Source organism: Silene latifolia, unplaced genomic scaffold (genome assembly GCF_048544455.1).
Source record: "Silene latifolia isolate original U9 population unplaced genomic scaffold, ASM4854445v1 scaffold_273, whole genome shotgun sequence".
NCBI lineage: Eukaryota > Viridiplantae > Streptophyta > Magnoliopsida > Caryophyllales > Caryophyllaceae > Silene > Silene latifolia.
In genome coordinates, this window is record NW_027413215.1 from 1 (window position 1) to 72,089 (window position 72,089).

At 38.4% G+C, this 72,089-nt stretch overlaps 3 protein-coding genes across 3 annotated transcripts in view; 2 read left to right on the forward strand and 1 right to left on the reverse strand.

Moving 5' to 3' along the window:
• Positions 1-5,385: 5,385 nt before the first annotated feature.
• LOC141639079 (protein NRT1/ PTR FAMILY 4.4-like) lies at positions 5,386-46,701 on the forward strand. The gene is made up of 5 exons (XM_074448269.1): positions 5,386-5,686; positions 6,118-6,335; positions 43,980-44,426; positions 44,544-44,665; positions 45,646-46,701. Exons 1-5 carry the CDS (start codon positions 5,632-5,634, stop codon positions 46,478-46,480), a joined length of 1,677 nt encoding a protein of 558 aa, XP_074304370.1. The 5' UTR covers positions 5,386-5,631; the 3' UTR covers positions 46,481-46,701.
• Positions 46,702-46,882: 181 nt separating this feature from the next.
• LOC141639080 (putative thylakoidal processing peptidase 2, chloroplastic) lies at positions 46,883-51,715 on the reverse strand. Its single transcript, XM_074448270.1, has 6 exons — positions 50,722-51,715; positions 48,445-48,513; positions 48,135-48,203; positions 47,966-48,052; positions 47,781-47,848; positions 46,883-47,319 (listed from the first exon to the last, which is right to left on the reverse strand). Exons 1-6 carry the CDS (start codon positions 51,382-51,384, stop codon positions 47,199-47,201), a joined length of 1,077 nt encoding a protein of 358 aa, XP_074304371.1. The 5' UTR covers positions 51,385-51,715; the 3' UTR covers positions 46,883-47,198.
• Positions 51,716-65,700: 13,985 nt separating this feature from the next.
• LOC141639082 (uncharacterized) overlaps positions 65,701-72,089 on the forward strand; it is a 34,503-nt gene continuing 28,114 nt past the window's right edge. The window contains exons 1-2 of the mRNA XM_074448271.1: positions 65,701-66,010; positions 66,967-70,262. Coding sequence (XP_074304372.1) covers positions 65,701-66,010; positions 66,967-70,262 — 3,606 coding nt within the window. The remainder of the gene's footprint in view (positions 66,011-66,966; positions 70,263-72,089) is intronic.

Here is a 72,089-nt window from a genome sequence, read left to right on the forward strand (position 1 = left end):
AACTTTTTCTAAAAGTTCTTATTTACAAACTCAAGGCAAAAAACTTCCCATTGCAATTGCTCTTATAAATGAGTTTAAAAAATGGAAAGAATATAGAAACTACGGCATACTATTGCTTAGCCTCCATTCCATTGAACTAGTTTTAAGACCCGTGAAATTCACGGGTTTGTTATAAAACTCGACATTAGAATATTTGAATCATAATCCCCTATTTACTAAATGAATAGGTAATCTCACCATTTTTCCCTCCAAAAAGCATCTTCATAAATAAGGAAGCTAATAACAGTTAATTGCATTTGCTAAATAAGGAACTAATAATTATATTTTATTCCATTAACTTACTATCTTTTCATTAAAATTAATCTTTTCATCAAATTATATTATTTTCACTAAATCTAAACTATAATATCTTAATTAAAATAAATTAAATTTTATATAAAACTATAAATTGTTGAATATATTTATACTATTATACTATTATTTGAGAATAACTTAATCCATATTATAAAACAAAACTGTAAATCGCTTTTATTACTTTCATGACAAAAAAAAATTAAGAGAATTTAAAAATATAAATCCTTAGCTTTGTGGTATAGAAAAATATTTTGTTTAAAATACATTTCAGTACATAACTCAATTCTCTTGATTAATTATCAGTTACAACTATTTTTTTTTTCGAGTAAAATACAATGACAAGAAATATATGAACAGTTAATAAGATACCAATAATATAAGTAATTTATTAAAAATAAAAAATACTCTATATACCGTGCATTTACTGCACGGGGTCTAAACTAGTTAAAGAATAATGGTTTAATTAATTTTTTATTTAGTTAATTAATAACAATAATTGACTATCATATATTGTACCTCTCTCTTATACATAAGATTCATATTCATATTTAAAAAATATATTGTGTGTATTAAAGTACGTAATACTATTGCCATGTTTAAATACTTGATCAAATAAGAAATAAATGTTCAATTTTAAAAGCAATAAATACGACCTTATAATTCCATTAGCATGAATCGGACTTCATCTATAAATAATAAATCCACTTTTAACCATCCAGAGGGAAAAAATTCAACTCATATCATGACTCAAGAGCGTAGTTTGAAATCTGATCGATGTCGAGGCTATACTATAGATGCAGCTCTCTTATACTTATGTGTACTAAAATTTTAGCTTCAATTTTTGATTTTAACTTAAAAGCTCAATAGTATAATACAAAAAGTCCGAAAGTTCTCCTAAAAAAAGTCCGGATGTTGATTTAACAAATTAAAATTGGTTTGCTTTGCTATAAGATGTACATACTCCATGAAAATATATGAGGGAAAACAAAAAATTTACGGGATTACCTAATGTTAACAATAAAAAATAACAAAAATATCACTAACTGAAAGTCTGAAATATGTAGACAAACAAACATTAAAGAAAGATTAAAATAAATAACACATTCTTCTATTATCTTACTTTTTTCATCGATGGCGAGTATTAAAAAAAGCAAGTCCAGTGTTGCACGATTGATTGATCATAGTAAGCAATAATACATTGATTTTCAACTTGTTCTTGGACGCAATTTGGTGATATACGATATAATGACTATGGCGGCGATCATATTAGTTATTAATTTGGTTTAGGCAATGCGTACACCGATCTTAGCAGTGAGCATATCCGCTTTCAAGTGACGTATAATAACGACAAAGCAACTGAAAGACACAACGAAATTGTAAAATTTGTGTTACAGTTTTGTGAATTGTGAACGACTGAGGGTCATTAGAGTTGGTTTTAGCATAGTCACGTCGGTAATTTATACTCCGTATGGATTTGTGTAGGGTTTTATTTGAAAACAAATTGGGCGTTATTTTGTGGTCGAAATCTCTATCTCTATTATGGAGTATATGAAAACGATAATTATATCGCTTTCGTTGATAAATTTTAGAAAATTTTGAGTTAGACTTGTAGCTACTGCTGAAAACAATAGATATATGGAAAAACTAATTCAAAAATATCTTATAATTTCCTAAATTAAGGTAATAAATTATGTTGTTAGTTAAAGATTGGGAAATCTCCATGATTCCGGGATCATCAAATCCCAAAATCATAAATTTCCTAACCAATATGGAATAAAATATTTCTAATACTATATTGTATGCAGCCGATTTTTTTTTCGTTTTTTTTAATTATTATTTTAATATTTTGTCATGTTTCCAATGCCTCTAATTTACTGCCACGTCACATTGTGAAGAAATATTATGATGCCAAGTCAGCACTTTGGCTATTGCATTAAAGAAATACTCCCTCCTATTCTATATTTTCTTCCCTATTTCCTTATTCGGTTATTCGGGTTTTCTTCCCTATTTCCTTTTTTTGGATGATTTGTGTGGTCCAAATTCAATGACATGTGGGGTAATGTGTTTTGTGTGGTCCAAATTCACTTTGTTATTTCCTGTGTAAAAATGAAAGGGGAAGAAAATATAGAATAGGAGGAAGTATAATTTATGATTGTTTTGTTCTACTAGCACATCTCGGTGTTTTATCGCATGTTTCAGTCATTTGCTCTTAGGACACACTAGTTTTAACCCGTGCAAAATTGCACGGATTTGCTATTTAATATTGTTATAAACTATTTTCAACTAAATACATGTGTTATTTATATGAAAATTAAACAATTATTTAAATTTAAAATGCTAAACAATAACTACGGAGTACCATTCAACAACTTGAATTTACAAAATAGTAAGAAAAATGTAATAAAATAGAAATATCCGAAAGTTTGTTTGTAAACTAATTGATCGATGAATAAGCTCTTTCCATGTCTTAGTCCATACAAATTGAGCGTCCAAATAATAAATTCATGTATTAATGACGATAATTCAAATAATTACTATAACATATACTTTTACAAAACTCTCACATGTTAACTTAGGTTCGGACATGGGAGATTTGTGTCCAACTCTAGTATTAGACGTGGATCTCCCACACTCGGTCCGAATTGTAATATTTTTATAGTAAAATATTTTATTATAAATGTTCGTATTATTGTTGTAGTGTGTTAATTTGTTGAATGTTCATCATCATTGTCTGGTATAGTTTATATTTGTCAAATTTATTTATTTTGTTAATAATTTGTAATCTCTTTAATTGATTTTTGGTTAAATTTGTTGTTTATTTTTTTATATTAAAAATATTATATAGAAAAATGAAATAGAGTATACACCCTCTGTCTCAATTATTATTTGTTTGTCTTTTATTAAAATATCTCTTACAAAGATAAAAGTTTAAAAATTGAGTAAGACGGAGGGAAAAGATTTTAAAGTCAAGAGTAAAGTTAGGAAAATGGTAAAAAAAAATTGACGACGCATAGTTTTTAGTTGACCTTTTATAACAACTCACCTAATAAACCATCACAAAAACTTTAGAGAGACGGTCTCTCAATAGCGTTATTGAGAGACCTCTCACATGATAGGGAGAGGAGTTATTTTTTTTTCCATGTTATGTCTCCCACTAATTTAGTGGGAGACGGTCTCTCAGGAGACCTACTGATAAACCATTTATATAACATTTTGTTAGGGTCTACTGAATGACATGTTAAGTTTTTAATTGACATTTTATAACAATTTCGCTACTAAACAACACAAATTTTCATTTAAGACAACATTATCCATATCAAGTTTAAGACGGATCAAGTATCATACCACTTGTATATATAAGACAAAATATATTATTTTCCCCTATGCATTCTTATATACATAAATGATATGTACTTGACACGTCTTAAAATTAAGACGGATTGTTTTGTGTTTAGGAGACTTACTAACTAAACAATCTATAATGTTATGTTAATTTGTGAGTTACTATGCATTCATTAAGTAAAATTGGGCCGAGACAACACTACAACTTCAACTATTATGCCATTATATTACCCAAAACAATGTCAGTATAAATACCCAAAAACCAAAATTACAAAACCCTAAACGCCTCCTGGTGAACTCACCTCACCCGATCCCTCCCTAACTCACTAAGCCTTCTCTCATTAACACAACTTCACTCCATTATTTTACCATGCTTCTCATATATGATATACCATACATCTCTCCACATACCCATTATTTCATCAAAAACTATCTTTTACTAAAATTCTAAACAAATATGCTTAATTTGCCATATTTGTATCATTAAGTAATGAGTAATCCTCTACTTTTTTAATTTTAAATTGGCAAATCGAATAATCTGATATAAAAAGATGAAGATCTAAGTTTGCATGTTTTCAAGGCAAAATTTTTTTGGCCAGTTTGATTATTTTATATTTTTTTTTTAATTTTAATTGGTCAAGTTGGGGTTAGATGATCTAACATAAATTTATTTAACTTTATTGACTTTGCCTTTATAAATCAAAATTTATATAAAGGCTCATCTTTTATTTTTAATTTTTTTTTGTAAGTTTAAAAACCTGTTTTCATATATGTGAAATTTTAATATTTTAATTTTTTAATGTTTAGAAACTCTATTTGTGGTTTACAAACCTGTTTTCATATATGTGAAAATTTAGTATTTTAATTTTTGTAAATTTGTTGATAAATTTTAGTCATTTGATAAAAAAAAATGACCATTGTAGCTTTAAAATCAGAAAGAAAAGATTTATAATTGTAGGTATTTTTTTTAATACAACTAAGACGTTTGTTTACTTCATTATTATAAAATGTTAAAGGTTTTCTAAAATATATTTCTTGGAATTATAATATTTTGTTTTTAAATTTCTTGGTTCATTTACAGTTAATTTATAGTTGCATTTAGTATTTAAATTTCTTATTTAATAATTTTACCAAGATAACTGCGATTTTTGTAACAACATTGATTTTTATCAATTTGGGTAATTTATTGTATTTTATTATTAGTTATTTTTATCTAGATACTGCGATTTATTGTAACAAAATTTTATTACGTCCGTACAAAACATAAACATAAACATTTATGTACACAACATAAACATAGCGGTTTTTCAGAATTTAAATCCATTTTTTTTTGCTGCGGGTCCCACCACTATTTTAGGGAAAAAAAAGTTGAATGTGATGATGTGGCTTCATGAGGATGGGTTAAATGTTCTTGTATTTATATAGATAAGATTTACCTATTTTACCTGAGATAATGTAGGAGTAAATTGTACAAATCGCTTACTATTATGTTGATGTGACAAAAAAAGGGAAGGCATAATGCCACTCTAAAATTACTAATGCCACTCGTTTTTGTGAGACGGTGAATAGTAACATGCCCTTAAACTTACCTTGTAATGTTGTGGCATTAACAAAAAAAATAGTGGCATTATCATTCCCCCAAAAAAACTGAAAGAAGTTATATATAGACAAGGATGTAATATAACATTCATAAATATATATATGAGAAGATCATGTGATTCATGTCATTAAATAAATTTACAAATCAAATAATAATTTTTGCCTGTCGTTTCTGCTAGTTGTTCCGATTTCTTTTTTTACCAACTCCATTAAAAATTCAACCTTTTGATATTTAATATATAAGGACAAAACAAAATATAATCATATCAGACTAAGTAATCTTTTCCTTTCGAACTATACTACCATAGCTATTGTGGCTTGTAGCTTGAAGTTAACATGGAGCCCAAGGAACACAAGAACGGAGGAACAAAAGCTGCGCTCTTTGTCTATGGTAATAACTACGTTCGTCTAGATATTTATTTCATGACTGTCTTATCATGATTTTGTTCAATTAATCAGGGTTTGAGTAACATATTCTTGCCGTTTAGTTGCTAATTATCGTTTAGGAAATTCGTATCTTGTATTATCTTGTTAAGATTTCCTTATTTTGTGGTTACGGAAACCTAGGTAACATCGTACCCCTATATCTACTGATTGAGTTTATGAAATAAAGCAAGATGATACAAGATACGAATTTGCTAAACGAAATTTCCCATATTTCCTACTACTAAATTTGCTTACAATACTTCATCAATATATTATCCAAATGTTTGAAATTAGAGTACACGGACTGTTATATACGGTGTATTAGTTAATTTGATTACGGTGTATTAGTTAATTTGATTCGTTTTTTTTCCGGTGGTCGATTATTGTTTGCTGCAGGTGTGACTTTACTGGAGAACATGGCATACCTATCAAATATATTCAGCATGATAACATACTTTAACGGGTACATGAACTTTGGGTTAGTGAAGTCTGCCACAACACTTACAAACTTCGTGGGTGCAGTCAATTTACTCTCTCTTGTTGGTGGATTTGTTTGCGACACTTACTTGTCAAGATACAAAGCAACCTTCTTGTTTGGCGTCATCGAAATCTTGGTACGGACTTTAATATCTTTGCCTTCACTTCCCTTTTACGCTTCTGCTCCAACTACGTATAGTCCTAGGCCTACTAGCTATTTGCCGTGAGTGACGACAATTGATATTTGGTATGGCGACCCCTTAATGAATTTGATTCTTGAAAACTGAAAAGTTGGTTTGAAACCCGAAATAAAAATTAGAAGAAACTTAATATGATCCCTTTAGTTATATAAACCGCACCCATATGAAGGAGAAAGAGTCTAGTCTATAAGTTTAAGGGGTTTTATCCAAAAACAAATTGATAATGCGTGGTATAGCTCATTGATGGGCTCATTGATGGTTTATAAACCAGGAGTACTAAACTTTCTTCTTCGTTCTTTAATATGAAACATTCACATGTACCTTTATCATACTTTATCATATGTGAGGTGTTTCTTCACTTAATACATGAGCAAATTTTTGAAACACATACGGAATTCAAATGAATGAAAGAAGTACGAGTAACAAAGTTATACCATACTCAAACAAAAGTTAGTGAAAATTAGACTTATAAGTTGTATTGATGATTTAAGTGTAATTACCGGTTTATTTGACATAATTAAGGTTGGTTCATAAATGGGTAATTTTTAAATAATATAATGCGAGTTTGGGAAGCACGAAGTTTACACCTGCATAATTATTTACGAGATTACAGTATAATTTTCGTTCGAATAACTATGACGGAGGTCTCGCCGTTTTCCAGTTTTCCCAATTCTTTGTCCCAATAAATAGACAAAGGAAGAAAAATAAGTTGCAGAAAAACAAAATTTTCTTCTACATCAAAAATTGTAATAACAATCTACACAATATACTGCCAAAAATCAGAGGGCACCGTCTTATCTTAATGGGAAATTCGGATTAACCAAGGCACTAATAAAAGTTGAATTATTATATTAGGAAAGCCGAGTCGATTCGGTGTGGTTATGTATTGTCAATTCTATTCGTGTGATCAATTTCTAACATAAGTATAACCCACAATATATCCAATTTAGTAATTTAAGGGCCTTTTTCGTAATTTCAATTTTAATTCAACACCAATAAGATTTGGGTAAATTATATCCTACTCCCAGGAATAGGGAGTAGGATACTCTCAGGAAAATATCCACAAATAATGGAAACAACTACCCACTAAGTACAATTCAGTTACAATTCTTCTTCTATCACTAATCTACTGCTACTCAATTCCGTAATTTATATTTTTTGGCAAAATTATTTTGTTGTGGTCTATAGAGCAAAACATCCATGATCATTATTTAATTGATTCTAGCGAATCCACAAATGAAAAAATCGACATTCACAAAATATAAAATCGACATTCACAAAATATAAGCGTATATTCACATAATCACATGTTTTATATTGTGAATACGAGGTTTATGTTTTGCGTATATGTAATATACCTGTAGTGAATGTGTAATTATATTTTAATATATATAATTTACATGGTTTGAATAACTGAATATGTGGTTATACTTTGTGAATACATATTATCTTATGTTAGATTAATGTTTATGATAACCCTTAAGAATATATTCCCTCCGTTCGAGTGAGATGTTTACACTTCCTTTATTTTGTGAGGGAAAAATAAAGGAAGTGTAAACATATCACTGGAACGGAGGGAGTATTTGTTATTGTTATGAATATGTATTTGTGAGTATGTTTATTATATTGCGATAATATCTTTATTATTGGGGTAAATACGTGAATTTTGATTGGAGAATATGATGTTTAATATACGTGAATATGCCAGTTAGGTAATGTGAATATCTCATTCTTATGAATATTTCAATTATATGACGTGAATATGCGAGTAAAGTTAAAATAAACAATAAAATATATCAAATATGATCTCTCTTTATAGAGAAATAAAAATTATGAATAATGATACAATTTTTATATTTTTCTAATTTATAAAATTCAAGTTTTAAGGATTTTAAAAAACTAAATTAAAGTGGGAGTACGGTGTACCATACACCTGAGTGTATGGTATAAGAACTGTAATATTTGTGGCAATATATAATTCGCTTAATTGAAATAATAATGTGTGGCATAATCTGTAATAAAGGATGTACAAATTAAAGGTCATAATAGTCGATTATTTTCAACTGATGGACATCACATTGAAAATGTAGCATAATCTGCAATAAATTAAAGGATGTACAATCTCACTTCCCCTCTTACAATTTGGTATCCATTATCAACTCTCAATCTAAACTCCTCTAATAACGGTGATAGGAAAAGACCGGTTGTCGTTAATATTAGAATTAACTAACAAATTAACAATTTATAGACCTAACTAGACTCTACTAACTTCTAACAATAAGGTAGTAAAATGGCAAGCTAGGGTCGAACCCAAGGGAATGATCACCTTTAAGTAAAGACTCGAATTGTAAACTATTGACCAACAATCACTAACTAAGACTCCTCTAACTAATTAAGACACTAGTGACAATTTAGACTCAACAATTTAAACTAATCACAAACAATGGGTATTAACAATGTTCAACTTGTAGGAAACATATAAGGAGAAAGCATTGGTTTGGAAACAACATGAAAAAGAGTAAAAATGGAGACTTTCCTATTGAGACAATTCAACAAATAAGTAGTATGCAAGAATTCAATAAAGATAAAGAATTGATGTAACTTGGTGCAACAACTACTTCCTAAGCATAAAGATCCTCTCTTTTCTACCTTCAACAATTACCCAACAACTTTCATAAGATGGTGATTACTTGCTCCTAAGCTAGAGTAGTTAATCCTACCTATATGGTCACCCAATTGAAAAACCACAAGAGGGTTTGCACACAAGAGCATTAAGATCAGTTCCAAACAAAAGAAGTCAATATTAATCATTTACGAGGCTTAATCCAACTAACCAAGAACTAACTTGCAAATTCCACTCACAAAGATACAAACTTTAAGCCAAATTTATAAAGATGCAAGCTTGCTACAATTATTTCAATAATAGGGTGAATAACATGCAAGGTTGATCATTCCTAACACATTAACATCCAACATGAACATGAAAATCAAGGAATATGCAATAATTATTGAAGAATGATTAAGAGGTTCTTACAAGCTTAAGGAAAGTAGTGTCTTACCAAATTACACCAAGAAAAAGGTCTAGCCTTCTATAACCATAGATGAATCTAAGATTGATGGAAAGATTGACATAAACCCAAGCAAAAGATTACAACTTTGTCTTCCTAATACCAAGTTCTTACTCAACATACAAGTTTTGATTCTTCAATAATGGATCATAAACTAGGTCTTCAAACATTGAGCTATATATATGGCTGCACTCCCTTCTAGGTTAAACCACCTTTGGGTTTCAACGAGATGGCTTAAGACGGATGATTAACCTTCGAAAGCTGAGAAGGATGCATGCTGCGTCAAACACCGCAGGCCTGGGTGTAAGGCGCGGGCTGCTTTTCCAGACGCGGGCTGCGTCTTAGGCTGATCTCCGATTTCTATTCTTCTTCTCATTTAGCTCCCATCACCAATTTTCCTTCTTACTTGTTCGTCAAGGAGTGAGAACTTCTATGTTAGCTCGTTTGGAGTCCGTCTTCATTGATTGCTTGATCCGGGTTGCGGTTAGAGGTACTTGTTGGGGACTCTGAATTCTCTTCTCAAAACCATGCTCCATATAGGCATTAAAACATGTTAAACACAACAACCAATGGGACGGGGAGACTTGTTCATTATACCGACAAAAGGCCCTTAAACAAAACCAAATTAGGCCTAAGAAGGCCTTATTAACTCGACAAGTTTGACTCTATCAAACGGGATGCACACAAATCCTCCTAAAATCCGAAAAATAGTCCAACTCTATCATCTACCTCCCTTTTCATTTATGTTTAACTATCCTGGCTCATACCTTACAATCCTACATAATTCATCAATCTCTCCTTCAAACCTTCACCTTGACATCTTGGCTATTATCATCCTCATATTCATCTCCAACTATTCAATATCGGACTTTTCTCACGATCGTCCGTATTAGTCATATTTCCATATTATTAGATTGTGCATATGTATATATATTTTTTTATATTCATACAAGATTGTATAATCTTAGCTTAGGAATATTGTATCTTCTAATTAGTTATTGCTCAAGGCCTTTATACGGCTATTAGCTTAGGGTTAGCTAGATGTGTGCCTTCCTCTAGTTTGTATTTATACTCATGTTCGTCATTGTATTCATTTGTGCAATTCTTAATATAATTCAATCTTTCCCATAATTCTCTCTATTCTATCAATACCACCTCTACAAATTCTCAAATGAGAAGTATCGTAAATTAGTTCTACAACCATGATAAAATCGTAAGATCCAAGATTGGTCAAGTGTTTTTAAATCGTAAAATTGCAGAATTGAATCGATATTCTGCTAACAATGACTAGATGGAGGGAGTGCACATTAAGGATGGTGGTGGTCAATGACAAAAATTAAAGTGGTTGTCAATGGTGTTGTAGGATAGCAGTGGTGGTGACTGTTGGTGGGGCGAGGTAAAAAGTTAACAGAGAAGTAAAAATGACATCTGAGGGGGTAAGGATGAAGACACAAAAAGTCAACGGAAAATTCAACGGAGATGTGTTAAATACAAAATTAAATTGGCCATTAGATGATCAGATGGTAGCAAAAGTGAGAGTGTGAGACCAGTGATTTCATTACCCTACCACAGTACCACAGTACCACAGTAGTAATACAAGCCTGCATGTTTGTTTGTGTGAGGTACACTTTGTTAGTTGAATAGTACTTGTACGTGATTTCCACTTGATCACCCTCTTATTATCATCAGCTAGTGAACCAGTAAAAATGGAAAGATAGCATTATGACGTTACCCAGTGATACCGATTTGAGTATCACGTTAATTAAACTAAGGATTTTAATATATACTCTACAAACCTAGTGGATTATTTTTAAGCATTAATGACGTCCAACATTTCTTTTATTTTCAATAAAAAAAGAATTCTCAATAATTACCAACAATTATTTACATTCTTTGCAATTACTCCTCTAAAACACATTAAACTATCCCACGTATAGAATTCATTAGAATAGAGTAAGTATAAAATTATAATGAAAAATTTCAATCTTTAGTTTTTGCACAAAAATTACAACGGTTAAAACCATCCATAATGAAAAGAAAGTGCATTCCTCTTAGGCTCTTAGTATTCTTTATCCTTTTAGAGTATATCCTCTTTATTGTAGGTACATTTTCTTTGAAGAGGAAAAGATAGACATCCTTAATTTATATAGGATGTCGTTGTCTTGGTTCAAGTGCTAAATAAGAGAGGAAAAGATGAGTAGTGAAGTATACTTAAGAGTATGGATCCTCTTCATTTTCTATTCTCTCGATTTCCTTTTATTTTCTATAATAGAACATGTTAGGGTGCAAACTCATGTCCCACATCGGTAGAATAAAGATGCAGATCATCTTTATAAGTATCTATAAAATATAATAGTGCGAGACATTTTGGGAATGAGCCCAAGAGTAAATCTGTGAGGGCTTGGCCCAAAGCGGACAACAACATACTATTATGGGTTGTGGACACAGATGCAGCACATGCCCAACACGGGATATTCACGCTTACGCACAACAAGTGGTATCAGAGCCCAAGGTTCGACTTGCGCTAGACACGAGGATGCATCAACAGGCCCAAGACTTGAAGGTGTACACTCTAAGGCATAGAACTCCTATCTCGAGGTGAGTCCTTGAGCAAGCCCGGTCCAGGGTTAAATGGATGAAAGGCGTCATCGGTCTTGTGGGGACAAAGACCATTTGTGTACTGGAACTGGTGATCAGGTTGACCCTTATCAGGTTGGGTACCACAGGTCTGGTGGGTCCTTTCCAGGTTGGATGTCAGAGACCGTTTGTGTTATAGGACTTCTGACGTGGTGGACCCGGTTTAGGGTATATTGGATGCAGAGGATGTTCAATATGCATGTGTATCAACTTCCCAAGAAGGGGACATGGACATGTAGGCTCAGGAGCGCATGTGGGGGCACTCACTTGACCAGGCGGTGACATGTGGTGCAAGACATGGCTCGTGCATGGTAGCATGGTGTGTCGACTAAGGGGAGGTTATCAAGACTAGTGATGTTTCGGGTGTCTAGAAATTGGGTCTGTAATTGCGGAAAATTCTCCGTAGAGGATAAGGCTCGAGTCAAAGATGATGGTCCTTGGTTTAAGGGAAGGATTGTTAAGGTGCAAACCCATGTCACATCGGTAGAATAAAGATGGAGATCATCTTTATAAGTGTCTACAAAATATAATAGTACGAGGCCTTTTGGGAATGAGCCCAAGAGTAAATCCGTGAGGGCTTGGTCCAAAGCGGACAATATCGTACTATTATGGGTAGTGGACACCGACGCAACAGAGGCCCAACACGGGATATTCACGCTTCAGCACAACAGAACCATATTTTAATCATTATCCACTCTCAGCCTCTTCATTTAAGTGGTTGTTAGATCGTTTTGAGACGTAATCTAGACCATAGTTAGAAAATGAAAGAAAATGTAGAGAGGAATAAATGGAGATGATCCAATTTTTATATTTAAACGCTAATAAAAAAAGTGGAAGAGAATGTCCTTTTTTTTGGTAACAGTACAGAATGTTTCCTTACAGAGTGCCTATCCGATTCTCCGAATCGGACTTTATTCTTACATTATCTGCAAAGGAAAACAAACTAAGGATGGGGTTAGCAAAAGGAAAAGACTTCTTGAGAGGACGATCAGAACTTGGCAATTGAGCAGAAACTTCTTTTCTCTTTTTTTTGTCAATTGAGCTTCAGTGGTACCTACAACAAGACACACTTACGCCGCGAGGACGTAGACATTTACCGGAGAAAGACCTACTTACACAGGAAGTAGATACATTGTGTCTCGGAGATTCATTCCCTTGGCTATGCTTCTTCTTGGAGTTATTAATTCTTCTTTTCTCACTCACTTGCCGATTTGAAGGGTACCTGTAGAGTCTACGTGTAGTCGAGGCACGTGACAATTTACCAACCGAAGAACTCTTACACTCTTTAGGGCGAGCTGAAAAAAGAAACAGCTCATGTTCATTTGAATCCGTATGAGCTTGAGGGCAATTAGAGATGTTGTCCGTGTCATTCATCAAAGAGAGAGGTAAGATGGTATTAGAAGCAACAACTGCAGGGTCTCCTTGGGAGATGTGAATACCAGAAGAAGATAAGTTATCACTAAAGGAGGACAACCTCGAGCTTACGCCACCTAGAGAGGACTCCCTGGAATTAATTCCATGACTTTTGATACCGCCCGAAGTAGAAGACCTGTCTTCATCCACCACCCTCGTCTTAGGTTTCCGCTTTTTAGAACGTCTCCTCCTCTTCTTTCTCTTATAATGACCTCTTGTAATTGCTCCCTCCTTGGTGACCTCAGTATTAAGGATCCGAACCATCATCATGGACAAGTCTCTTTTATGGTAATAGCTCACCTTACTACCTTGAAGAAATTTTTGATAATCTTGTCCGGAGATCCTTAGTCGTGATTTTCCTCCACCTTTTCTTGAGAACTCAAGAACCCGATTGTTTAGAAAATGCTCATTATCACCCATTTGAGAGTCTTTGTAGTTCTGTTCCAAATCAATAGTAGGAGAATAAATTTCTTTGGAATTTATAAGTAGGTCATCAACAGAAATGCTGGTATCCTTGAGAACAGAGTCGGAAAAAGGAGTAACACAAGAGCCACATGAAGACTCATCAGGGATATCCCCAAAATTAGCAAATTCCGGGATAACCCTTTTACATTCTCTAGCCATCTCACATGGCAACGGGTCATCATTACTTCTTTTACCGTTATGATTAATAGCCCGTAGATTCTTGACCACATTTAGTTCTCTTAGGATATCTTTATTCTTAGGTTCAAGCATTTGGGCAGTTTCTAGATCTGTTTGCGCTTCCAGGAGCATATTACTCTTCATACAAGCTATAGCTCTACGAAAAAGAGCTTTAGCGTTCTTAGGGAAGGACGACAAAACCAAAGAGCTGAAGTTTATGGCTGCCTCATACTCATGGAGCTTTTTAGCGCAAGCCGCTAGATTCAAATTTAAAGATATTGCTAATTGCAAGACAGATTCAGCGTCATAGTCCTCCACTGATTCCAAAACCAAACATAAAAAACGACATGCCATTTCATAGCAGCCGCCGGCAGAGTCAAACAAATTTTGCTTAAAGAAGTCATTACCCCTCTCCTTAAGAAAACTAGCCTTAATCAAATGGGTTTCTTCCATCGGTAAGAAAGAACTAAAAGGTAACCAGTCATCCTCCTTGAACCCACCATTTCCATGTGCAATAACAAAGTGTTTTAGGAAAATTGCATTAATAGAAATGGCAGCCATAGCTTTTCACAAGACAACCCCAATTCGGAAAGCTGAGATAGAACACCTTTAAGAGGTGATTAAAAAAAAACAAATACTCTTATAAGAGTAGATTATTTGAAACTAGAAAACCAGAAAAAGCTTAAAACAAAAACCAGACAAGAAAACAAATCGGACAAGTGTTTTCGGAAAACCACCGCACCTGACCCGAACCATCACCACCGTTAAACCCACCCCAAACCCACCCAACTCCCACTCCTCTAATAAAAACCAAACTACCAAAAACCGAAACCCACACCCAAACAATCCAAAAAGCCGCCCAAAGAAACCTTCGACACCAACTACGGACAAGAACCCGTCGAGACCAGACAAATTCCACCATCGAAAACCAAACAGCCACTTCCGACTACGAAAACGAAATCTGGCAAAACAAAGTCACAGACAAAGCAACACAACAAAAGGAGTAAAGAAGAAACACAAATCCCAGTAATAGGAAGAACAAACTCGTGGAAAAGCACCTGTGAAAGGAAGGTAACAAACATAGCTAAGCTTCAATTTGAGAACAACAAACATAGCGTCTTCGACTAGACCGAGATAACCATGACAACTTCTTTACAAAAAAAAATCAGCCCATGCCATTAATGCTTCATCCCGCGAAAACAGCGACCACAGTCAATGTCGAAAAACGATCGAACCACGAAGAGGACAATGGAGAGCAGCGAAATGGAATTGGGTGTAAGAAAACGGGTAGCCGAGTTTAATTAGAGGAGGATGAGAGATCGCCGGAGATAGAGCATTGAAAACGGCCCCATCTCCGGCGATAGGTTGAGGCTCAAGAGGGACGGTGAGCGGAGGGGAGTTGCGGCAGTTTCAGAGTCGGGGTTTTAGGGTTTTAATTTGGGGATTTTTTTGCTTTCTCTCTCTACGTTTTTTTTAAGATTGTTTTTTCAAAACTCTGTATTGCTTTGTAGGGAAAAAGGGTAAAAATAGTGAGAAAGGAGTAGATGAGGATGGCGTTCAATGGGAACTCTCTAAATTCCCTCATTCAAATCACCTACGTTTTCTTAATGGTGCCCTCACCTCTAACCTTAATCTTGTGCTCGATCAAGAGCAGCACCTTTGGGAGTAAAGTCGGATTTCAACGGATGAGGAGTGTTGCACAATAATGCCCAATAACCAAGTGGAGCTTTTTGTAGTTGAGTTTGTATTAGGAATAGTTGGAGCAATTCGCAGCGGCAAAGTCAGAATAAAACTAAGTAAAAGATTAGATTTCATTGATTGTTAGATTATAAACTAATTATTAGCGTATTACTGATTTTCTTAATTGATAGAGAAGTCTCGTTAGTTTAGGTCACAATAGCTATTTAAAGGGACATTTATATGTTATTTTGAGAGATTGAGCATTGATAAAAATTTAATAATAAGCAAGATTTAATCAAAATTGCAGATTTGAGACTCTACTTCAAATCTACCTCCAACGGTTTAGCAAGGCAGACATTTCGCTAGAGTTCATTAGTTCGTTTTCAAGGTAGAAAATTGAGCTAAATATCAATATTTGCTTTTGTTCTTTCTCATTCGACATCAAAGACAGTAAAAATAATTCTTTAAGATTGTTGGATAAGAAAGGTAAATACAAAAATGTTGAATGATACAAATAACAAACAACAAAAGAATAATATAAGAGAAATCTGAAATACAAATTCTCCTGGATATATTGTAGATGCATGTACAAAACACTTTACTTAAGAATTATTCAACCCAATTACATGTCACGGGTTTCACGAATACTCTTGTGAGGTAAGATTACAATTGTCATCTCTTTTTGGCACCAAAGATTGAGACTACTAAGGGAGTATTAATGTAAAATGACACTCAAAGATGGTGAAATCTATTGATAGAGTTACAATGAAATTGTATTATCAAATACCTTTTTTCCTTTTCTTTCCTTTTTTTATTTTTTTATTAACGATCCACTATAAGTCTATAATATTATATAGCAGTTAGATAGGATAATTTCAAACAAAAAGGCAAGAGGAACAAAGTCAAGAGAAACGAAGCCAAGAGGAATGAAATAACTACCAAAATGGGAGACTTAAGCATTTTATTAAACCGCAAATTGTAAATTAAATTACCTACGAGAATGTGCACTTTGCACCCCCAAACCCACGATATAGTATTTTCGAGTTCACCCATTTTCGAACCAAACTCCGACTAAATGATAGCTGATTTCACTTCTTAACTCACCAACAAGTATCTCACATTCTCACAATAATTATTTTTATGTTTTTCCTATATGTATTGGATTAAAATTTCATTATTTTTTAACTCAGAAATAGCTTTGTTGTAAGCACAATCAGAAAAGAGATGCATATGAGTCTCAGGTGTATTCTCACAAATACAGTACAACAATTATTAGAAGGGCAGCATTCCAATCTGTAGAGTTTCTCTCTTGTATTCATTCCATTATCCATTATAATCCAAGTAATAATTAAATGTTTAGGTACATTCCAGTTGTTCCATATTAAGTTATTGTAGGAAATATCGGTATACTTCCTTTAAGAAATTACGGATTATAACGAAATTATAATTATGAATACGAGTCATAAAAGAAATAGCATAAACAAAATAGAGAGATTATGAAATCAACCTTCGGTCCTAGCAAAATCGGCCTAAGAACAATATCGCAATGATATTCGCCTATTAGTTGCACCCAAGATGATATGAGATATGCCTTTGTTCTTGCTAGAATAGATCCCCAAAATTCACTAGTTAATTTAGGGTTTTTGTGATTTTGTTTGATGATAGAATGCTAGGTTAAAATTAGGTTAAGAAAATGATCTCCTACTCTCTTATTATAACCAAAATAAGAGAAGTCAAGGGGAGATATTTTCTCTCCTAAATTTCGGCCAAACCAACCGAAAATAAGAGGTATATTCTTCTTATTTTCAGTTTTATCCACCTACCAAAATGATGAGATTAAATCTTCTTATTTTGGTAGTTTACAAAATGTATATAAAGTGTATAATTAAATTGTCATTTATTTTATTCCGTATTAATAAGTCTACACACAACAGCTTGCAGTTGATTTATTAATACGGGTCAGTAATAATTTATTATGACAATATCGTATAATATAGCGGAGATTATTAAAAGGAGATGAGAGAGAAAGGTAGAGCGAGAAAGGCGATTTCCTCTATTCTTTTCTAGGGTTCTGAATCTTCACGCAATGGCTGAACATTCTTCCCCTATTCAATCTCCTGATACTCAAACTACTAATAATCAAAATAATAATACTAATTCCCCAATTAATAATCCACAAACAACTAATAATACTATTAATATGACTTCAAATAGTAATAATTCTACTGTCACTCCGTATAATTATGTGCCGAATCGAGATGCTGAAATTGCAAGTGTTCAACAAGCGGTTGCTGCGATGCTTCATGGTCAGAATATAGTAATTCCAAAACCTGTCATTGTTGAAGATGTTGATGAGGAGGAGAATGATTGGCAGGAGGTCTCACCAAAGCGTACGGAAAAACAACTAGCACCAACCGCGGAGGGGTTTCCTGCACCAAAAGGTACATCTTTAAAACTTACTCTTGAGGATGTCAAAGAGGAAATTGACTATTGGTCTCTAGTTTGTTTATGGGTATGTTATGGGGCACATCCACCATGGGAAGTTACGGAGGGCTATCTTAGGCGTATCTCGGCGAGAATTATGAAATATCTAAGATATCTTTCTTGCCTAATGGATTATTTGTTGTGAGGTTTGCTAAGCTAGAACACCTGAAGTTAGTCTTAGCCCAAGGCATGTTTCTCTTTGATGGGAAACCTATTATTCTTCGTCAATGGGAACCTAATGTTAAGATTACTAAGGTGTCAGTGAAAACTGTTCCAATTTGGGTTAAGCTTGCTGGTTTGGACTTGAAATTCTGGGGTAAGAAGTGTCTGGAGAAACTTGCTTCTCTAATTGGGAAGTTTGTCAGGATTAATGACGTTACCTTGGATAAAACTCTTCTGGGTTATGCAAAGATTATGGTTGAAGTGGATATTGACCAGCATTTTCCTGATAAGATCATGTTTGAAGATGAAACTGGGCAGCCTATCACTGTACTTGTTGAATATGACTGGTTTCCAATCACCGCCAAAAATGCAAGGGATTGGTCATCAAACTGTCAAATGCGGGGGTAGGAGTACGTTTGTTAAGAGGCTGCAGTGGCACAAAAGGCACCAGTTCCGCCCAAGTTTGGAGGAAAAAAGAGAATCCAGTGATCTGACTTGATCCTAAAGAATACCCAGTCGCCTAATCCTGCCTGGTGTTATTGGGGATAAAAGGACAAAGGGTGTTGATTAGAAGAAAGAATTAATAACATCTCGGGCTTGTTTACTCCGCCTAATACTCCTATGCCTCTTCCGTCTAGTTATACTCCAGCAAAGGATTATTAATAGGGTGACTAGGCATGAGTCTAGGTTGCCTGGGGTTAAGGAAGGTGAGATGACCTTGGATTTCACTTCTATAATTGTTCCTGAATCTGAATTGGTTGATAAAGGGGGGAGGGATGGCCTCTTCATCCCATGACTAAATTAGGAGTGTGGAATGTGAGGGGCCTCAATAGTGACACCAAGCAAAGAGACATCAAATGGTTTTTGTATCAGTCTGAGGTTGTCTTATTTGGGCTCCTTGAGACCAGGGTCAAACCTGGCTCTCTAAATAAAGTAGCTGCAAATGTTTGTAATGGGTGGTCTTTTCTTACTAATCATAGTTGTCACTCTGGGGGCAGAATTTGGGTCCTCTGGCAGAGTCAAATAATTAGTGTAGATGTAGTTGATATTGGTGCTCGGTTTATTCATCTGAAGGTAAAAGATCTTAGAGATGGTAAAACCTTCTATACTACTTATGTTTATGGTTTTAATAAAATTGAGGAGATGGTTCCTTTATGTGATGCTTTTCTTAGTTGGAATATTAGGGAACCTTGGATAGTTTTGGGGGACTTTAACAATGTTATGTTTGCTAATGAGAGACTTGGTCTTGCTGTTAAGGATAGTGAAATGATTCCTTTTCGAATACTATGGCGACTTGTGATTTACGAGGATATTAAAACCACTGGAGCTTTCTTCACTTGGACTAACAAACAACCTAGTGCCACTAGAGTGTTTAGTAGAATTGACAGGGTTCTAGTGAATGATAGCTGGTTACATGTTTGGCCTGATTATTATGCCCATTTTGCTCTTGAGGGAAGCTTTGACCACTGCTCTTGTATTGTTGAGGGGTCTACTCAGTCCTTGGTTAGGAGGAAACCTTTTAAATTCTTCAATATGTGGTGTAAAGTTGATGATTTCCAATCTCTGGTTGCTCAAGGTTGGCATGCTTATTATGCTGGTTCACCTATGTTTAGACTGGTCCAGAAGCTTAAGTCTATGAAACCTTTGCTTAAAGAGTTGAATAGAAGTCATTCTCACGATATTGAGAGGAATCTTTGAGATTGCCTATAAATTTTTGTTGGAATGTCAACAAAAGTTACATTTAGATCCTGGGAACACAAATTTAATGGATATGGAGTACCAAGCTAGAGAGAGCTATCTTATGATGTCCATTGCTAAAGAAGATTTTTTAAGGCAAAAAGCAAAAGTGAATTTGGCTAAGGATGGAGATGTCAATTCTGCCATGTTTCATAAAGCCATTAAGCATAGGCAAATCCAAAATAAGGTTCTTCTCATTGAGGATACTGAGGGCAATTCCTGTAAGACTCCCAATGATATCTTACAGGCTTTTGTGAAGTACTATGAGCAGCTCCTTGGGTCTAGTTCTCCTACCTCTCAATTTTATCCACATGTTGTTGAACAAGGGGTGAGGGTTCTGAGACGATTGAGAGGTTTTATGTCGGGCCCTTGATGAGGAAATCAAAACCTTGATTTTTTCTATACCGATGATAAGAGCCCTGGTCCAGATGGCTATTCTATTCTTTGTTTTTTAAGAAAAGTTGGGGTATTGTTGAAATTTGATGTGTGCAAGGCGGTCAAAGATTTCTTCAATTCTGGACGAGTTGCTTAAAAACGGCTAAATTGTACTAATTTGGTTCTTATACCAAAAGTTGATAATCTGTGATGATTAAGGACTTCAGGCCTATTCACTGTTGTAATATCATCTACAAGATTATCTCAAAGATCCTCTGTGCAAGGATGGCTAAGGTTCTCCCTTATCTGGTTAACCCTTGTCAATCTGCTTTTATTAAGGACAGGAGTATTATGGGGAATATTTTAATTAGCCAAGACCTTGTTCGTATGTATACCAGGAAGCATGCCTCTCCCAGGTGTTTGATGAAAATTGACCTGAGAAAGGCCTATGATTCTATTGAATGGCACTTTTTCAGGCAGATGCTCACTAGTCTTCATTTCCCTCCTAAATTTGTTGCTTGGATAATGGTTTGCATCACTTCTACCTCTTACTCCATTGTCCTTAATGGTCAAACTCATGGCTTTTTTAAGGGTAAAAGAGGACTTAGACAAGGTGATCCCCTCTCACCCCTCCTTTTTACACTTTGTATGGAATATTTAAGCAGGCTTATTCATGTGATTAGTGCTCTTCCTGGTTTCAAATTTCACCCTCTTTGCAAAGGTCTACAGTTGACCAACCTTATGTTTGCTGACGATCTCCTCCTCTTCTGTAGAGGAGATATACCTTCTGTGGTTGCTATTACTGAGGTATTTAAGTGCTTTTTTGATGCCTCTGGTTTGCACATTAATACTGACAAGACTGATATTATTATGAATGGGATTCCTCCTGATGTTGAAGAGGCTATCATGAGGCACACTGGTTTTAAAAAAGGGTCCTTGCCTTTCAAGTATTTGGGGGTCCAAATTTCTCATAAAAGGTTATCTAAGATTGATTGTAATGTTCTTGTAGACAAGATGTTGACTAGAATTAGAGGCTGGAACAAAAAGAAAATCTCCTACTCTGGGAGATTAATTTTAGTTAAATCTGTTTTGGAAACTATTCACAACTATTGGTCCCAGATTTTTGTCTTGCCTTCTGGGGTTATGGACAGAATCAAAGCTCTCTGTCGAAATTTTTTATGGGAAGGCAATGAAAGTTATACAAAGGCTCCTCTTGTTGCTTGGTCTGTCCTATGTCAAAAAAAGGAGTATGGGGGTTTAGGCTTAGTTGACACTCACCCGGAACCTAGTGCTTGTTGGTAAATTGGTTTGGTGGATAGCTGTCAAGAAGGATCACCTATGGATTAAGTGGGTTGATAAGATTTATATTAAGGATACTCCCTGGTTTGACTACCAACCTTCTCAATCTAGTTCATGGGCTTGGAGGAAGATTTGTGAGATTAAAGATAGATTTAGAGATGCTTATCTGCAAGGAAAGTGGATGGCAGCTGATGATATGTATACAATCTCTAAAGGTTATGAATGGCTAACTTTTCAATCTCAACAAAAAGTGATATGGGCAAAGGCTGTTTGGAATAGGTTTAATACTCCAAGGCACTCTTTCATCTTGTGGCTCTTGCAGAGGCAAAGACTTCTAACCTTGGATAGATTGCAGAAAATGGGGGTGGTTACTTCTGGAGTGTGCTTTGTGTGCAGCAGGGGGCTTGAGAGTCATCAACATCTCTTCCAAGAATGTGAGTATGCAAAAAATGCTACCAGACTTCTTTTTCTGGTTGAAGATTACAATGACGGTGATGTTTCTCTTTGGGAAGGTGCTAATGCAGAGGAAACTCTCTGGTTTTCAGCGACTTGTGATTAGTTCTTTGATTGTAGCTGTTCAGTATGGGATATGGCATGTGAGGAATGTATATAGAGTGGACAAATATTTGATGCATCCAGAAACTCTCTTACAGCAGGTCAGGAAAGAGTCCAAGCTGCGTATAATGGCAGTAGCTTTGGGGCAAGTCCGTTTAGCTGATAGTAACTGGTGTAAAAGTCTGGGTCTGATGTAAGGGTTATTTCTTTTGTTTTTCTCTGTGTCAAATAGGCTGTTAGTGTTTGTTTTGCTAGATAGTGGTCTGGTTGGCATAGTCCTTTCGCCAAAGGATTATATGCAAAAATGGTTGTAATGGTGACTTTGAGATCCCTTTTGGGACGATTATAATACTACTTACATTTCCACCAAAAAAAAAAATATCGTATAATATATACTTTAACTATAAATATCGCATATTTATAATTTGCTAATTAAATATAACCGATTACATTTAACTATGAATTAACATCTTAATTCGTTCAAGCTAACATTATATACATTAATTAAATATAACTTATTATATTCAATTTACGAATTGTGATTAATTGTCTCAGCTAATATTATTTAATCGGCATTAAATAATCGTCTCATCATCACATTGACTAACTGTTTAGTCAAATACATGAACTAACCTTTTAGTCATATAAGGCATCAATGTGATTACATTTCCATAACCACATCTCTCAAACACATCCTTTAGGTGTGACTTTTAGGGACCAGTTGATCACCGCCATCAGTATGATAATAACGTCAAACTTTTTAGCAAGCCAACCGTTATTAGGTAATCGTTAATCAACTGATAAAATACTAAGTATACCCTTGTGAACCTGTAAGAGATTTGCAAATGTTATCACACTAATTGTGGAGGACACAAGCTCCAACAAACTCCCACTTGTCCTCACAAGTGTATGTACGATAACCGATTCTCATATTCTAAAATTTCTCCCACTCAATGTAAAACAATTTGCAAAATCCGTATTCACAAAGGTCGTATTTTACAAGTGATCAATATCAAGAGTGGTTTCCCGACTAGAGAGTAACTTAAGCGATAAATGAATCATCATTCGAGCATGGCCATGCATTTTGATTTACAACTACTCGAGTGGCCCCGAGAAATAACTAAACCTGATAAAGGTTGGATATTTTCTTCAACTCGAATCCTGCAGATATAAGCACAGTATGAAATGACCCGTAAAACAATGCTTAGCCTCCTGTTACGGCAGACCATGAGAAAGAAACCAAAGTCACCCAAAAGCTGCCTTAATCTCAAGAGACAATCGATAGTCAAAAGAATCGACTCTAGAGACACAATGGACGTCCAATCCATGACCCGGCACCGAATGTTTTTAAACATTTAGGACTCCATTACGTTGTCACAATTTATTGTCCTACGAGGTATCGTTATAATCTCGCATCTGGTGATCGATCGTCAACCGTTTGACTTATGGCTCGTTGAACCCACCATCAATCGACTGCACAATATAATAGCCAGAGTTATCAGCTCATGTAGACGATTACGGACCAGAACAAATATAATGTAATTCAGTTCACTTTGTGGCGTTCAATGTTGTCAGTACAATCCACATGAAAAACAAAATATGAAATAAAACGATGAAGTTATAAATAGCATATGAAATAGATAATGTATCGAATTCATAATCAACTACTACAACTCAGGAACACGTTTAATTCCCATGGAAATAACGTGCCCTACATGCTTATCATAATTCAACGGTTTAGTGAGAGGGTCCGCGATGTTGTCATCCGAAGCTATCTTGTCAATCACTATCTCCTCTTGCTCCACGTAATCACAAATTAGGTGAACCTTCCGATGTACATGTCTAGACTTGTTACTAGATTTAGGCTCCTTAGCCTGGAAGATGGCACCTCTATTGTCACAATAGATGGTGATCGGGTCATTCGAACTAGGAACTATGGATAGTCCTTGTAAGAATTGACGCATCCATATAGCTTCCTTTCTTTGCTTCGAAGCGGCATAGTACTCGGATTGATAGTAGAATCTGCTACAACATCCTGTTTGGAACTCTTCCGGTGACCGCAATGACACCATTAAGAGTAAAGACGAATCCAGATCGAGATTTTGAATCATCGCGATCCGTTTGGAAGCTAGCATCTCACAGAATCGATTGCGCATAGCTTAGTATCTCCTCCATAAGTCAATACCCAATCCTTAGTCCTCCGTCGGTACTTGAGGATGTTTTTAACAGCCATCCAGTGTGTTTCACCTGGATTGCGTTGGTACCGACTCGTCATACTCAATGCATATGCGACGTCTGGACGTGTGCATATCATGGCATACATGATCGATCCTATGGCTGATGCATAAGGAACAGGACTCATGCGTTCAACCCCTTCAGGCGTCGTGGGTGACTGAGACTTGCTCAACTGCATCCCAGACGTCATTGGAAGGTTCCCCTTCTTGGAGTTGGTCATGCTGAACCTATCAAGAATCTTATCCAAATAAGACTCCTGACTCAGTGATAACGTCCGTCGTGATCTATCTCGATAGATACGGATTCCCAATATGCGTTGTGCCTCACCCAGATCTTTCATCCGGAAATGGTTCTTTAACCATCCTTTAACCGAAGATAAGAGAGGAATGTCATTCCCAATCAAGAGTATGTCATCGACATACAATATCAAGAAAACAATCTTGCTCCCACTCGACTTGATATATAAGCATGGTTCCTCGACCGATCGAGTGAAACCATACTCTTTTATCACCTGGTCGAAACGATGATTCCAACTCCGAGAAGCTTGCTTAAGTCCATAAATGGAACGCTTAAGCTTGCACACTTTCTTAGGATTTTCAGGATCTATGAAACCTTCGGGTTGCACCATGTACAACTCTTCCTCCAAATAACCGTTTAAGAAGGCGGTTTTCACATCCATTTGCCAAATTTCATAATCATGAAAAGCGGCAATCGCTAAGATTATCCGAATGGAACGTAGCATGACTACGGGTGCAAAAATTTCATCATAATGCAATCCGGGCACTTGAGTGAAACCTTTTGCCACTAATCGTGCCTTATAGGTATTATCCTTTATTGAAAATGAAAAACCATCTTTATCAAGTACGGAAACAGAAATAATGTTCTTAGATAAACTGGGTACATAGTAACAGTTATATAAATATAACTCAAAACCATTCGGGAGTTGGATTACATATGTTCCCTTCGAGACTGCAGCAACTCGTGCTCCATTCCCGACTCGCGGGTCCACATCACCTTTTTCGAGAGGTATGATGTTCTTTAGGCCCTGCAAATGATTACACAGATGAGAACCACAACCAGTATCAAGTACCCAAGTTCCGAAACTTGCATGGTTAATCTCAATCATATGAATATAAGATAACATACCAACAGGAGTAACACGGCCTGCTTTTATGTCCTCACGGTACACGGGACAGTTCCTCCTGCAATGCCCTGTCTTGTGGCAATGGTGGCACTCAATGTCACTGCCCTTGCTCTTTGCCTTGCTTTGTGAGCCACTAGTCTCACCAGGCCCACTCTTACCGTTTCCTGGCTTTTTAAACTTTGGCTTTCCTACAGTTAGGTCGCCATGAGCCTTGTCCTTACCTTTATTCTTGTTAGAAATCATGAGAACATCTTGCTTCATGCTCCCACTCAATTTCATATCCTTCTCGGTCTGTACGAGAAGTGAGTGTAGCTCATGAGGACTTTTCTTCATGTCATTCATGTAGTAATTTGCCCTGAAAAGGGCAAAACCATCATGAAGTGAATGAAGCATACGGTCAATGACTATGCTCTCACTGATTTTGCAATCAAGTGCCTCCAATTTCTCGACATTCTCAATCATGTTGAGAATGTGTGGGCTAACCGGTTGGCCCTTCTGGAGTTTCGCATCAAAGAAGCGACAGGTATGCTCATAAGTAACGATTCTCGGTGCTTTTGAGAATTCGTTAGTGAGCGTGGTGAAAATCTTGTTTGCACCTTGGGCAATGAAGCGTCTTTGCAAATTGGTTTCCATTGCAAAGATAAGTACGTTCTTTATCGCACCCGCTTCCATAACGAAGTCACTATAAGCAACTGTCTCGTTAGCTCTTGCATTTGGGCCTGGGTTTGGCGGTATTGGCTCTGTTAAATACTTGAGCTTACCGTCAGCAATGGCAGCATTCCGCAATGATGCCTCCCAGTCCGCAAAATTGGACCCATCATTTTTCAGACGTGTGAACTGATTCATGTGGTCCATGAAAGCTTTCAGCCAGGACTCGCGTCCAAGTGTGGCACTAGGCATAGGAATTTTGTTATTTCCAGCCATTTGTTGTAACAGTATTATCGAAATAAAACGTATTTTACACTCCGAAAGAAGAAAAATTTAATAAGCATACTCATCGTTTTAAGAATTAAGTCTAATGAAATACTGTTATAATGTGAAGACTCAAGCATTTATACAATTGACCTCCCTCAAGAATTATATAAATGAACCCAAGACTCAATTATCTGTAAATTGATAAGCCAACCTCTTGGCTAATTCTACTTTTAGAATTCTTGGTCGATAAATTTCTGTAAATTCTATCTTTAGTCCATCATAATCACGAGAAACTCTTCGGACTATAATGTTGAGATAAACTAAGTCAACACAAACTACTTACCCAACGTAGAAGGGGTCATATGAAGAGTAAGGTCCTATATGCCTACCGACGAAGAAGGGATTCATAGATGTTTGACCTATTAAGACTAATCTCAATTTCAGTTTTAGAGGAAGATCCCATCGACTTTATTTAATTCATTTTAAGTGAACTAATATCTAGCATGCGAGAATGAATAAACTAAGGTGATGGCTTAAATGAGTGTGACATCTGTATGTCTATGAAAACTAACATACAATCTATATGAGTCAATTTTCATGCATTTTAGTAGGTGGTTTGGTTTAGGCGGAAAATGATGCAATAATTATCATGCGAATGAAAAGCAATAAGAATGGAAAAACGTAAAACAAAATAAAGTCCTAGTGTGGCCTATCTACCAAAATGAACATTAAATACAATTTTGGAATCCATCTTTGGACCCGAGAAGCTTGTCTTGATGTTCCATCTTGGTCCATGTAGCGGGAGTGAGCTCCAATCTCCATCTTTAGTCTTCTTTAAAATTACAATTAAAATTACAAAATAAACCTATTTACATTCTAATTTCAAAACATAATACTTAAAGAAAATAAAAGGAGATTCGAGATCTCAAATTACATTAAAATTATGTTTCCTTCATTACGAAAATATAATTAACTAAGGCCACACTAGGTATTACAAATTACAACCGATTGCAAAAATACGTAAATAAAACCATTCAATGATTCATTAAACTAAAAAAATGCATCAACTAATAAATTAAACATGCAAGACATAATTCCTTAATTATGTAGATTAATTTACCCAAACCACCTATTTAAATGATCAAATTAAGTGACAATTCCTCAATTACTCACATTAATTTCAATCTTAATTCACATTGACCTATAATATGAATTAATCTCACATTATTTTAAACTTCTTTAAAATAATTAGGTATCTATAATTGTGAACTTCTTCACAACAATTAATCATACATTATTAATTTAATGTATAATCAATATTGGCCAAAACAAAACAAAAAAAAATCCTTTTTTTTTTCTTTTTGGTCTCGGCAACAGAAAAAAAAAACGAAAACAACCAACCCATTTTTTTCTCAGCTCACGGCATATTTAAAAACAGCCTTTTTTTTCTTGCTATCTCTCGGCATATCAGCAAAAACACCCAAAATTTTTTTTTCTTTGAATTAAAACGAAAACAGCCCAAATTTTTATTTTATCAAAACAAAAAAAACATAAAGATGAACAATTTGTTTATAGTTGCTATTAGAACAAGATTGGCTTACACATCTTTTTAATTTAAACATATATTCAAACTTGATGATCCAATTTAACCTATTAAAAGGAACATCTAAATCATGATAAAACCGATCATCACAATTGATTTGAATGTTAAATTAACTTGTTTGCCAAAAACCATATAGCAAAAAACAATTGAACAACCAATAACTAATTCCCATTTACATTTTAATTTAATCCTCATTAAATCAAACATCTACAAATTCATCATATAATCATTTTAACTTATTAAAACAACAAAATGAATGAATCAAAATGGAAATATAGACAAAAAAAAAAAAACAATCGGCAAAAAAAAAAAAATTTACACGGCAAAATTTTTTTTTTTTTACACGGCCGTTTTTTTTCTTTTCTCGAAATTTTGTTTAATTCAATTATGAAAATCATCAAAAATAATTTCGTGGCCTTGGCTCTGATACCACTTGTAGGAAATATCGGTATACTTCCTTTAAGAAATTACGGATTATAATTATGAATACGAATCATAAAAGAAATAGCATAAACAAAATAGAGAGATTATGAAATCAACCTTCGGTCCTAGCAAAATCGGCCTAAGAACAATATCGCAATGATATTCGCCTATCAGTTGCAGCCAAGATGATATGAGATATGCCTTTTTTCTTGCTACAATAGATCCCCAAAATTCACTAGTTAATTTAGGGTTTTTGTGATTTTGTTTGAAGATAGAATGCTAGGTTAAAATTAGGTTAAGAAAATGATCTCCTACCCTCTTATTATAACCGAAATAAGAGAAGTCAAGGGGAGATATTTTCTCTCCTAAATTTCGGCCAAACCAACCGAAAATAAGAGGTATATTCTTCTTATTTTCGGTTTTATCCACCTACCAAAATGATGAGATTAAATCTTCTTATTTTGGTAGTTTACAAAATGTATATAAAGTGTATAATTAAATTGTCATTTATTTTATTCCGTATTAATAAGTCTACACACAACAGCTTGCAATTGATTTATTAATACGGGTCAGTAATAATTTATTATGACAATATCGTATAATATATACTTTAACTATAAATATCGCATATTTAGAATTTGCTAATTAAATATAACCGATTACATTTAACTATGAATTAACATCTTAATTCATTCAAGCTAACATTATATACATTAATTAAATATAACTTATTATATTCAATTTACGAATTGACAGTTAATTGGTCTCAGCTAATATTATTTAATCGGCATTAAATAATCGTCTCATCATCACATTGACTAACTGTTTAGTCAAATACATGAACTAACCTTTTAGTCATATAAGGCATCAATGTGATTACATTTCCATAACCACATCTCTCAAACACATCCTTTAGGTGTGACTTTTAGGGACCAGTTGATCACCGCCATCAGTATGATAATAACGTCAAACTTTCTAACAAGCCAACCGTTATTAGGTAATCGTTAATCAACTGATAAAATACTAAGTATACCCTTGTGAACCTGTAAGAGATTTGCAAATGTTATCACACTAATTGTGGAGGACACAAGCTCCAACAGTTATACCACCAATGTTTGGCCTGATGTGGCCTCAACCAATCATACCCACCTCTGACAGTATAACCCTTGACATAAGGTGTCCAGGTTCCATCTGTTTAGCCAGCTTTCATCAGCTCATTTACTTTGCAAATACTCTTCCACGTTCAAGCAACATCTGCGGGAGGGCTATATGAATGTCAGTCCTGGTGCTTAGTATATACTTTATTAATTCATTTAATCCACAACCTGTCACCTTTATAATAAATCCAATTAACCAATTTAGCAACAACAGCCACATTCCAAGTTTCCGCTTTTATTATGCCAAGACCTCCTTCTTTTTTTGGCAAGGTGACTGTATCCCAGCATACTAGAGGCACTCTATGGTGCTCAGCACATCCATCCCACAAATAATTCTTGCAAATGGCCTATATTCTTTTTATGACACTTTTTGGGAGAATGAAAATGTTAGCCCAATAAGAGTATAGAGTGTTCAGGACATAAGTGATTAAAGTGAGTCTACCAGCATATGAGAGTTTCCTTGCACCAAGACTCCTAATTCTATAAACCATCTTCTCTGACAAGACATCACATTCATTTTTACTGAGCCTAATAGGTTGGATAGGCACTCCCAGATACCTGAATGGCATCTGTCCCTCAACAAAACCAGTCACCTGATTGATATCTTCCTTCAGAGTTTTAGCCATGCCATTGAAATACACCTTAGACTTAGTATTATTGATAGTTAATCCTGATGCCTTGGAGAAGGTAGAAAAAGCTCTAATAAACAGCATCACATACTGAGCATTCCCTTTACAGGACAAGAGCAACATCTGCAAACATTAAGTGATCGAGTAAGTTTGAGTTCCTTACATAAAGGGTGATAATGGAATGGCCATTTATTAGTAGCATATTTGATGGTCCTGGTGAGATAGTCCATACAAAGAGTGAAAATCATGGGGGATAGGGTCTCCCTGCCTCAGACCTCTTTGCCTTTTGAAGTATCCAAAACTGCTACCATTTAAGGAAAGAGTGAAAGAAGTTGTTCTGATACAAGTTATAACCTTTTGACAGAAAAATTCAGGGAATTTCAATCCCAACATAAGGCTTTCCACAAAGTCCCACTCAACAGTGTCATAAGCTTTCTAGAAATAAATTTTGAATAAGCATCTAGGGGAGGCAGAAGCTGTATTGTACATCTTTACAATGTCTTGACAAATTAAGATGTTCTCTAGAGTAGATCTCCGTTAATGAATGCACCTTGATTCTCATGAACAATACTAGGTAACACTAGAGCTAGTCTGTTGCATAACAATTTTGATATCACTTTATAAATCATGTTGCAGCAGGCAATGGGCCTAAAATGCTTGATAGAGGTAGGCCTCTCACATTTGGTAATGAGAGTAATATTTGTTGCATTAATTTGACTCAGAAACTTGCCAGTTCTAAAGAAGTCCTTGATTGCTCCATAAATATCATGGCCAACTACTTCCCCATGAAAATCAAATAAAACCACTTGTATACCCATCTGGTCCTGTTGACTTGTCAATAGGAGTAGCGAAGAAAATACCCTTAATTTCCTCTTTGGTTTCTGGTAACATCAGGGAATGTATTTGCTTATGTGTACAGCAGGGTCCTTGATTCAGAATAGCAGCTCTGACAAACTCAGTAGTATTCGTGCTGCCTAGTAAGCCCTTATAATATTCAAGGAAGGCCCCTTGAATGCTCTCACTATCAATGCATAAATTCCCATGTTGATCTTCAATTTGGATAACTTTATTGATTATGTGTCTTTTTTTAATAGCACCATGGAAGTACACAGTATTTTGATCCCCAACCTCCAACCAATTGATCATAGCCTTCTGCTGGAGAAAGTTATCACTAGCCTTGGTTAGCTCCTTCAATACATTAAGAGCTTCCAATTCCTGGTCTAGGAGGTCAGAGTTTGCAATATCCAAAACAATATATTGTTGAATTTGAGCCAGTTCCTTTTCCGCCTTAACTGTCTTGTTTTAAATATTAGATTAGCATTCTGAATTTAATTGCTTGAGCACTGGCTTCAGGGCTTTCAACCTCTTCACAACACTGAACATCGTATACCCATCATATTGCTAAGTCCATTCACCCTTCACCCTATCAATAAAAATAGGTGCTTGCCCCCACATGTTAAAATACTTAAAAACTATCATTTTTGACATTACCAATCTTAGTATTACTAACATTGCGGAGACAACGGTAAAAACGTTTTTCAGGATAGAAATGAGCCACCATATCAGGATAAGCATCCGGCTATGCTTGATTAACTAGGAATCTAACATTCTTCGTGGACCTCCCTTCTTTCATAAGTTTTAAAAAGGCTCTCCCTTCTCTCTACCCTCTCTCTACCTTGTCCTCCCCCCTTAAGTAATCATATATCTACTACCACCGCCGCCTTCACTGACCTTCCCTTCTCCCCTCTAGCGCCGCCGGAGATGTGGCTGTCTTAAGGCTGCTCTCCGACGGTTTCTCCAAACACTCGACCATGTATTTTTGCATCTTTGCTCTGATTTGACCCACCGGTTTTCAACCCCTATTTTATCCTTGTGCCCCAAGGCAATCCTTTTTGGTTATGGCTTGTCTTTCAACCGGGAGCAATTGGAACCGGGAGCAATTGGCTCTTCCTCCATTTTCTTTAACCGCCTCTTTCGTGAGTATGTCGGTTGTCCTCTACGCTTCCTTTTATGTTGGTCTTCTGAGTTTCTGATTTTTTGAGGTAAAGTCGTTTATCGGTTCCTTTCTTTGTTAAAGCTCATCTTCATCTTTTCAAAGCTCCAATGTTTATGTTTGTACCTTTGGTTTCCATCGGTCCAATCCTTTTCAAATTAAGTCTGTTTTCCATCTGCTCCAGCGCTCCAATGTTTATTTTTCTTTCGTCTGGTTTGATACATCTTTAATTACGTGTGTTAGTTCGGTTGTTTTTTGGCGTTTTGGACCTTCTTCTTTGGTTTGTTGTGCACTGTTGTTATTTAATTGGTGGGTTGTAGCATGTTTTTAAGTTGGATTGTCTGTAACACATGGTTTTTAAGCCCTTTCAACTGTTTATTTTTGGGCCACGGTCTGTGGTGGTGTCTTTTTCATAGCTTTTCTCCATGGTCGGGTGTTTGGTGGAGCTGGTTTGTTTAGGTAGGTTCAGTGTCGGTTGGTTGTAGTAGATTACCACTTCCTAATGGATTACCCCTCTTTCTTTCACAGTCTTTGTGAGTTGTTCATTTTAGATGGTGACGTTGTGAACAATGAGGATTTACTTATCTGGATTATGAGCTTAGGAGAGCCATCCTTTTCATCCATTCTCTTGATGAAGGATAAGGGCAACATCATCTTCAGGCAAGGGAACTTTTCCCTCGCTAGTAGTCTTTACAAACAAGCCCTAAATTTCCTATGCTGTGTTGGTCTTCTTCCCTCCTATGGTCATGACGCTTTTTGTTCCTTAGTCCTATCCCTTGTCCTTAATTTGGCGGCTTTGGGGACATGGGCCACCCGCGCCGCGCGCACACGCGCGTTGATTTCGAGGCGGCGGCACTTCTCCCACGAAACCTTGGTTTGCCAAAGCACGTCATGGGCCGTTACCGATTTGTGAGTCATTGAAACCGGTGAAAAGTTGAATAAACCTGCATTTGTGGAGTCGCCACAAATTTATTGTGGAAAAATTGGAAACCGTTCGAATACCTTGTGCCATGTCAAGACACAAAGTAATGACATGAACACTAAGAACTTGTTATCCTTAGCATTCTATGTCAAAGACTCTTGAGATGCCAATGGACACGGATGTCCAGAGATAGCTGGAGTAAGGGGTGAGGGTATGTATTAGGAAGCTCTTTAATTCGAACACCTAATCCCGCCCGCCTCGATAGCGGCCTCTACTAATGATTATGGAAATTATTCATATTTGATATGTCGTCGATGTAATGCATGCGAAGCAACAAACATAGATTAATCCTAGCATGTGAAATTAGACTATGTCGGTTATAAAATACGGGGTGTTACAAGGTGTCGGAAATATTTAGATCCTAACTGAATTGGGGTAGGGGTCCAAAATGACGGCGTGACGCCTTAGGACTTGACTTGAATTTGAAAAGACACAAAATGTAAAGGAAGATGGGTTTATGACTCAACAGAGTTCCGACTAGGATATAGTCGGTTTGAATTTTGACTCTAACTTAGCCCAATTGAATCTACATATTTACATTTACATGGTTTGAAAATATTTTGGTTTAAAACATTTTTATTTTTATTTTTTGGATTCTTTTTTTACATTTTTTTTTTTGATTTTTTGAATTTGTTTTGGAAAATTAAAAAGGATTTTATTTATGGAAAATTTAATAATTGACTTGAACTTTGAAAATGGAATTTATAGAAAGTGATTTTTGAAAGGAAAAGGATTTTACATTTACAGAAAATTGGGCATTATTTGATTTACAAAATGGATTTTTGAAAAGGTTTTTTTTTCTTTGTTGGAAAATTGAAATTTGAAAATCGGAAAATTCGGCATTATTTGGTTTATTAATGGGACATTTGAAAGGTTTGAAAATGAATCTTATTTACACAATAATTTTGATATTATTTTGTTTATAAATGAGGAATTTAGACACATACAATGTATATATACAAACAGGCATTATAACAGTATGCTGAGTGCATTTAAAGGGTTTTGGCTTAAAAAGGTGGGTTGTCATGCTAAGCAATCAAACCTTGGTCTGTGGAGAGGTTCGTGCCAAACATGAGTAAGGTCGGTTCCTAGTCCAATTCCTCGAGTAGTGAAAGCTCTTGATACAAACATGAGTAAGCATCGTGATATGGTTGACGTCAATCGATATCCATCTTTAGGCCCAGATAGGAATTTGAACCATCCGGACGGGATGATTGGTCGAATGGGTTGGTTTAGGGCCTAAGACGACCAAATAAAACGACCTAAGAATGTCGAGTAATGAGAATCGACAACTGTCTCGTATAAACTATTCCCTAACCTTGTTCAAGTTTCACCCTGGGTAACACGTAACTGTATCATCCTCAGCGGAGTCGTCAAACTGTGGACATGGGCCACCCGCGCGCGCGTGCACCCGCACGTTGGTTTCGAGGCGGCGACACTTCTCCCACGGAACCTTGGTTTGCCAAAGTACGTCATGGGCCGTTACCGATTTGTGAGTCATTGAAACCGGTGAAAGGTTGAATAAGCCTGCATTTGTGGAGTCGCCACCAATTTATTGTGGAAAAAATGGAAACCATTCGAATACCTCGTGCCATGTCAAGACACAAAGTAATGACATGAACACTAAGATCTCGTTACCCTTAGCATTCTATGTCTAGAATGACTCTCGAGATGCCAATGGACACGGATTTGCAGAGATAGCTGGAGTAAGGGGTGAGGGTACGTATTAGGAAGCTCTTTAATTCGAACACCTAATCCCGCCCGCCTCGATAGCGGCCACTACTAATGATTAGGGAAATTATTCATATTTGATATGTCGTCGATGTAATGCGTGCGATGCAACAAACATAGATTAATCCTAGCATGTGAAATTAGACTATGTCGGTTAAACGTAATTTAGCAATTAATTTGGTCGAATTAAATGTTAGATTAATTACATGTGAATGCCATACAACTAAATCATGCATAATAATAACTACGATAAATGAATTAAAATAATAAAAATTGCAAGAATTACAAAGTTTATTTGATCTACGTCAAAAGCACGCTCAAAGACAGAATTTCAAAGAAGAAAATAAAAATATAAAATAAAATTAGAAACTAGAATATGAAAATACGTCAGATTAGAGGTGATAATACGGTTAATAGTTGATTTAAACTGTAATTAAAAGTTACGTCAAAGCGAGAAATAGTTCAGGGACAGACGCCAACCCAGAACAGGCGCAGCATCTGCTGCGTCATCTGGAAGAGGCGCGGCACTTCCTGCGTCTGTTCTTGAGTTGAGTTATGGCTGTGAAGTCAGAACCGCGACATCGTTATCGTTCATTGGTAAATTTAGGATGGATTATCAATATTAGACTCGAATTGAAGTGCTTTAATTGATTATATGCATCTGGACAAGTCATAAAGCGAATAAAAAAACGAAAATTTACAAAGGTTTACATAATTACGACGAATTCGTGTCGGAAAAACAAAAGAAACAAAACTTGAGATCAACGGAACTGGACAAATAAGAAAACCTATTTATCAAACTAGGACCTTCAGAACCTCGACATGAACAAGTCGAAACCCCAAAGAAACAATTTGAATTAAAACGGCGAAAACCCGCAAGTATTGAATTACTAGAGATTTAGGACGATTAAGCATTGTAATTTAAAAGGATTAGTTAAAATACAAATTATATACTGAAAATCGCGAAAGGAGCGAAAGAAAACGAAAGCATAAGAAAATTGCAGGAAGTCGAGGAAGAAGACGAAGAGCAGGAGCAGTGGCAGCCTCAGGAGAGGCGCAGCAGATTGCTGCGACCCTTCAAAGAGGCGCAGCTGCTGCTGCGTTTCTTCTCGACATCTGACCTCCGCTGTTTTATAAATACGGTTTTAAAAGATGGATTTTAAGTCGGTTTTTAACGTGCTTCTGATATAAAGCTACATTATTTGATACAAAATAAAAGTATAATAAAAAAAATAGGATTTACACCCTCAGACTTACATGTTTGACGACACGAGATTTACTAAAGTTAACGTTTAGTGATTGCTCGACTCGAATATGCGTGGAAAGTGCCCTCGTTGGAGGATTTAAAAGATTGATCAAGTTGATTAAAAGTGGAGTTGGTCAAATTGGTCGGTCTATGCAACATGACTGGGACTCAGAATTATCTGAGCTTACGTGGTCGATTGATCAAGCACGTAGGCGTCGAAAGCAATAGCGTAGTCTAGAATGCAAAGAGAGAGAAAGAAGGGGCGGAACACTCGCGTGCAAAATATGGAGGCCGAAGGTCTTTATTTATACTAAACACATGAAGGAGTTTAGGAATGACACGGATACGGAAACAAATCACGGAAATATTATGAAAAGCCTAAAAAGAGGGCTAGAGAAGAGGCGCAGCAGCTACTGCGATCCTTGAAGAGGCGCACCACCTGATGCGTCCTTTCCCTAGAGGTTTCCTCCTCAGCAAGAAAGATTTCCGTGTTTTATTATGGAATTTCGGTAGATCTATACTTCGTTATTCCATAAACACACAAAATACGGAATATATTTACTTAAAAAATATTAATTTGAATTTAGGAATAAATATCCAGAGAATTCTAGAATATTCCGGAATATTCCGACTCAGCATTTAAACGGTTTTTTTAGAAAATGAAGCGGTTTTTTACCCATACTCCAAATGAACTCTAATTACTGTCAAAACGACCGTATCGGCGCATAGATGACGACCAAGGGGTTGACTCGAGTGTTTGAGCTATCACTTGTCGATGAACTTATGGACTGCCATAAAATCATTCCGCGTATCAAACATGCCGCCCAATCATCACTGGGTGGTTGGCGGGAGGTGTAGAAACGAGGTATCTACAGGCTTGCGAATTGAAAATCTCTCATTTTGATCTTGCTAGTCGTTACTGTAAATTTGTCTTACATTTTGACCCTTCCAACGTCAAAGCTCTTTATCGTAGAGGCTTAGCTTATAAGCAGTTGAACCTTCTTAAAGATGCTCAGGATGATTTTGAGCATGTTCTGAAACTTGATTTGAATAATTCAGAAGCTAAACGTGAGCTCCTTGTTGTGACTGACCAGCTCGCGGTGAACCTTATTGCTTATTCGTTTGACCCTCTCGGCTCTATCTTTAAGGGCAAGAAGCCTCTTCTGCGTAAAGATATGGTTGACTACACCGGCGAAGCTTCTTGCAGTTTCAGCAGTTCCTCTTATTCCTTTTATAAAGCAGAATCAACTTATGCTGAAGAATTTTCTAGCCTTATTCCCATGGCGCTTGATACGACCTGTGAGATTGGTCCCGATAGTTGAGAATACTGAACCTTCCACTCCTTTTAGTGGAAAACCAGCATCAATGTCATCTAGTATGGGTGAGCCTAATCCTCCTTTGGTACCAAAAGGAAATACCACTGCCTCAACCTTTACCCCTAAACCATCCAATTTCACCTTTCTTAACAAAAGACAATCTAAACATAAATTACATATCTCGTGCCAAGATTATGAAAATTTGATCCTAGGAAAGGATCTCTGTTTTTTCCATCTAGGATCATCGTCTTTCTTGAGGGTTCGTCCCCTCCCTCAAAAACTATCCAGACGGGAACTCCTCATGAAGAATCTTCAAGGGTAGCAAAAGTTCCCTTTCCTTCTCCTTTGCCTAAGGAGCATGATATGCTTTCATCAACCATTTCATCAACCATTCCTGAGAATATAGAGATGTTTCAGGAAGAAGATATCATCCAAATTGAAAAGAAAAAGCAGCTCTCATCGGGGCCTTCTCTCGCTAGCAAGGTTTCAGGGGTTCAGTTCCAGTGTGTTGCGTCACGCACGCATTCAAGCAAAGAGTATAGACGGGTGGTGGATTAATCACATTGACGAAGCCGAGTGGTTCAAGCTAGTGTTAACTTAAGTAAAAGAGCTTTGTTTTTTGTTGGTTTTTCTTCTGTCCTTTGCAGGTACACTTGGAATGCAACACTTGTATTTTTAGTGCGAGTACCTGAGTTTCTAGTAGTCTAGGTGACTCGGGTGCTCCTATATTTCTATTGTAAGACGTTTTTCTTGAAATCACAGTTTATTGTTGTAAAAAAAAAAAAAAAAAAAAAAAAAAAAAGCTAGGAATCTATCCAGACGACTATATATCCTGGTGGAAGGATCCTGTTTTTTATTCCAAGTATACAGAGCACCAGTGGAAGGTATATCATTCATACCACAAATATCCATACTTCTTATAAAATCATCCATATCAGCCTATTTGGTATTACCTCCCAACCTTTCATCAGGAGATAGAACAGTGTTGAAATCACCAGCAAGTGCTCATGGTCCAGGACAGCTAAGAGTAATCACTTCTAACTTCCTCCATAAGTCCACTCTGTCACTACCCTCATTAAAAGCATATATCACAGTCAGATGGAATTTTTGCTGATCTATTCTTGACTGGACCTTGGTGTGAATAAATTGTGCATCATATTGCAGAACTTGCACATCAAATAAACATGGTTGCCCTAAAATCAATACTTACCCCCTTTATGATATCTATAATTTGTAGTAACACTCCAGCCATCCAACATATAATGATCAGTATTGATGACATTATTGTTGTTTATTTTTGTTTCAAGTAAGCCAAAAAGGCCAGCTCCTTTATTGTGAATAAACCATTTTACTTCTTTTTATTTATGTACACTATTAGGCCCCTAACATTCCAAAATCCTAAATTATTCATGAAAAGATTTTGGAGAAGAGTTACCTATATCACTCCCACTCTTTGGGTTCACTGAACTATCTAATGCCTGCAAATAAGTCTTGCCTGGTGTACTATGCATACCACTAGAACCAGGCTCCATCTGTATCCCTATAGTTTGCTTCATAGGAGTAATCTCAATTATCTCAACAGTAGGCGTAGTAACAAGAGAGGTATCCTCATCACTTCTAAACTCCTATATTACAGGCTTCTCAACAGTCTTCCAGGCTTTCTTAGTAACAGATTTCTTGCTGCCAACCACATCAGTTTTCTTACATTGATCACTCGCACGACAAATTCCCTTGTATTTCATGCATATATCTAGTCTCCATTCATACTCCACTTGTATTGAAACAATTTTACCTGACTCATCAAGGAACTTCACATTCTTAGGGCATTTCTGCCCAACATTCACTTCAACCATAACTCTTGCAAACCCTCGTCTTGTTTTCTAATTTTGGCTTGGTCAGGCTTAACAAATTTATCCACTAGTCCAACAATTGTAGGGAGACACGTCCCCCAGAATCTCAGGGGCAACTCATGCAGCCTTATCCATGTCGGGATGACTTTAACCTCCTCCTTGATGAGCTCAATATCTACCATCCAAGGCCTAACAATAAGAGGTTTATTGTCAAACATGTGATAGCCTGCCTGCAATATAGCCTCCTTATTATTCTTAAATCGTACTAAAAAATTACCATTAGGGAGAAACAATATTTTGTCAATACCATCTTGATGTGACTCATATTTGAGCACATTTAGTCCACGAATTAACCTCGTTACCATGCTTTCTAGCATTTATTAGGGTCATTTCTTATCTTTAGTCTCCCATTTTGCATATTCTTTGAGGTTTTGTGTCCTTGGTAGGAGAGGATTACTAGCCTTGCATTTATGGAGCAAAATGGAGCTAAATGGATCGCATCTAGTGACCAAGCATCGAAGAGGAGACCGACACTAGAAGCCTAAGCAAATAAATGAAGTGAATTGCGCAATGATGAAATATCCGTGCGTCCCTAAGACAGTCTCCACGGATTGTTAGGGAGCCAAGAACAAGAGGAGAACCCTGTCCCAGGATCCGAGCGTCCTGAGCTCAGGACGAGCGTCCCAGAGCTAGGATCCGAGCGTCTCGATGCCAGCCCAAGTGGATCTCCTTACAGAACCAAACGTGCTTCAGGCTAGGATGCGCGGATCCCTTGGGAGTTGCTACATGATCCGCGCATGTCCCTCGGGAGTAGCAAATTATCAAGCTTCTCTTAGGGTCTTAATCGTCATTTAAGCCCTTAGTAACCCTAATCCTTGTACTTAGTTTTAGTATAAATACCCTATTGTACTACCTAGATTAGGATCATAATATAATCAATCTCTTAATTTGTCTTAATCAAAGTTGTAATACACATTTCAATATTAATCACATCTTAATCTTTCCTTAATCTCTCAATTGTTCTTAGTTTTAGTTGGGTAATTAGAAGATTATTTGGGGTTTATTGGAGGATTGACAACCTTCCATCAATCATCAAGTTTACTTCTATTATTCTTTGCTTTATTATTTGGATCATCTCAAATAGGTATAATCCCTTTTACCTTTGCTTAATTATTATTAATCACATCATTTGTTTATCATGTTTTGCTTTGTTAGTATGATTGACAACCTTATTAGCATGCTAAACATGATCATGAGTGAGTAGTTCTTTAGCTAGGGTTAATGGGGAATCAGGGAAAACAATCATGGGAATTGATCTATGCTTAATCTAATATGCTTTCATAATTAATTGCTTGCTTGTTGTGATTTCAACCTATGCACATGTTATGTTTGATGAAATGCTAGACTATGAAACCTTGCATTTTTTACCCATCTCTAATCTTTTCAATGAGGCTTGTAAGACATAAACCAACTCGAGCCTTGTTAGACCATACATAGAGTTGAATAGGAAGAGACAAAGTCGACTTGTAGGTGTTGTAAAGTCTTGATCGACTCGGCTCCGGGACCTAAATCTTTCTAGGGATTGTAAGATATACACTAACTCGATCCCATCACAACAATAAGTTGCTTGTACTTATTTGAGAACATGTTTGTATGATCTATTTCCATGATTCCCTTATAAACCCATGACACCCTAGTGCCTTTAATCAATTGTTTACAAACCCCTTTAATTGCTTTACTTTGTTTTCATTAATTTACATTCATCTTGTTGATTAGTTTATACCACATCTCATCTTAACCCAATTTGTGAAACCCTAAGACATAACTACTTGCAATTGAAATCTTAAATCGATACCCGTTCCTTGGGATCCGACCTTTACTTACCACTCTACTAAGAGTTGTTTGTGAAAATATAAATATTGTTTTGGTTGGTAGCGACAACGACTAAGCATAACACAATAATACCGAACCACATCTCGTCCCCAAATCCTATTGATGTAGCCATGAAGAACTTCCCATGGTGGGTTTGCCCCAAGGATAAAACAGTACACTGCTTGATTCCAGTAAGCTACTTCATCCTTTGTATTATCAGTCGAAAATTGAATTAGATTATCCAAGCTCTCTTTTGCCTCCTCCTTTATGGGAGTTTTAGACGTTTTCCCACGCTTAGTAATCCATAAACTATTTTCCTCGGACCCCTCATCATTATCCAAAGGTAAACCCGGAATTCCATTGATATCCTGCATGCTTTTGGTATGCAAAATATCCTCCTCTGAAGGACCCTTCTTTTTATCATTCCTATATGAAAACAATTCCCTTCGTTGAGATTGCATCCTTAAAAGTCCACTATACCATTTTTGTTTAGTTTTTGTGGAAGAATTACGTGCCATATGCAAGATTTTGGTGAAGAAAAAGAAGCCCTGGATAAGGAGGAAGACGATCGCCTTCCTAGAGTTCGATATAACGGTAGTTTAATTTAATTATATAGAATCTTAACTGAACTGAACTTATATAGGATCTGAACGAACTTATAGGATCTGAATTGAAATGAACTTATAGGATCTGAACTGAACTTAACTTATAGGATTTGAACTGAACTTATATACATTGGTTTGTTCATTTCTCCGCTTTATATACATTGGTTTGTTCATGCATTAAACTACGATTACATTGCGATAAAATAAATAAATCACATATTGCATCTTTTTTTTTTCTCTAACCATTTATTTCCATATTATCATAATCCTCATCACTTTCATTTTCACTATCACTCTCAACAACGAATTCATTGTCTCGCCAAATGTTTTTGACTTTGTTGTTTCGTACCTTATACATGGGCTTCTTCCGCTTTTTATCACGTGCCCAAATCTACTGTTTTTCACGTCATGTTGTATATATAATAGGTATTCCAAAAGTGTGCATCCTTATAAAATTATGGAGTGTGAATGTAGAAACAATGATCGACATTTGATACTTAGGTGATATTTGGGGCATATAATTTAACACCTTCCATCTTTTCTTCAATTGACCAAATGTCATTTCAACTTTTATTCTCAATGATGAATGTCGATAGTTGAAATACTTTACCATTCCTTCGGGCGGTCTATGCTTATATTCGGGCATATGGCATCTAACATTTTGATAAAAAGCGGAAGAATGCCATGTATAAGGTACGAAACAACACAGTCAAAAAATAATGTTTTGGTATCGGTTTTTAAAAATAATACTCTGTATATAACTTTTCTGAACTGAACTTATAGGATTTAAACTGAACTGAATATAATATCTGAACTGAACTGAACTGAACTTATAGAATCTAAATTTAGGGTCTTTTGCCAAAATAGTCGTTTAACTCAAACTATTTTTCAAAATGACCATTTTATAAATCTATTTACCAAAATGACCATCTAAGTTATAAAGTTGCCATAAAAAAAGCTAAACAATTTTTTTCTTTTCAAATTTATTTATATTCCCTCAAAATAATACAAATATATAAAAATTATGAAAAAATTCTACAAAACTGAAGAACATTAATATTTCAATATTATTTCCAGAAAATTAAGGAAATTATCCATTGACTCATGAATCTTCATTTGACTTTTACATGAAGACCTGTGATTTTTATTTTTTATTTTTTTAAGTTTTACAAGAACATTCAGTTTTATAAATACACTTACATAAACTATTGTTTACAAAAAAAATAAGAACATGCATTTTAAAAAAAAAAAATGCAATTTTCTTTCTAATGACCAAGCACTATCAGCAATGTAATTATGTAAGAGTCTTTCTAATCTTTTAGCTACTATTAATGCAGATTTTATAAATAATTTCAATTTGTAGAAAGAAGATTATGAAAATAATTTTTATATATCATGAAAGTAAATGATTTCTTTATATATCATGATAAATTTAAATAATTTTTTAAATTAATTTTTATATATATCATGAATGTAAAAAATTGTTTAGCTTTTTTATGGCAACTTTATAATTTAGATGGTCACTTTGGTAAATAGATTTATAAAATAGTCATTTTGAAAAATAGTTTGAGTTAAACGGCTATTTTGGCAAAATACCCCTAAATTTAATTCATAGGATCTAAATTTTTCTGTACTGAACTTACAAAATATGAACTCAACTTAAATTAAGTAATTTTAAATCCAAAAAAAGGGCATCTTACAAACGATTTGCTTTCTCAGTTAGATAAGGTAACATGATATGTTTACATTTGGCCACCTTTTATGACCTCGTCTTTACGCTTATCAAGAACTGGGTAATATTATTGTATTTTATGTCCATGTTACACAGGGATATGGAATATTAGCATTACAGGCACATTTCAACAATCTAAGGCCATTCCCATGCAAAAACATCGTACCAGACCGAACCAGTCAATGTGAACCGGCTAGCCAACAACAGCAAGCAATGTTTTTCGCTGGTTTGTATCTATTTGCATTAGGAACCGGTGCAATTAAGGCTGCTATATCATCATTAGGAGGAGATCAATTCGACGAAAACGATCCGTATGAAGCTCTACAACTGTCAAGCTACTTCAACTGGTTAATGTTTAGCATTACATTGGGAGCTTGCATTGGAGTGACTGTCATGGTATGGATTAGTGATAATATTGGTTGGGATAAGAGCTTTGGTTTGTGCATTCTCTTGGTCGTCATTGGACTTTGTATATTGGGTTCGGGTTGTAAGAAATACCGCCATAACACACCTAAAGGAAGCCCTATTGTCCGTCTTCTTCAGGTTTTTTTTTTCCTGTGCTGTATTTGAACTTTCTCATGAAAAATGGTTCCACGCAAACCTCTCGTAAGAAAAGTTTCTCTGAATTCTGATAAAAAATTTTGTTTTGCAAATTGCAAGGTCTTTGTGGTTGCTGTTAGGAACCGAAGCTTGCCAGCACCAGAGGACGGACAGAAGTTACATGAAATATACGGAACAACTGGACAAGAAAGCGAATTACTACACCGGACTGATCAATTCAGGTATTCGTTGATGTAACCCGACTAAACCACCTCTTCATTAAACATAACTTCACCATAGCGGCTTAGCTTTCCATACGAATAGATCATTGTACAACGTATAACAGCTGCGTAATTGTTTATGTATCTTATTTTGAAAGGGTGTTCATACATTATGACTATTCTACCCCTTTCATTTCCCCACCATTTCACAAACCACAAACTTGTAGTGTACTACGACGATAAGAAAAAGAAAGGAAAACACATACACATTCTACCACTTATCACCCTTCAGTATCATAGTTGACCACCCTCCCCACCACAATTGACCACCTACCCCCATCCTCCCCTCCCCTGCACGTCCGACCTTACCCTTTCCACCGCCGGCGAGGCGGCGACTCCCACGCCCAACAATTCACCTCAAATTAAACCCATACCACACCCTCCCTGTCCCACCACCTGAATCCTCGTCGCCGGCGACACCTCTGTCTATCTCTCATCGGCGAAATCCGTCGACCACCCCCTCCCCGGTAATCTGTCCCTCCCCTCTACCCGCGCGATACTACCGAAGCCGGCATCCGCCTGCGGCACCCTCCGCATACACCGCCATCCCAGCATCCACAACGACGTCGCCAAACAACCAATGAACACCAGTTTCAATTGACGTAAACCTAAATTAAAAATACAAGAGAAAAATTAATTTGGTTCATAGTTACTCCGTATATAATTAACGAATTAAAATCAATTTTACACACTTAAATAATCACTTATAATCGAAATAGTTGTTTAATTTGAGAGATTGAAGGGCTGGCACTGGCACTGGCACTGGAGAGAACCAAGTTACGGTAGATTTTAAATTGGGACAACAAATGTAAACCCAAAAAAATAAATGGGTAAAAGGTAGTTGAGACAAAGGGAGGGAGTAGTTGAGTAAAATGCATATAAATCCCGCAAAATTACTCCGTATAGAATTAATGTTTTGTTTGCGACTTTGTTCTTTCTAGGTTCCTGGATAAGGCAGCAATAGTGACAGAAGTGGCACCTTGGAAAACATGTACCATAACACAAATTGAAGAAGCAAAGATCATGCTACGAATGCTTCCTTTAATCTTAAGCACCATCTTCATGAACACATGTTTAGCTCAAATGCAAACCTTCTCGGTACAGCAAACCCTTACCCTGAACCGACGTCTCGGCTGCTTCAACATTCCCGGTCCGTCCATCCAGTTCATCCCACTGTTCATAATGGTCATTTCACTCCCCTTATACGACAAAATCTTCGTCCCTTTTGCACGAAAAATGACCGGAATACCCTCGGGTATCCGGCCCCTTCAAAGGGTCGGGGTCGGCCTAGTCCTCTCCATCATAACCATGACAATAGCTGGATTCATTGAGACAAAAAGGAAAAACCTAGCTTATCGAGTTGACATGGTAGACACAACCGATCCCTTGCCAATGACCATGTTCTGGCTCGCTCCCCAATTCGGTATATTTGGGCTAGCTGACATGTTCACCATGGTCGGGTTACTTGAATTCTTCTATAGTGAGAGTTCTACACGGATGAAGTCACTTGGCATGTCGATAGCATTCTCTAGCTTGGCGTTCGGGTACCTTTTGAGCTCGGTTGTAGTCGAGGTGGTCGACAACGTTACAGGTGGATGGCTAGCAAGCAATAATTTGAACAGAGATAAGTTGAACTACTTTTACTGGTTGTTAGCGGGGTTAAGTTTGGTGAATTTCGGGTTTTATTTGATGTGCTCATCCTGGTACAAGTACAAAAAGTTGGGCGGAGCCAAACAAGTTCAAATGCTTGGAAAGGGATCAGAGGATGGCACATGACTCGCAAATTCAATATAGTTGCTATATGATGTAACGTCAACAATTGCTGTAACAATTGCAAACTTGGCGACTTAGACGTCAGAGAAATTAACCTTTGAAGTTATTGACACTTAGCTTTTAGTTGGCTCGACATAATGTCGTAACAAAGAGCTCAACTTTGAGTAGTGTTTTATTCCTGCATAATATTATTGACGAGCATAGAATTTAAGAAGAGAAACAAATATGAGTAAATGGCAAGACATCTACAGGAAGAAGATAACGAGATTGAAAATGTAGGCAACATGATAAATCTCAAAATATCCTTGGATGAGAAGCAGAGCAGAGAAACACAGCATCATTTTGTAATTTTAATAAGCTGAATAACGATACAAGAAACCAGAGAATGGAAGATGCTCAACAAAATCAAGCAAAAAAAAAGCATTTTGAAAACGAGAGCATGAAGAAAACCATTTTTACAGTTAGACAAAACGAGTGTCTTTACACAAAGAATTAACAAACAGCAGAACAAAGCAATTAGGGTAATGTCAATCAGATCAATAATATAACCCATGTCAAAAACTTGTTTGTCATCTATGGAGCGCAGTACTCCCAAATAAACTAAACTATGCACAGATATGTTGGTTTTATTCAAAGGGGACAAAGAACACAATAAATCAACACTATACTTGTTGAGTAACAAGTTTCTTCGATCTGTAATCGCAAGCTCTCCAAAAACTTGTCACGAGACAGCAAAATTACTGGTCTCATCATGTGTTTCATATATTGTATCTGATAATTTCGAGGGAGGCCAATAACGATACAAAGATCGACCAAGAATGTTTTTAATAGGAAGTGGGCCCCTGCACAAGACGGAAGAAAGCTGGATCAGCCAATTAAACATAAATCATGAAGAAATAGATTCTAGGAGTATTTTTTTAATGTCAAATGAGGTACAACCAATACAATATAAAAAGAGGGGTTCAAACCAGGGATTAATATGTTGAGTAAAAATAACTTGGTAAAGTAAAGCAAGCCTGATGTAACTAAGATACTAACAAACAAGTATAACAATAAGAAAATTAAATAAAAAAAATGGAAAAAGTAAATAAAAGAAGAAAGAGTATGATAAATAGTCAATATACAACTTTTTTTTAAAATAACAAAGTTGAATAGAAAAAAAGAATACAAAGGCACGTAGCCATCTGAGATAACTATTTTTTATAAATAAATACTTGTACAAAAGCAATAAACCCACGAAGATGAAAATTCCCATCAACGAGATACAATCACAAAAAAATATGAGCAACATTGAGATGCTTACCAATTGTGAGAATCAAAACTGTTGTTGCGATTGTCTCCCATTACGAAGACATAGCCCTCCGGGACAATCTGTAAACCCAGAAAACAGGAGATGTGTTTTAGAGAGCAAAAAATAAAGAGTGAAACTCTTATGATATGTCAAATGAACAGCATATCAAAGAAGCCAAGGGCTCAAAAATTAATTACCACAGGATCCATATCATAAGCTAAGGGCTCCAAGATAAATTCTTCATCTCTAACATTGTCGTTCACAAATAATTTGCCGTTCTTTACCTGTTCCAGAGGAAATATTAGACTCCTCAAAATAACAGATAGGTGTTGAACACATACATAATTGATTGTTGTCAGTAGATACCTCTACACAATCCCCAGCCTTAGCTACAATTCTTTTGATGAATACGTCCCCTGAAGTATAGCCGATTTCCTAAGAAGGACAAATAAACCTATATATCACTCGAACATCTGCATAGAAACGCATGAAACGAGCTTCTACAACCACAATCCTAAATATATTATCCTACTTAAGTAACATAATGGTAAAGATAATGTGATATATCCAAAGACAAATTATTTGAACGATAATAATGACATTTTCATCAATAAATCTTAAATATGACTTCTAGTCAAACGGGTACAATAAAAATGAGATGAGAAATATATGATACCTGTAGAATAGGAGGTGCTTTGAAGATAACTATATCGGATACCTCGGGCTGCCTGAATAGATAAGATACCTAGAGGAACAACACATATATAAACCTTCATAAGCTCCAGCAAAAAAACTAAAAAAGTAAAGAAAATGGCACCCTACAATCAGCTAAAGTGTTGCTATAGAGCAAACAATTTGAGAATCCACAACCTATGGCTGTAATTAATCCATGAAAAAAAAAGACAATTAGGTTCAACATAACATTTGGAGTAACCAATGTTACTCAGACTCGTCCTATTCCCTAACGTACCCTCGTCTGAGGCTGGACAATGAGACTTGAATATGACATTTAGACAGTTCATTTTACGCAAAACTATGCAAATTTTCATAAAAATAACAGTCACTGACGTACACTTGTGTGTTGGGTACTCCTAAATGAGTCCGAGTATTATTAGTGCGTAACAGCGCCAGGCTACTTTGCCAGTCTGGCAACATATTTCCACCTATATAACTATTTGACAGCCAATATCATGTAGTGAATACCAATTCAACCTGCCATATATCCTGAACATACATAAGAACTTCAACATCAAACTTCTAACAGATACAGAGGATGGGAACTGAAATTACCATACTATCAATGACCAGTGGCAATCCATATGTAGTGCCATAGGTTCCCGAGACACAATTTTGTTACTGAAATTTTCAATGGGACACCATAAACAATTTTTTTGAATACGTAGACATCCCCTTTTGTTACTTCAGAGTTCACACGTCTAATGTTACATTTAATAGATGAGAAATACTTGCGTCCTCCCTACACCCATAGGAGGAGGACCAAAATAGGAATTAAATATTATAAAATCCTCCTTTGGGTGTAGGGAGGACGCACGTATTTTCCTTAATAGATATAGATATTCCATTAGGTTGAAATAAAATAAAAAACAACCTATAAAATCCAGAATGCACTAATACAGAACAATGACCTTAGCAGCAGCCAGCAAGCACCTCTAATTTCATCTGAGATAAGAAACTAACGGTGTGTTTGGATTGAAGGATTTGGAGGGAAAAGAAAGGGAGAGAAAGTAGGGGATTTAAAATCCCTTGTTTGGATAGCATATGATGGAGGAGGGAAATGGATCCCTCCAAATCCCTCCCCCTTCATTTCTCTCCACCCTTATTTTATATCCAAACAAGGGATTCTAAATCGCTTACTCTCCCTCCCTTTCCTTAATAGATATAGATATTCCATTAGGTTGAAATAAAATAAAAAACAACCTATAAAATCCAGAATGCACTAATACAGAACAATGACCTTAGCAGCAGCCAGCAAGCACCTCTAATTTCATCTGAGATAAGAAACTAACGGTGTGTTTGGATTGAAGGATTTGGAGGGAAAAGAAAGGGAGAGAAAGTAGGGGATTTAAAATCCCTTGTTTGGATAGCATATGATGGAGGAGGGAAATGGATCCCTCCAAATCCCTCCCCCTTCATTTCTCTCCACCCTTATTTTATATCCAAACAAGGGATTCTAAATCGCTTACTCTCCCTGCCTTTCCTTTACCCCAAATCTGGGGGGATTTGGAGGGGATGGAAATTGGATCCTTCCATTTCCCTCCTCCAAGCGAAATTACTTCCCCTCCAACAAAGGAAAGATTTGGAGGGAAAATCACCTCCTCCATTCTCCCTAAGTTCCTTCCCCTCCCTTTCCCTTTCCCTTCCCTCCCTCCTCCCCTCCCCTCCCTCCCCTCTCCTCTCCTCTCTTTCCCTCCTATTGTGATATCCAAACAATGCCTAAAAGTATCAATGTAAGACTAAGGTTTTGTTTGGATTGGTGAATTTGAAGAGGAGGGGAGGGGAGGGACCCAATATCATTTGTTTGGATAGCAAAGTGGAGATGGAGGGAAAATGGAGGGGAGGGAAGATGGATCCCTTCATTTCCTTCCTCCAAGCCAAATTATTTCCCCCAACGAACGAAAGATTCGGAGGGAAACTCATTGCCCATTCTCCCTCCCCTTCACTTCCTTCCCTTCCCTTCCCTTCCCTTCCCACCCTTTCCCTTGAATTTTTATATACATTAGACATCATCTAATATTGAACTAACCAATTCAACTAGAAAGCGCACACGTATTCCCATTAACCTCACTAAAACCAAAAATCAAGAAATAACAAGTCCATCTCACAATAATTTTACCATGAGACCGTCAAATATAATAATTTGCGATACAAACAAACACCACACACAATTGAATTGAAATAGAAATGATGATCATATGAGTTTTTATATGGATACCTTCTCAGCCAAAATCCGATCACCGACATGAAGCGTGGGAGACATGGAGGCTGAAGGAATCGACCTCGGCTCAGCCAAGGATGACCGGTAAAGCAAATTAACCGTCACAGCCGTAAACACAGCCTTAGCATCGTCAGACGAAACATTAAACAATTTTGACATCCACCCTTTCCTGCCCATCACCGCTGCCTTAGAAACAATTGTGTCAACAGCCGGCGCCGCTGCATGAACCACCGACGCCACCCCTCCTCGATCAACATCACTACTATTTGACTTCAACATCACCGGCTGATTACAAGGAAGCCACTTTGAGCCTTGCAGAAATGGAATAATTGACGCTCCTCTCCGTAACGGAGAAACCCCCATTACACCCGCCATACCCGGACCCGATCCAAGAATACCCGTTGCCCGCATTACCGCGATTAACCCGGCCGCAATTGGACAATTATCCGTATCAGACTTGACCTCGGCTGCCGGGAACACCGCAAACGACTGCGTTTTAGGGTTGGGCGCATATTTAGGTTTGATATCGGAATGATTGGGTTTGATGGGTTTAGAGAGGAGTTCTTGGAGACAACGGGAGTTGGTAAAGCGATGAGAGGTGGAAGAAGCGAGGTTGTGTGCGATGGTCGCAGAGAATGCGACCGTGTATCGGATCGCCATAACGAAGAAATTGATGATAAGAAGAAGAAATCGGAAAATAGTGGGGATTAAAAAGTGGTGGTAGGAATTGGAAACCCTACTGAGTAAAGAAATCCATTGACTGGGGAAATGGGTTGGGGAATTACTAGGGTTTGGATGAATTGGGGAAGGAAAAGGAGGGAAGTTGGAGTTGTCAGGCAGGTGATGACGACAATGGTGAAGAGAATGAAAGGGGAAGGAATTTGGAAAGGGAGAGAGTTTTGGGAAGGAGATGACACAAAGTGGGAGAAGGAGTTGTTGACTTTTGGGAATTACTACTACTTGTTTAGTCACCTATGGCGGCTTGGATGACAACTGCTTCGAAGCTGCTACACTCCTTTAGCGATTAATGATCTCGTATTTTTTTTTTTTTACGACCATAAACTAAGATTAAAAAGTAAGACGACTACTAATGTAACATGAGTATGAAAATGGAAAAAATAAGACGATACTTTTTATTGAGTAATATTGGTACGATATTGTTACGATATTGTGACGATATTATTACGATCTTCGGCGTATAATATCTTAGCTAATTATGGTATGTACACCGTTGTAATATTTGCAGGCTAACAATTAGGGAGTGTATGATGTGTAGCTAGTATATAAGAATCAACCATTGTATCATCTTTATTCATTCAATAATACATAATCTTTTCCCATCTCGCCTGTGTTCATTGTTCTTCATGGCATCAGAGCGATTTTGATCCTGGTTCTTTTACAAAAAAAAAAAAAAAAAAAAAAAAAAAAAAAAAAACAGAGAAAGGAATTCCTTCCACGATGACAACAGGAGATGGAAATCATTCACCAAAAAAAGAGATATGTAAATTGTCCAACTACGCGCCTTTTTGAAAAACAAGGCGGAAGGTAGTCGATGATTTGGTGTACAAATAATAATAAAATTGTTAATTGGTTACTTGATAGCGGAGCATCGCACCACATGACAGGTAGACGTGATCTGCTAGAAAATTTGTGGAGTGGAAAAACATCTACCATTGGCCTACCCGATGGGTCACATATGGTGGCAAAGGAACACGGAAGTGTGACGTTAAATGATAACTTTATACTCAAAGACGTGCTTTTTGTACCGTCGTTAACTTGTGATTTAATTTCCATCCAACAATTGATTAGAGAAAACAATTGCGTTGTGACCTTTTATGATAATCATTGTGTAATACAGGACCAATCTACGAGGATGAAGATTGGACGAGGTGAGCACATTGATGGGGTCTATTACTTTAAGGGTGGACGAGAAAATATTGTGGCACGAGCAAGCACAACTGGTGATTCGCGGCTTTGGCACAAAAGACTCGGACATCCATCAAGCAGTATTTTACCTCTTTTCTCAAATTTAGTTGGTTTTAATTTGTCATGGAATTCTAGTGATATTTGTGACCCGTGTTGTCGGGCCAAACAAACTCGTTCGGTTTTTAAGTCTAATAATAAGAGAAGTGCCGAAATATTTGCTCTCATACACTGTGATATTTGGGGACCGTACCATACAAAAAGTTTATCGGGAGCACATTATTTTCTCACCATTGTTGACGACCGAAGTAGAGGTGTTTGGGTTTACCTAATACGAGATAAGGGAGAGGTAAGCCAATTAATGATTAATTTTTGTAACATGACAAAGACTCAATTTGGGAAGGAAGTTAAAATTGTACAAAGCGATAATGGAACGGAATTTCTTTCGGGCATAATGAAAGATTATTACAATGAGCATGGGATGCTTTTCCAAACTAGTCAAGTTGACACCCCACAACAAAATGGTAGGGTGGAAAGGAAACATAGACACATCTTAGAAAAGGCGAGAGCCCTCCGTTTTCAAGGAAATTTACCGCTTGAATTTTGGGGGGAGTGTGTTCTAACCGCTGCGTACTTAATCAATAGGACACCCACTCGGTTACTTAATGGTTTAACTCCTTATGAAGTTTTATATGGTGAGCGACCTTGTCTTGATAATATACGAGTCTTTGGGAGTGTATGTTATGTTCACAATAAAGAAAAACCAAAAGACAAATTTAACGAGCGAGGCAAGAGGTGCGTTTTCTTAGGGTATCCACATAGCAAAAAGGGTTGGAAGGTTTACGATCTAAAGAAAAAGCATTTGTTTGAGTCGAGAGATGTCATATTTTACGAACATGTTTTTCCTTTCGCTGATAACAAATTAACGGATCAACATGAGTCTCAACAAATGAACACACCAACACCTGACACACCTATTATTGTGGATGACCCACGTGAAAATCATGAGAATGAGCATGAAACAAATGAAATGGCAGGGAGTAATCATGAGAATGAGCATGAAACAAATGAAATGGCAGGGAGTAATCATGATAATGAGATTGAAATAGAAGAGATGGTAGGAGACACGGAAACACGGGATATGGAACAGGTGCCAAATGAACCAGTGGGACGAGGAGCCCGTGAAAAATTCGAGCCATATTGGAAGAAAGATTACGTTTGCAAGTCAGCCCGAATCATAGACCCCGCAACAAGTGCTCACTCGCTCCAATCGACACCCACAAAGAAAGGTACTCGTTATCCAATAGTTAATTTTGTCACTACCAATTGTTTTTCTGACAATCACAGGAGTTACTTGGCGAAAGTCGATGCAATTAAAGAGCCACGTAACTACCATGAGGCTGCAAAATTGGTGGAATGGCAGCAAGCCATGTCGAAAGAATTTGATGCGCTGGAAGCTAACAAAACATGGACAATTGTTGATCTCCCAAAAGGTAAAAGACCCATTGGCTGCCGATGGGTTTACAAAGTGAAATATAAGGCGGATGGAACTATTGAACGATACAAAGCGAGGTTAGTGGCACAAGGTTACACACAAATAGAGGGTGTCGACTATCATGAGACTTTTGCACCGGTTGCAAAGATGACGAGTGTCCGTTGCTTACTAGCTGTAGCCGTTTCAAAAGGGTGGTCTATTGCACAATTAGATGTTAATAATGCCTTCTTACACGGGGACTTGAATGAAGAGGTGTATATGCGGATGCCACCTGGTTTCGAAGTAGGGGGGTCGAATAAAGTTTGCAAACTCATGAAATCGTTGTATGGGCTAAAGCAAGCTTCGCGGAATTGGTTTGCTAAATTGACGGAATCGTTGGGAAGGTATGGTTTTGTCCAATCTATGGCTGATTACTCATTATTTACTTACAACAAAGGCAATGTTTTTCTTGGGATTTTAGTGTATGTTGATGACATGATAATTGTGAGTAATAATGAAGAAGCAAGCAACCGTCTCAAAGCTTTTCTTGATCGAAGTTTTGGTATTAAGGATCTCGGAAGACTCAAATATTTCTTGGGTATCGAGGTTGCAACCGGGTCGCGTGGGCTATTCCTTAGCCAAAGGAAGTATGCTTTAGAAATCTTAAAAGAAGCGGGTTTAGAAGGAGCGAAACCAATCGATGTTCCCATTCAACCAAATCATCAATTAGCTTTGGCCGAAGGAGAGCTCTTACACGATCCTATGAAGTATCGAAGGTTGGTAGGAAAGCTCATTTATTTGACTATCACAAGACCAGATTTAGTGTACGCGGTCCATATATTGTCGCAATTTGTTCATGCTCCTCGAAAAGAGCACCTAGACGCTGTGTTTAGAGTGATACGGTACATCAAGGGAAGCCCGGGAAAAGGGATTATAATTGAACGAAATTGTGATTTAACGCTGCGTGGATACTCAGACTCTGACTATGCAAAGTGCCCATTGACAAGAAGGTCGATAACTGGTTATTTTGTGTCATTGGGACAGTCACCCATCTCGTGGAAAGCACGTAAACAAACCACGGTTGCAAAGTCGACGGCCGAGGCAGAATACCGAGCCTTAGCTGCCGTAACTAGTGAAGTCATATGGCTGAAGTCTTTTCTACAATCACTTGGAATTAGTTATAAAAAACCAATTGAACTATTTTGCGACAACCAAGCTGCTTTGAGTATAGCCAAAAATCCGGTCTTTCATGACCGTACGAAGCACATAGAGGTCGACTGTCATTTCATTCGTCATCATAAAGTCAATAAAACGATCTCAACTTCATATATACGAAGCAAAGAGCAAATTGCGGACATCTTTACGAAGGCATTAGGAGGAGATGCTTTTCGTTTTCTACAGTCCAAGTTGGGCATTGGTTTACCAAGTGCTCCAACTTGAGGGGGAGTATTGAGTAATATTGGTACGATATTGTTACGATATTGTGACGATATTATTACGATCTTCGGCGTATAATATCTTAGCTAATTATGGTATGTACACCGTTGTAATATTTGCAGGCTAACAATTAGGGAGTGTATGATGTGTAGCTAGTATATAAGAATCAACCATTGTATCATCTTTATTCATTCAATAATACATAATCTTTTCCCATCTCGCCTGTGTTCATTGTTCTTCACTTTTTATACGGAAGGTGATAAAATTCATCGAAATAGAATAGATCTGCTTCCTTTCTTTTAGCCCTCCTAATCACTGCATCTGCCTTGATGAACCAGCAAACAAAAAGAGAAGTCGACAGAAAATGAAGATCTTTTCTTCATATGAATGCTAGCTTGGGTTACACGACTTCGGCGGTGGGAATAATCTGCCCTACGTCTACAACTTCTGTTCTTGTTTTCCTTAACCGCAACAAACTGGAACTGAACCGCAGATAGCTTGTTACTTGGGCGGAGTCCGATAATACCTGCTTCTTTTTAGAAATTTCTAAAACAACTTCCTCTTGAACCATCTTATTATTCTCGCGGATAAATGCTGAATATTCAACTTGTAATACCCGCCCCGTTAGGGACCCGTTGACTAGCTGTTGACGGGCCTTAGACACTTGGTAGACCCTTGAGAACCCTTCATACAATCGGACTTAGTACTTGGTGACGTTTAGAAGTGGGGAACTCGATCGAGTTGTAACACCCCCATACTCCAAGTGCCTTACCAGGACCACTCAGGTATGAAGACATTACCATCTCGGTTACCCGAGGCAATGATAATCAAATAAACAATGAAGAAACAACATTTAAATATAAATACTTAGTGAAGAGTACAATTCTCAAAACCAAACCAAAGTGCAATACATGTTCTCAAACTGACTGTTCTAACTGAAATGTAAATAACTAATAAGCTACAAACGGAAGACTCCTATCATCATGTCGTGGTCATCCCGGCTTTCCCAGTACTCATCTCAATACGCTCAATATCGCTCACCATCCCCGAATGGATCACCGCAGGTTTACAAAACAACACCGGGTCAGTACTAATCACACAATTCAATATATATTAATCTTAAATCACACACACACAATCACGCCAAATCCAATCATCTCAATCACCGATCGTCCTTTGGAACCGCGATGGGGGACCGCAACCGTACCCACCAAATCCCCGCTCCACATAGTGAGCGATAACCCTGTCCATTAATGTGCACATCCCTTCGTGGCGGGTTCCATGAGAAGGCGAAACTAGGGCGTGAAGCCACTCCCGCAAGTGACCCCACTCGGCCCGAGGCCACGCCTCGCGAACCATCAACAACGATCACAACCACAATCACAATACAATTACTATATCAACAACCAAACACAATACATCAACCAATATCCCATTATGGGACTAATGCTGAGTAGGAAATCCTACCTGGTAAGCACACAATCGACGGTCTCCTTCTTTGAATCAAAAGCTTCTTCTATGAACCCTCCTCCTATCATACAACACATAAAGGCTACCAAATCACATACTACACATAAAACCCCCAAATCTCTAAATTAGGGTTTAACCAAATGAAAGGAAAGACAATAAAAAGGGTACATAGATCTTACCCTCGACGCAAGGAACTCAACGGTATAATCAACGCTAAGAACTGACCTTCCAAACTCCGGATATTGCTAATAATGTGATTAGGATGAAGAACTTGTTTGCTTTCTCTCTTAAACAGTAATTTAGGTTTTGCAAAAGTGATTTAGAATAATGACGACAAAGCTTAAATACCTTAATCGCATAATTAACAAAACCCGAGAAAACTCCCTCAGAAAAGCGGCTACTCGATCGAGTACCCGAGGTACTCGATCGAGTACCCCTTACTCGATCGAGTGCCCCCACTACTCGATCGAGTACCCAACAGTCGAAACTTTTCTAAAACGCAACTTACCCTTACTCGACGAGTAAGGCCTACTCGATAGAGTACCCCAAGACTTATAAATACGGAGTATTACAGTCTTCCCTCCTTAAAAGGAACTTCGTCCCCGAAGTTCAAACCACTACTAAACAAAGGTACTCCCATAACATTCTCGACTCAACAACCACAACAAAATTCAACATAAAACATGTTACTAACCCAACTCATCCCAACAAACATCCCGACACAACATATAAAAGGGGTATAAAACTCTTAAAAACTGTTCGCGATCATCTCCTACCCCCCTAAAAGAAACAAGGTTACGTCCCCGTAACCATACATACCTGATCAAAAAGGAAAGGGTAACGCTCTTTCATAGCCTCCTCTGGCTCCCATGTAGCTTCCTCGGTCTCGTGGTTAGACCAAAGGATCTTGAGCGAACCTGTCTCACCACTCCTAGTTTTTCTAACCTTTCGGTCTAGAATCTGTTTAGGCACCTCAAGATATGATAAGGACTCATCTAGCTCTAAGGTCTCGGCCTCTAACACATGTGACGGGTCACTCACATACTTCCGCAGCTGCGATACATGAAACACATTATGCACTCTCTCTAATGCGGTGGTAAAGCCGGACGATATGCAACTTCCCCAACCCGCTCTAAGATCTCATACGGCCCTATAAACTTCCGACTTAGCTTGCCTTTCTTCCCAAATCTCATAACCCCACGCATAGGAGACACTTTCAGAAGAACCTTATCCCCAACCTGAAACTCTATATCCCGGCGATGTAGATCTGCATAACTCTTTTGTCGATCCTGAGCTGCTCTCATCCGTTCCCTGATCATCTTAATCTGTGCCACCATCTCATGCACCATCTCTGGTCCTAAAACCACTGCCTCAGCACTATCGTCCCAACAGATTGGACTCCTACATCTTCTCCCATACAAAGCCTCAAACGGTGCCTTGTTGACTCTTTGGCAAACCCACAATGAAGTCCATGGAAATGGATTCCCACTTCCACTCAGGTACCTCTAAAGACTGAATCTTACCTTGTGGTCGTCGCTGTTCCCCTTTTACTCTCTGGCATGTCAAACAACGGGACACAAACTCAGCTGTCTCTTTCTTCATCCCAGGCCACCAAAACGTTTTCTTCAAATCCTTGTATAGCTTGTCACCACCCGGATGTACTGAATATGGTGTGCAATGTGCCTCTGTCATGATAGTCTTTTTCAACTCCTCATCATTAGGAACACACCACCTACCATCAAACCTCAAACCGCCATCTCGTATGAATAGAAAACCAGGGACACTGTCCCTTTCTCTACTCCGACTCTCCACTCCACTATCTTAGGGTCCAACGCCCGCTTACCTCGAATATCATCATAAAACTCAAGTTGTCTTTGTCATATCACCCATGGCATCTCCTTTTCGCATCATATGTATCCCAAAGCTCGCTACCTCATCTCTCAGCCGCATCAAAGATAGAGTGTACGAGAATGTACACTCTTCCTACTCAAAGTATCAGCTACAACATTGGCCTTCCCTTCATGGTAGATGATTTCCATGTCATAATCGCCAATCAGCTCCATCCACCTCCTCTGTCTCATGTTCAACTCCTTCTGAGTGAAGATGTACTTGAGACTCTTATGATCAGAAAATACCTTAAAGATTGCTCCATAAAGGTAATGTCTCCAAATCTTGAGAGCAAACACCACAACCCCCAACTCCAGATCATGAGTAGGGTAGTTCTCCTCATAAGGCTTCAATTGCCTAGAAGCATAGGCAATCACTTTACCATTCTGCATCAACACACATCCCAACCCATTCTTCGAGGCATCTGTATAAACCTCAAAGTTCTCGGTCCCTTCAGGCAATGCTAAGACAGGAGCTGTGGTCAAACGCTCCTTTAATGTTTGGAACGCCGTCTCACAACTCTCATCCCAACGAAACCTGTTCTCTTTCCTCATCAACGCTGTCATAGGTCTAGCTATCTTGGAGAAATCCTTCACGAACCGTCTGTAGTATCCCGCTAAACCCAAGAAACTCCTAACCTCGGCAACATTCTTTGGTGCTTCCCACTTTACCACTGCTTCTATCTTCGCCGGATCCACAGCTACCCCATCTTTAGAGATCACATGCCCTTAAAAGCAACTTTCTCTAACAGAACTCACACTTGGATAGCTTAGCATACAACTCATGATCCCTCAAAGTTTGCAACACGATCCTCGGATGCTCCTCATGCTCCTCCTTAGTCTTAGAGTAGACTAAGATATCATCGATAAATACCACTACAAACCTGGTCCAAGAGCTGTCTCGAAGATTCTATTCATCAAATCCATAAACACTGCCGGTGCATTAGACAACCCAAACGGCATCACCACATACTCATAATGGCCATACCTCGACGTGAAAGTTGTCTTTGGTATGTCCACCTCTCTAATCTTCACCGGATGGTACCCCGACCTCAAATCAATCTTGGAAAAGACCGATGCACCACTCAACCGATCAAACAGTCGTCTATCCTTGGCAAAGGATACTTGTTCTTTATCGTCACTCGGTTCAGCTCCCTGTAATCTATGCATAACCTCAAACTCCCATCTTTCTTCTTCACGAAAAGAACTGGTGCTCCCCACGACGATACACTAGGTCTAATGTATCCCTTCTCTATCGATCATCCAACCGCTTCCTAAGCTCCTCCATCTCCTTAGGACCCATACGGTACGGTGCCTTAGAGATTGGCCCCGTCCCGGTTTCAACTCAACGGTGAAATCTATCTCCCTCTTCGGTGGCAACCCCGGGATCTCCTCGGAAAAACATCGCAAACTCTCCCACCACCGGTATCTCATCAATCGTATCGGACTCTCTATCCGGTCATCTCTCACATGGCACAAGATCAAAGGACATCCCTTCCTCGGATAAGACTTCAAGGTGACAACTGCAATCAACTTAACTTTGGGTTTGACTAGAAACCCACGATAAGACACACTAACACCCTTAGGACCTCTTAAAGACACTTTCTTTTGATGACAGTCTATCTTAGCTTTATACTTTCCTAACCAATCCATCCCGACTATCATCTCAAAACCGTCAAAAGGAAACTCTAGCAAGTCTACGGGTAGATCAACTTGCCCAACTATCATAGATACATCTCTAAACAATCTCCCACATGATACGGACTCACCCGAAGGTATAAAAACTTGCTCACTAACAGACTCATATACCCTCAAACCCAACTGTTTAACGTGACTCGAAGACACAAACGACCGAGAAGCCCCCGAATCAAACAAAACAAAGGTAGGAATACCATTTACAAGAAAAGTACGGGTGATAACGTGCGCATCTTCCTCACCGCTTTCTTCTCCATCATGAATAACTTGCCTCGGTCTTCCGCCCACCTCCCCGGACAAGATTGGGCGATGTGGTCGGCTTAGCACCGACCCTTGATTGTTGTTGTTGTTCATTGGTGGTTTCGATAAGAATTACCGCCGTTGCGGTTGCCTCCACTGGTAACTCGACTTCCCGGTTTGGCCATGATCCGGCCCGGTCCCGTTGCTCGCGAAGCTCGCGCAGTCTCCGGAAAGATCCTGGTGCACTTGTGCACTCATGTCTCTTGTGGCCTACGCCACCACAGCTATAGCAGGTCACTCCCCAACTATTACTCACACTTCCACGGCCACGCCCAAAGGAAGCCCCATCACTGAACCCTGACCCAGAAGAAAACCCCTTAGACTGATTGTGGTTGCCTTTCTTGTGATTAGATTGGCCACCACCCTCGCTCTCTGACTTCCTCTTCTCACCACCTAACCTCTCCTGAGCCATCTCCACCAATCTCTCGGCTCTCCCGGCCCTCTCATAAGCTTCCTTAACATCGTAAGGACTCCCACGGGTAACTTATCCATAATCTTAGGGGTCAACCCCTCTCAAACCTCAACGCTGTGTTCTCCTCACTCAAACCCATATCCTCAAAGATACCTAGACTTCTCATTGAATTGCCTGTAGTACTCGGCCACGACATCTCGGCGGTCATCTTAAAGCTATCAAACTCTTCCCTCAACTTACTCCTCACATGTTCCTAAGACAAACTCCTTCCTTACAAACCCTACGGAACTCCTCCCAAGGTATAGCGAGGTAACCCTTGGTTTGTATATATCTCCTTAGCACTCACTTTCACTATATCCCACCACTTGCCATTTGCCTCCCTCGGATAGAACGCAGCCTGTTCCACCCTCATCTCATCGGGACAAGTGAACCAAATCTAATATGTTCTCCACCTCTCTCACCCAACTATCAAGAAGGTTAGGCTCCCCAACTCCCTTGTACTCTTTCGGGTTAAACCTCGCGATATAGAGGCTGATTTTAGAATGATCAACCTCCTTCTCCTTATCCTTATCCTTATCCTTCCCCACAGTCTTTAAAGCCTCAGTGAGAGCATCCTGATGCTCCAACATCTTAACGATGTCATCTATGTTCATCCGCTCGGCTCTCGCGTACAAAGCGATCTTCTTGGCGGCATCTTGAAACTATATATAAGAAAGGGTAGACATAAACACACGTACTAAACCTCAAAACATGAAAACACGCTTCCCAGAACCTACTCGATCGAGTTCCCACACACACTCGATCGAGTAACGGCTACTCGATCGGCTACTCGATCGAGTGCCCAACATACTCGATCGAGTACCCAAACATCGGAGACCCCCAAACAAACCTGCTTGCTAAACGATTTCTAACATACTCGATCTTTTCCGATCTACGAGTAGCATGTTATTAAAACATGTAAAACATTCAACTCTCGCGTTTCCACACATCTCCAATTTTCTTTCACATTCTTAACTTTCTTCAACATCAATTTTCATCACGATTTTGAGTCCAGACAAACATTGTGTTTTTGGGTACTCGATAGGAGTAAGCCTTTGCATTAGGTACAACTTTCGATCGAGTTCAGACTCCCCACTCAATCGAGTCATACCATTTGTAACACCCCCATACTCCAAGTGCCTTACCAGGACCACTCAGGTATGAAGACATTACCATCTCGGTTACCCGAGGCAATGATAATCAAATAAACAATGAAGAAACAACATTTAAATATAAATACTTAGTGAAGAGTACAATTCTCAAAACCAAACCAAAGTGCAATACATGTTCTCAAACCGATGTTCTAATCGAAATGTAAATAACTAATAAGCTACGGCGGAAGACTCCTATCATCATGTCGTGGCCATCCCGGCTATCCCAAGACTCATCTCAATACCTGCTCAATATCTCGCTCACCATCCCCGAATGGATCACCGCAGTTTACAAAACAACAACGGGTCGTACTAATCAAACAATTCAATATATATTAACAATAAGATAAGCAGACGACTTAACTGTCACACACACACAATCACGCCAAATCCAATCATCTCAATCACCGATCGTCCCCTTTGGACCAGCCCTGCAAGTGGGGGACCGCAGCCGTACCCACCAAATCCCCGCTCCACATAGTGAGCGATAACCCTGTCCATTAATGTGCACATCCCTTTTGGGGCGGGTTCCACAGAAGGCGAAACTAAGGCGTGAAGCCACTCCCGCAAGTGACCCCACTCAGCCGAGGCCACGCCTCGCGAACCATCAACAACGATCACAACCACAATCACAATACAATTACTATATCAAACAACCAAACACAATACATCAACCAATATCCCATTATGGGACTAATACTGAGTAGGAAATCCTACCCGGTAAGCACACAATCGAGGACGGTCTCTCTTCTTTGAATCAAAAAGCTTCTTCTATGAACCCTCCTCCTATCATACAACACATAAAGGCTACCAAATCACATACTACACATAAAACCCCCAAATCTCTAAATTAGGGTTTAACCAAATCAAAGGAAAGACAATAAAAAGGGTACATAGATCTTACCCTCGATGCAAGGAACTCAACGGTATAATCAACGCTAAGAACTGACCTTCCAAACTCCGGGTATTGCTAATAATGCGATTAGGATGAAGAACTTGTTTGCTTTCTCTCTTAAACAGTAATTTAGGTTTTGTAAAAGTGATTTAGAATAATGACGACAAAGCTTAAATACCTTAATCGCATAATTAACAAAACCCGAGAAAACTCCCCGTAAAATCGGCTACTCGATCGAGTACCCGAGGTACTCGATCGAGTACCCCCTTACTCGATCGAGTGCCCCAGCTACTCGATCGAGTACCCAACAGGTCAGAAACTTTTCTAAAACGCAACTTACCCTTACTCGACAGAGTAAGGCCTACTCGATAGAGTACCCCAAGACTTATAAATACGGAGTATTACACGAGTAGTCTAGTAACTCGGTTGTGTAGAGGTCTCTCGATCGAGTAAGTCCCATACTCGATCAAGTATGGCGGTTTCAACGATAAGTTATAAATCGTGAAGTCGTAAACTCCAAATCAGTTTTTCATTTTTTTCTTCCTAAACCAAATCGACGACACTTCTTCTTATTCACCATCTTTCAACCTTTTGAGATCCCTTACACTTGGAGACACCATGGGGATGGAGATTTGAGTCGGGTAGCGGTCTTGTCGCCGGAATGCCGAGCATAGGTAAGTCATCATCATCACACTTAGGTTTCGTCGTGGTTATGATTGTTAGTAATAGGGTTTTCCCCTACTGGTTGTGATAGGTTTTGATGGAGGTCGTCTTATCTTCGTATAGATGTATGCGGTGTGGCTGCTAATTGCTAAAGGTAGGTTTTCCTACTCAGTACTGTTGATTGATTGTCATGTGTAGTGTATAGTATTGTTGATTGTGTGATAGTAATGTTGTGTTTATGTACGGGGTGCGTCCTTGACTGAGTGGAGTCATTATCGAGAATGGCTTCACGCTCTTAATTCGCCCCTTGTGGTTCCCGTCACAAGGGGGATGTGCACATTAATGGACATGGGTTATTCGCTCGATAGAGATGAGCGGGGCTTAGGTGGGAAAGGTTGCGGTCCCCCACTGGAGGTGTGGAATATCTGTTGCGATGAATATTCTGGCAGGACTTTACCTTCGGGTTAGTTAGATGATTGATGGATGATTGAAGTTGGAGATGGATGTGTATATGTTGTACCTTGTGTTGTGTGTTTTCTCCAGCTACTGACCTTGTGTTCACTACGCCAAATCTGGCAATTAATAAGGAGAGTATCACAACGGTTTAATGCATTTAATAACGACACTTAGATTGCGTGCTCCTAGGGTTTCCTGTGGAGATTCCGTCCTTGCGTGTCTCTGAGTCCGTCTTCGCGTGTCTTTGATTCTCCTCTCTCTCGAGGCCTACTCCTACCTTCCCAACGTAGGATTAGGGTTTCGGTGTAACTATAGGGTGTGAATTTCTGTTTGTGTGTGCGATTTTGCCCTAATGGCAGAATCAAGTAGGGGGCAACGTAGAGAAGGCAAACAACTAGTGGATGTACGAGACGATGGTGGAGAGGGTGGATTTGTGTGGGATGTAGGAGACGATATTGAAGAAAAGGAACGTGCGAAGTTGATGCTGGTGGGAAAACTCTGGGCGTCCAAAACGATAAACGTTCGTGCAGCCGTAGATGTGATGACAAAGCTTTGGAGTCCAAAAGGAGCGATAGTAGGTAATGTTATCGATGCTAAGAACAAAATCTTTGTGTTTCGTTTCTCTGACATACGGGATAAGAATCGAGTCATCGAAGGCCAACCTTGGCACTTCGATAAACAAATATGGTGTTTCGATGAACCGAGTGACATGGGAAAGCTGACAGATACACCTCTTTTCCTAGTCCCTATGTGGGCTCGAATATATGATTTACTAGTGCGTGGACGATCGAATGAAGCGAATTTGAGAAAGCTAGGGGAACAGTTGGGCAAGTTTGTTAGCATGGATGTGATACCTAACCCGGAGATTGAAAGAGCGGTGAGAATTAGGATCCTGCATAATGTAAGACAACCCTTGGGACGGTTTCGATTCGAATGCCAAATGGATTATCACGGGAGTTTGATGTAAAATACGAGCGTTTGCAAGCGACATTCTGCTATGGATGTGGAGTGTTTGGGCATGGGGAGAAAGAATGTGAAGAGGGGCCATATGAGGAAGGGGAGTTGAGGTTTGGGGAGTGGATGAGGGTATCGCCATGGAAGGTCACTAAGACGGTGGTAGAGCCAGGGGGAAAGCAGCTCGATCTCTTGGGGGACAATTTGATAAGGAGGCTGAAATGAGGGAGCAGGAGGCAATTGAAAAGATGATAGAGAAATTACAAAGGGTGACAGTTGGATCGAGGACTAATATGCGAAATAACACGGCGATGTCAAAGGAAGCTGGGGCTGTAGGAGATGAGTTGGGGGTGGGGCAGTTGGCTAGCAGGGAGGATGATAGGCTGATAGTGGAAAATTTGGAGGAAGCAGGGGAGCGTGAAGAGAGGGACAGGGTCATTTCCCAATCACATGGGGAAAACCATTTGGATATAGAGATGGGACAGGAGAATATACGGGATGGGACTGGTGAAAGCGGAAGATTGAAGGAAGGTACGTGGAGGAGGATGGTAGGGGAGGAGGTCAAAAATAGAGGGCAAAGAATGGGGCAGGCTGTGGTGATTTGCGGGTTGAAAAGGAGTAGAGGGGAAGAGGAAAACGAAGTAGGGAGTGCTGCTAAGAAGTCACATATACAACCAGGGGTGGTAATACCTGAGGCGGAGGTTGAGCAATCTCAACCCCGCCGGGCCCAATGAGTTTCCTAAGCCTTAACTGTCGGGGCTTGGGCAACCCCGACGCAGTGAGTGGTCTCCGTAACTTTGTGCGGAGAGAAGCCCCCACTATGCTTTTCTTGTGTGAAACAAAGCTTAGTGGTGTAGAGATGAAATGGGTGCGAGTAAGTATGGATGACTATGATGGTATAGATGTTGATAGTGTAGGGCGATCATGGGGGTTGTCGATGATGTGGAGAAAGGGGGTTATATGTAGTTTACGATCTGCTTCGGTTCATCATATGGACTTCGATATTGAGGTGAATAGAATAAAGTGGAGGATGACGGGGTTCTATGGGTGGCCATCAACCTCGGATAGGCACCTATCGTGGCAACTGTTACGTTTATTGGCCTCACAGTCACAACAGCCGTGGATTTGCTTAGGAGATTTCAACGAAGTTCTTTACTCGACGGAGATGGTTGGAGGTTCACGGCCCCAATGGCAAATGAATCAGTTTTGAGATGCGGTGGATGATTGTGGACTTAGAGACTTGCCTTTTGAGGGATATGGATTTACATATGACAATGGCCAAGCAGGAGCTGATAATCGACAGAGCCGTATTGATAGAGCTATGGTGACTAACGAGTGGGCTGAACTCTTCCCTTATGCAAAACATATACATTTGGAGAGGGAGTGGTCGGACCATGCCCCCATCAAGGTGGTCTTGGATGCCCGCGGTAACTAGAGTAGGATGAAAACAAAACTCTTTCGTTTTGAGTAAATTTGGGTGGGCGAAGACGGGTGTGAGGAGGCCATACAGCGGGCATGGGACGCGGGAAATTTTGACCTGCTGGAAGCTTTGGGGAAGTGTGAAACTGAATTGAAGAAATGGAAGGGGGTGTCCATTGGGAAGATTATGAGGGATTTGTTTTCGAAGAGGAGACGGCTTAAGGCCCTCAATGAGGGAGAACGTTCAGAAAGGTTGGTTATGGAGCGGAGGAAGTTAGTGAAGGAAATTGCACAATTGTTGAAGCAAGAGGAAGTGTTTTGGAAGCAGCGCTCTCGGGCTATTTGGCTTCGCGAAGGAGACCGCAATACGAAATTCTTCCACCAAAAAGCAGGTCAGCGGAAAAAGAAAAATTTCATTGGGAAGATCTATGATGAAGAGGGGATAAGACGAGAGGGGGATGAGGCGGTGGAAAAGGTTGCGGTGGAGTACTTTTCGAAACTGTTCACGACAGATAATCCAACAGATTTTGATGACATTTTCGAAGGAATAGAGCATAGGGTGATGAGAGAGATGAATGAGATTTTGACTCGGGAATATGATGAAGAGGAAGTCCTTGAAGCTCTGAACCAGATGCACCCGCTAAAAGCTCCGGGCCCGGATGGTATGAATGGCCTTTTTTACCAAACATATTGGCACGTAGTAGGGCCGTTGGTGGTTAAGACAGTGCTGAATGTCTTGCGTGGAGGAGCGTTCCCGACAGGTATGAATCACACTTTTATTGTTTTAATCCCAAAGAAGAAGGAACCGGACAAAATGAGTGACTTTAGACCTATTAGCCTTTGTAATGTCACGTACAAAATTGTGTCTAAAGTCTTGGCGAATAGACTAAAGCTTTTCTTGGGGGATATTGTATCGGAGAATCAAAGTTCTTTCACCCCGGGGAGGTTGATCTCCGATAATATCTTGGTTGCCTTCGAACTCATTCATCATATGAAAAACACGAGACATGAGGAGGGACATATGGCGCTGAAACTAGACATGTCTAAAGCCTATGACCGGGTCGAATGGAGTTTCTTGAAACAAACGCTCTTGAAAATGGGGATGCACGGAGATTGGGTAAATCGTGTTATGCATTGCGTGACCTCTGTTTCTTTTGAGGTGCTAATAAATGGGAACCCGTCTGCCTCTTTTAAACCGAGTAGGGGAATTCGTCAAGGGGACCCACTTTCACCCTATCTCTTTATCTTGTGTGCGGAGGTGATGTCGAGTTTGATAAGAAGAGCGGTTGAGGCTGGTTCGATACATGGGATACGGGTTTCAAACAATGCCCCGATGGTGTCACATTTGTTGTTTGCGGACGACAGTATTCTATTTGTCAAAGCTAACGAGTTGGAAGCAAGCCGTGTGAAAGGTATCCTACAAAAGTATGAAATGGCGTCTGGGCAACGAGTGAATTACGACAAAACAACGGTCTCATTTAGCCAATGTACGACTGAAGAAAGAGGAAGGGCAATTGCGGAGAGGCTTGGGGTGGAGGTGGTCCAAGAGCAGGGGAAATATTTGGGGTTGCCAACGGTTGTGGGGAGGTCGAAGAAAGCTATATCAGGATGCATAAGAGACAAACTAAGCAAAAAATTACAAGGATGGCGGGGGAAATTACTCTCAAAAGCGGGGAAGGAGATATTGATAAAGGCCGTAGCCCAATCAATCCCTACATATGCGATGAGTGTTTTCAAGCTACCGAATAATTTTTGCGAGGAACTCCGATCGTTGGTATCCCAATTCTGGTGGGGTTCGGAAGCAGGTAAGAGGAAAATCCCATGGGTTGCTTGGCATAAATTGTGCAGGTCAAAGAGTGTGGGAGGTCTTGGTTTTCGGGACTATAAGGCTTTTAACGAGGCGTTACTTGGAAAGCAAGCTTGGCGGTTATTAACGGAGCGGGGTTGTCTTATGGCACGAGTATTGGCGGGGAAATATTTCCACGGCAAATATTTTATGCAGGCGGAGCTGGGAACAAACCCAAGTTACACGTGGCGTTCAATATGGGAAGCACGCCGTGTACTAGAGCAGGGACTGAGAAGAAGAATTGGTGACGGGCTGAGCACTCGAGTGTGGAGGGATGCGTGGATACCGGGGACGCAAACAGGGAAAGTCATCTCTCCGAGGAGGGGGATTGATGAGAATATGCTAGTTGCGAGTTTACTAAGACCGAATGGTATGGCCTGGGACACGAGTAAGGTTAGATCCTTTTTCTTGCCGTTTGAACAAGAGCGCATCTTGAGAATCCGTCTGAGTCTTAATGAGGAGGGCGATAAATGGTTTTGGAGTCCGGAGAAGGACGGAATATATTCAGTCCGGTCAGCCTATCGAATTCTAGTAAAGGACTATGGTACCGAAGACGAACAATCAAACTATCAAAAGGAAAAGGTACTGTGGAATAGCATATGGAAGGTGGATGTATGGCTGCGGATTAAGGTTTTATTCTGGCAATTGTGTCGAGATGCTTTGCCAACAAACGCTAATATTGCCCATCGGTTGAAGAATCGGAGTGAGTTGTGTCCAGTTTGCAACCATAAACCGGAAACAAGCATGCACCTCTTTGGGGAATGTGGGGGAATGGGAAGGGTATGGGAGGGTTTGGGGTTGGAGTTAGATGAAGTAGGAAGGGCTGAGAGGGTGAGGGAGTGGGTGGAGGCGGCGTGGAAGGAGCTGGGAGGGAGGGAAAGAATTGTTTTCATGGTCGGATGTTGGGCGAAATGGGAAGCGAGGAATACGTTGGTGTTTGAGGGACAAAGGGTGAGGGATGACAACATTATAAGGAGAGTGAGGGATGTGGTGGAGAAGGTGTGGGGGACGGGAGAGGGGACCAGAAAGGGGCGTAGTGTGGCGGATATGGATGGGGGTTGGAGAAAACCCGAGACGGGACTAGTGAAGGTTAATATTGATGCGGGAGTTGTTGAGGGAGTAGGGACGGGTTGGGGAGGAGTTTGTCGCGATGAGAATGGGGAGGTGGTATGGGGGTATACGGAACAACGTCCGGTGGAGATGGAGCCAAGTGAGGCGGAGGCAGAGGCGATGTTGTCAGGTGTAAAGGAAGCTCTGAAGAAGGGATGCAAGCGAGTCATTATGGAGAGCGATTGTCAAACCGTCATCGAGTTGCTGCGAAACCGGAAAGAAGGACGTAGTACCTTGCATAGTATAGTTGCTGATATTTTACGTTTAAGCGAGAACTTTGAGTCCATTTCATGGTCTTTTGTTCGTAGGCATTTCAATAGTGTCGCGCATAGTCTTGGCCATGTTCGACCTTGGGTTGTTGGTCGGCGAGACTGGGAAACGGCACTACCACCATACTCTATGAGCCTTGTATCTTTGGACTTAAGTAATTGAATGTGATCCTCTTGGGGACTTCAAAAAAAAAAAAAAAAATAACGACACTTAGATTACCGTTTTCAAATATTGGTGGAAACCTAGACCGCGCTAATAGGAATAACGGTTTCCCTCGAAAACCGTTGTTATTATAATTTGACAACGGCTGCTTAACAAACCGTTGTCAAAAACGTTTAACGGTTTCCAAAAACTCGTTATAGAATCACTCTTATCAACGGTTGTTAGAAAACCGTTACCAGTTTAAGACATCGGCGTTTCGAAAACCATTACTAAATTAACACCAGCAACGGTTTTTGTTACCCGTTGTTATGTTATAGCTACGGATTTTTCGTAACCGTTATTATTTTCTATTATGAAATAACGGTTTTTCAATTCAACCGTTGTCAGTATTTGATTAGATTTTTCAGTTTGACTACTGCAATCAAATCTTTATCAGAACTTTAATAAATATTCAATTTGACCAATAATATTCAATTTGACCAAAATAATTCTATAAATATGTCTTCATAATATTTTAGGTCAAATTCTAAATTATCAAACATTTACTCTTTAATTTCTCTCTAAAAAAAATATGGCTGGTGTATTGGAGCTACAATCACATTCTCATTACGTACAGCCTTTTACTTGCATTCTCCATAATCTCCCGGTTCATATTATGGTGTGAATGGAAAGGGTTTAAACCCTAATTTTGGGTGGTTGACGCAAATGCTTCATGAGTCCGGTTTCACCGCGGTTAAAAAAGTGTACCCTGTGTCTACAAACAAGCAAGATTTTGTAGGCTTCACTTTTATCATGGTTAAAAAAGTGTACCATGTGTCTACAACGGTTATTCTTATACCGTGTTTATTACTTTCCAATAAAGAAGGTCTTGCAAGGGTTGTATTATTCACACATCAGCAAGTCTTTCTTGTGACGGACATATCCGTTACAAGCTTGCGACGGTCAAATAATACCCATGTGGGTAGATAAAACAAAACAGATTGCTACTCCCTAGGCATTTTGGTTTTGTCTTATCTATCTCACATGGGTAATACTTGACCCGTCGCAAGCTTACGACGAATATGCCCGTCACAAATGAGAATTTGTGTTCACACATATATACTCTGAGCTTCCCCTCCCCCACATAATATTCTCAAACATTGAGTTTCTCCTCAACCACCAGCCTACCACATCGCCGTTGCAGTCATCGTCATCATCGCCATTGCCGCCGCCAAATCAATCCGGATTCTCATCTTTAAAGAAGTAATAAACCCTCCTCTTGAGAGATTTGTTTGTTATTATAAGTATGCATTGTTATTATTTGTTTATTAATTTCTGCTTTAGATATGGTCCAAAAGCGGAAAAGAAACGATGGAAATGCATCAGGCGACGATTCAGGTGATGAGAATAATTTGCAACACACTGCGGGTCGAATGCCCCACAGGGTTTCCCTAGAAGCAATAAATTCAAAGATACCTAATCCTTCACAGTTGGATAAAGATACGGGGCTGCCATATGGTGAGAATGCCGGGTATTTTGCGAGTTAGATTGGTTATTGTGTAAGCCAGTATGTGCCTCTCAGTACGCCGCGTATCAGTGAACTGAGTAAAATACGGAACACCATGCTAATAAACAGAATAAAGGTATGTATATATAATAATAAATGTTTTAGCTGAAATTAAGTTACTACTTGATATGTGTATTAGCCGAAACACTTGTACCAACTATGCTCATCATATATGCAGTTAGCTTACGTAGTCCCCGAAAAGTATGATAAGTACCTAAAAAAAAGACAAGGGAAGCCCTCAGTTCTTGGAAGTTAAA

Excerpts from the sequence above, each read along its gene's own strand:
- LOC141639079 (XM_074448269.1), top strand. The coding sequence starts at position 5,632 with ATGGAGCCCAAGGAACACAAGAACGGAGGAACAAAAGCTGCGCTCTTT. Across the intron at positions 6,336-43,979 it reads TTGGCGTCATCGAAATCTTG|GGATATGGAATATTAGCATT; the intron begins GTACGGACTTTA and ends CATGTTACACAG. Across the intron at positions 44,666-45,645 it reads CACCGGACTGATCAATTCAG|GTTCCTGGATAAGGCAGCAA; the intron begins GTATTCGTTGAT and ends TGTTCTTTCTAG.
- LOC141639080 (XM_074448270.1), bottom strand. The coding sequence starts at position 51,384 with ATGGCGATCCGATACACGGTCGCATTCTCTGCGACCATCGCACACAAC. Across the intron at positions 48,514-50,721 it reads ATCGGATTTTGGCTGAGAAG|GTATCTTATCTATTCAGGCA; the intron begins GTATCCATATAA and ends TTGTTCCTCTAG. Across the intron at positions 48,053-48,134 it reads AGGCTGGGGATTGTGTAGAG|GTAAAGAACGGCAAATTATT; the intron begins GTATCTACTGAC and ends CCTCTGGAACAG.